The sequence below is a fragment of the Schistocerca gregaria genome, unplaced genomic scaffold (genome assembly GCF_023897955.1).
Source record: "Schistocerca gregaria isolate iqSchGreg1 unplaced genomic scaffold, iqSchGreg1.2 ptg000327l, whole genome shotgun sequence".
In the NCBI taxonomy this organism is placed as follows: Eukaryota; Metazoa; Arthropoda; class Insecta; order Orthoptera; family Acrididae; genus Schistocerca; species Schistocerca gregaria.
The window spans coordinates 8,867,861-8,939,949 of NW_026061797.1; positions in this window are offsets into that span (position 1 = coordinate 8,867,861).

Consider the following 72,089-nt stretch of genomic DNA (forward strand, 5'->3'; position numbering starts at 1 on the left):
GTTGTTACTACATATGAACACTTTTGACATACTCCCGTGCAACGCGGCTGCTAGTCCTCTTTTCATTCAGATTCTTAAGCTCCTAGCTCATGTACAAAGAAACAAAAGCCAGCAAAATAGTCAATAATCGATACCTAAAACTTGAACTGTACTACTTCTTACTTGCTATTACATCAACTTAGAAGCTTCATCTGTGTTCTACTATGGTGCTTTTAGTGTCTCCGCATACCGCAGGACGCGACATAGCTTTGGAGACGATAAGTACAACCTTTACAGTGAGAAGAGCGGCCAATGTGACGATCTGGCTTTAAGTCGATTCCATAACAAATGACGAAAACGGACGGATTTCTTTAGGTTTTTACTACATATGAACACTTTTCACATTCTCCCATGCAACTCGGCTGCTAGTCCTCCTTTCATGCAGAATCTTAATTCCTAGCTCATGTCCAAGGCTCCAAAGCCAGCTAAAAAGTCAAAAATCGATACCTAAAACGTAAATTGTACTACTTCTTACTGGCTACTACATCAACTTAGAAGCTTCATCTATGTTCTACTATTGTGGTTTAGTGTCTCCGCATACCGCAGCACGCGACATAGCTTTGCAGACGATAAGTACAACCGTTTCAGAGCGAAGAGCGGCCAATGTGACGATCTGGCTTTAAGTCGATTCGATAACAAATGACGAAAACGGACGGATTTCTCAGGTTTTTACTACATATGAACCCTTTTTACATACTCCCGTGCAACGCGGCTGCTAGTCCTCCTTTCATGCAGAATCTTAAGCTCCTAGCTTATGTCCAAGGCACCAAAGCCAGCTAAATAGTCAATAATCGATACCTAAAACTTGAATTGTACTACTTCTTACTGGCAATTACATCAACTTTGAAGCTTCATCTGTGTTCTACTATGGTGCTTTTAGTGTCTCCGCATACCGCAGCACGCGACATAACTTTGCAGACGATAAGTACAACCGTTTCAGAGAGAAGAGCGACCAATGTGACGATCTTGCTTTAAGTCGATTCGATAACAATTGACGAAAACGGACGGATTTCTCAGGATTTTACTACATATGAACACTTTTCGCATACTCCCATGCAACGCGGCTGCTAGTCCTCCTTTCATGCAGAATCTTAAGCTCCTAGCTTATGTCCAAGGCACCAAAGCCAGCTAAATAGTCAATAATCGATACCTAAAACTTGAACTGTACTACTTCTTACTAGCTATTACATCAACTTAGAAGCTTCATCTGTGTTCTACTATGGTGCTTTTAGTGTCTCCGCATACCGCAGCACGCGACATAGCTTTGCAGACGATAAGTACAACCTTTACAGCGAGAAGAGCGGCCAATGTGACGATCTGGCTTTAAGTCGATTCCATAACAAATGACGAAAACGGACGGATTTCTTTAGGTTTTTACTACATATGAACACTTTTCACATTCTCCCATGCAACTCGGCTGCTAGTCCTCCTTTCATGCAGAATCTTAAGGTCCTAGCTCATGTCCAAGGCACCAAAATATGGTAAAAAGTCAATAATCGAACCTAAGTCTTGAATTGTACTACATTTAACTGGATATTACTTCAACTTAGAAGCTTCATCTGTGTTCTACAATGGTGATTTAAGTGTCTCCGCATACCGCAGCACGCGACATAGCTTTGCAGACGATAAGTACAACCGTTTCAGAGAGAAGAGCGGCCAATGTGACGATCTGGCTTTCAGTCGATTCGATAAGAAATGACGAAAACGGACGGATTTCTCTGGTTTTTACTACATATGAACGCTTTTCACATACTCCCGTGCAACGCGGCTGCTAGTCCTCCTTTCATGCAGAATCTTAAGCTCCTAGCTCATGTCCAAGGCACCAAAGCCAGCTAAATAGTCAATAATCGATACCTAAATCTTGAACTGAACTACTTCTTACCAGCTATTACATCAACTTAGAAGCTTCATCTGTGTTCATTTATGGTGCTTTTAGTGTCTCCGCATACCGCAACACGCGACATAGCTTTGCAGACGATAAGTACAACCGTTTCAGAGAGAAGAACGGCCAATGTGACGATCTGGCTTTAAGTCGATTCGATAACAAATGACGAAAACGAACGGATTTCTCAGGTTTTTACTACATATGAACACTTTTAACATTCTCCCTTGCAACTCGGCTGCTAGTCCCCCTTTCATGCAGAATCTTAAGGTCCTACATCATGTCCATGGCTCCAAAGCCAGGTAAAATGTCAAAAATCGATTCCTAAAACGTAAATTGTACTACTTCTTACTGGCTATTACATCAACTTAGAAGCTTCATCTACGTTCTACTATGGTGCTTTTAGTGACTCCGCATACCGCAGCACGCGACATAGCTTTGCAGACGATAAGTACAGCCGTTTCAGACAGAACTGCGGCCAATGAGACGATCTGGATTTAAGTCGATTCTGTAACAAATGATGAAAACGGACGGATTTCTCAGGTTTTTACTACATATGAACACTTTTCACATTTTCCCGTGCAACTCGGCTGCTAGTCCTCCTTTCATGCAGAATCTTAAGGTCCTCGCTCATGTTCAAGGCACCAAAGCCGGCTAAAAATTCAATAATCGATACCTAAAACTTGAATTGTACTACCTCTTACTTGCTATTAAATCAACTTAGAAGCTTCATCTGTGTTCTACTATGGTGCTTTTAGTGTCTCCACATACCGCAGCACTCGACATACCTTTGCAGACGATAAGTACAACCGTTTCAGAGAGAAGACCGGCCAATGTGACGATCTGGCTTTAAATCGATTCGATAACAAATGACGAAAACGGACGGGTTTCCCAGGTTTTTACTACATATGAACACTTTTCGCATTCACCCGTGCAACTCGGCTGCTAGTCCTCCTTTCATGGAGAATCTTAAGGTCCTAGCTCATGTCCAATGTACCAAAGCCAGCTAAAAAGTCAATAATCGATACCTAAAACTTGAATTGTACTACTTCTTACTTGCTATTAAATCAACTTAGAAGCTTCATGTGTGTTCTACTATGGTGCTTTTAGTGTCTCCGCATACTGCAGCACGCGACATAGCTTTGCAGACGATAAGTACAACCGTTTCAGAGAGAAGAGCGGAAAATGTGACGATCTGGCTTTAAGTCGATTCGATAACAAATGACGAAAACGAACGGATTTCTCAGGTTTTTACTACATATGAACACTTTTCACATACTCCCGTGCAACGCGGCTGCTAGTTCTCCTTTCATGCAGAATCTTAAGGTCCTAGCTCATGTCCAAGGCACCAAAGCCAGCAACATAGTCAGTAATCGATGCCTAAAATTTGAATTTTACTACTTCTTACTGGCTATTACATCAACTTAGAAGCTTCATCTGTGTTCTACTATGGTGCTTTTAGTGTCTCCGAATACCGCATCACGCGACATAGCTTTGCAGACGATAAGTACAATGTGACGATCTGGCTTCAAGTTGATTCGATAACAAATGACGAAAACGGACGGATTTCTCACTTTTTTACTACATATGAACACTTTTCACAATACTCCCGTGCAACGCGGCTGCTAGTCCTCCTTTCATGCAAAATCTTAAGGTCCTACCTCATGTCCAAGGCTCCAAAGCCAGCTAAAAAGTCAAAAATCGATACCTAAAACGTAAATTGTACTACTTCTTACTGGCTATTACATCAACTTAGAAGCTTCATCTATGTTCTACTATGGTGGGTTAGTGTCTCCGCATACCGCAGCACGCGACATAGCTTTGCAGACGATAAGTACAACCGTTTCAGAGAGAAGAGCGGCCAATGTGACGATCTGGCTTTAAGTCGATTCGATAACAAATGACGAAAATGGACGGATTTCTCAGGTTGTTACTACATATTAACACTTTTCACATACTCCCGTGCAACGCGGCTGCTAGTCTTCTTTTCATGCAGATTCTTAAGCTCCTAGCTCATGTACAAAGGCACAAAAGCCAGCAAAATAGTCAATAATCGATACCTAAAACTTGAACTGTACTACTTCTTACTGGCTATTACATCAACTTAGAAGCTTCATCTGTGTTCTACTATGGTGCTTTTAGTGTCTCCGTATACCGCAGCACGCGACATAGCTTTGCAGATGATAAGTACAACCGTTTCAGAGAAGAGGGGCCAATGTGACAATCTGAGTTTAAGTCGATTCGATAACAAATGACGAAAACGGACGGATTTCTCAGGTTTTTACTACATATGAACACTTTTCACATACTCCCGTGCAACTCGGCTGCTAGTCCTCCTTTCATGCAGAATCTTAAGGTCCTAGCTCATGTCCAAGGCACCAAAGAATGGTAAAAAGTCAATAATCGAACCTAAGTCTTGAATTGTACTACATTTACCTGGATATTACTTCAACTTAGAAGCTTCATCTGTGTTCTACAATGATGATTTAAGTGTCTCCGCATACCGCAGCACGCGGCATAGCTTTGCAGACGATAAGTACAACCGTTTCAGAGAGAAGAGCGGCCAATGTGACGATCTGGCTTTCAGTCGATTCGATAACAAATGACGAAAACGGACGGATTTCTCTGGTTTTTACTACATATGAACACTTTTCACATACCCCCGTGCAACGCGGCTGCTAGTCCTCCTTTCATGCAGAATCTTAATCTCCTAGCTCATGTCCAAGGCACCAAAGCCAGCTAAATAGTCAATAATCGATACCTAAATTTTGAACTGTACTACTTCTTACTAGCTATTACATCAACTTAGAAGCTTCATTCGTGTTCAACTATGGTGCTTTTAGTGTCTCCGTATACCGCAGCACGCGACATAGCTTTGCAGACGATAAGTACTACCGTTTCAGAGAGAAGAGCGGCCTATGTGAAAATCTGGCTTTAAGTCGATTCGATAACAAATGACTAAAACGGACGTATTTCTCAGGTTTTTACTACATTTGAACACTTGTCAAATTCTCCCGTGCAACTCGGCTGCTAGTCCTTATTTCATGCAGAATCTTAAGGTCCTAGCTCATGTCCAAGGCACCGAAGCCAGCTAAAAAGTCAATAATCTATACCTATAACTTGAATTGTACTACTTCTTACTGGTTATTACATCAACTTAGAAGCTTCATCTGTGTTCATTTATGGTGCTTTAAGTGTCTCCGCATAACGCAGCACGCGACATAGCTTTGCAGACGATAAGTACAACCGTTTCAGAGAAGAGCGGCCAATGTGACGATCTGGATTTAAGTCGATTCGATAACAAATGACGAAAACGGACGGATTTCTTTAGGTTTTTCCTACATATGAACACTTTTCACATTCTCCCGTGCAACTCAACTGCTAGTCCTCCTTTCATGCAGAATCTTAAGGTCCTGTCTCATATCCAAGGCATCAAAGCCAGCTAAAAATCAATAATCGATACCTAAAACTTGAATTGTACTACTTCTTACTGGCTATTACATCAACTTAGAAGCTTCATCTGTGTTCTACTATGGTGCTATTAGTGTCTCCGCATACCGCAGCACGCGACATAGCTTTGCAGACGATAAGTACAACCGTTTCAGAGAGAAGAGCGGTCAATGTGACGATCTGGCTTTTAGTCGATTCGATAACAAACGACGAAAACGGACGGATTTCTCAGGTTTTTACTACATATGAACACTTTTCACATTCTCCCGTGCAACTCGGCTGCTAGTCCTCCTTTCATGCAGAATCTTAAGGTCCTAGCTCATGTCCAAGGCACCAAAGCCAGCTAAAAAGTCAATAATCGATACCTAAAACTTGAATTGTACTACTTCTTACTGGCTATTACATCAACTTAGAAGCTTCATCTGTGTTCTACTATGGTGCTTTTAGTGTCTCCGCATACCGCAGCACGCGACATAGCTTTGCAGACGATAAGTACAACCGTTTCAGAGAGAAGAGCGGCCAATGTGACGATCTGGCTTTAAGTCGATTCGATAACAAATGACGAAAACGGACGGATTTCTTTAGGTTTTTACTACATATGGACATTTTTCACATTCTCCCGTGCAACTCGACTGCTAGTCCTCCTTTCATGCAGAATCTTAAGCTCCTAGCTAATGTCCAAGGCACCAAAGCCATCTAAATAGTCAATAATCGATACCTAAACTTGAACTGTACTACTTCTTACTAGCTATTACATCAACTTAGAAGCTTCATCTGTGTTCTACTATGGTGCTTTTAGTGTCTCCGCATAACGCAGCACGCGACATAGCTTTGCAGACGATAAGTACAACCTTTACAGTGAGAAGAGCGGCCAATGTGACGATCTGGCTTTAAGTCGATTCCATAACAAATGACGAGAACGGACGGATTTCTTTAGGTTTTTACTACATATGAACACTTTTCACATTCTCCCATGCAACTCGGCTGCTAGTCCTCCTTTCATGCAGAATCTTAATTCCTAGCTCATGTCCAAGGCTCCAAAGCCAGCTAAAAAGTCAAAAATCGATACCTAAAACGTAAATTGTACTACTTCTTACTGGCTATTACATCAACTTAGAAGCTTCATGTATGTTCTACTATGGTGGTTTAGTGTCTCCGCATACCGCAGCACGCGACATAGCTTTGCAGACGATAAGTACAACCGTTTCAGAGAGAAGAGCGGCCAATGTGACGACCTGGCTTTAAGTCGATTCCATAACAAATGACGAAAACGGACGGATTCTCAGGTTTTTACTACATATGACCACTTTTCACATACTCCCGTGCAACGCGGCTGCTAGTCCTCCTTTCATGCAGAATCTTAAGCTCCTAGCTCATGTCCAAGGCACCAAAGCCAGCTAAATAGTCAATAATCGATACCTAAAACTTGAACTGTACTACTTCTTACTAGCTATTACATCAACATAGAAGCTTCATCTGTGTTCTACTATGGTGCTTTTAGTGTCTCCGCATACCGCAGCACGCGACATAGCTTTGCAGACGATAAGTACAAAATTTACAGCGAGAAGAGCGGCCAATGTGACGATCTGGCTTTAAGTCGATTCCATAACAAATGACGAAAACGGACGGATTTCTTTAGGTTTTTACTACATATGAACACTTTTCACATTCTCCCATGCAACTCGGCTGCTAGTCCTCCTTTCATGCAGAATCTTAAGGTCCTAGCTCATGTCCAAGGCTCCAAAGCCAGCTAAAAAGTCAAAAATCGATACCTAAAACGTAAATTGTACTACTTCTTACTGGCTATTACATCAACTTAGAAGCTTCATCTATGTTCTACTATGGTGGTTTAGTGTCTCCGCATACCGCAGCACGCGACATAGCTTTGCAGACGATAAGTACAACCGTTTCAGAGAGAAGAGCGGCCAATGTGACGACCTGGCTATAAGTCGATTCCATAACAAATGACGAAAACGGACGGATTCTCAGGTTTTTACTACATATGACCACTTTTCACATACTCCCGTACAACTCGGCTGCTAGTCCTCCTTTCATGCAGAATCTTAAGGTCCTAGCTCATGTCCAAGGCACCAAAGAGTGGTAAAAAGTCAATAATCGAACCTAAGTCTTGAATTGTACTACATTTACCTGGATATTACTTCAAACTTAGAAGCTTCATCTGTGTTCTACAATGATGATTTAAGTGTCTCCGCATACCGCAGCACGCGGCATAGCTTTGCAGACGATAAGTACAACCGTTTCAGAGAGAAGAGCGGCCAATGTGACGATCTGGCTTTCAGTCGATTCGATAACAAATGACGAAAACGGACGGATTTCTCTGGTTTTTACTACATATGAACACTTTTCACATACTCCCGTGCAACGCGGCTGCTAGTCCTCCTTTCATGCAGAATCTTAATCTCCTAGCTCATGTCCAAGGCACCAAAGCCAGCTAAATAGTCAATAATCGATACCTAAATCTTGAACTGTACTACTTCTTACTAGCTATTACATCAACTTAGAAGCTTCATTCGTGTTCTACTATGGTGCTTTTAGTGTCTCCGTATACCGCAGCACGCGACATAGCTTTGCAGACGATAAGTACTACCGTTTCAGAGAGAAGAGCGGCCAATGTGAAAATCTGGCTTTAAGTCGATTCGATAACAAATGACTAAAACGGACGTATTTCTCAGGTTTTTACTACATTTGAACACTTGTCAAATTCTCCCGTGCAACTCGGCTGCTAGTCCTTATTTCATGCAGAATCTTAAGGTCCTAGCTCATGTCCAAGGCACCGAAGCCAGCTAAAAAGTCAATAATCTATACCTATAACTTGAATTGTACTACTTCTTACTGGTTATTACATCAACTTAGAAGCTTCATCTGTGTTCATTAATGGTGCTTTTAGTGTCTCCGCATAACGCAGCACGCGACATAGCTTTGCAGACGATAAGTACAACCGTTTCAGAGAGAAGAGCGGTCAATGTGACGATCTGGCTTTTAGTCGATTCGATAACAAACGACGAAAACGGGCGGATTTCTCAGGTTTTTACTACATATGAACACTTTTCACATTCTCCCGTGCAACTCGGCTGCTAGTCCTCCTTTCATGCAGAATCTTAAGGTCCTAGCTCATGTCCAAGGCACCAAAGCCAGCTAAAAAGTCAATAATCGATACCTAAAACTTGAATTGTACTACTTCTTACTGGCTATTACATCAACTTAGAAGCTTCATCTGTGTTCTACTATGGTGCTTTTAGTGTCTCCGCATACCGCAGCACGCGACATAGCTTTGCAGACGATAAGTGCAACCGTTTCAGAGAGAAGAGCGGCCAATGTGACGATCTGGCTTTAAGTCGATTCGATAACAAATGACGAAAACGGACGGATTTCTTTAGGTTTTTACTACATATGGACATTTTTCACATTCTCCCGTGCAACTCGACTGCTAGTCCTCCTTTCATGCAGAATCTTAAGGTCCCAGCGCATGTCCAAGGCACCAAAGATAGCTAAAAATTCAATAATCGATACCTAAAAGTTGAACTGTACTACTTGTTACTGGCTATTACATTACTTAGAAGCTTCATCTGTGTTCTACTATGGTGCTTTTAGTGTCTCCGCATACCGCAGCACGCGACATAGCTTTGCAGACGATAAGTACAACCATTCAGAGAGAAGAGCGGCCAATGTGACGATCTGGCTTTCAGTCGATTGGAAAACAAATGACGAAAACGGACGGATTTCTCAGGTTTTTACTACATATGAACACTTTCCACATACTCCCGTGCAACGCGGCTGCTAGTCCTCCTTTCATGCAGAATCTTAAGCTCCTAGCTAATGTCCAAGGCACCAAAGCCATCTAAATAGTCAATAATCGATACCTAAACTTGAACTGTACTACTTCTTACTAGCTATTACATCAGCTTAGAAGCTTCATCTGTGTTCTACTATGGTGCTTTTAGTGTCTCCGCATAACGCAGCACGCGACATAGCTTTGCAGACGATAAGTACAACCTTTACAGTGAGAAGAGCGGCCAATGTGACGATCTGGCTTTAAGTCGATTCCATAACAAATGACGAGAACGGACGGATTTCTTTAGGTTTTTACTACATATGAACACTTTTCACATTCTCCCATGCAACTCGGCTGCTAGTCCTCCTTTCATGCAGAATCTTAAGGTCCTAGCTCATGTCCAAGGCTCCAAAGACAGCTAAAAAGTCAACAATCGATACCTAAAACGTAAATTGTACTACTTCTTACTGGCTATTACATCAACTTAGAAGCTTCATCTATGTTCTACTATGGTGGTTTAGTGTCTCCGCATACCGCAGCACGCGACATAGCTTTGCAGACGATAAGTACAACCGTTTCAGAGAGAAGAGCGGCCAATGTGACGATCTGGCTTTCAGTCGATTCGATAACAAATGATGAAAACGGACGGATTTCTCTGGTTTTTACTACATATGAACACTTTTCACATACTCCCGTGCAACGCGGCTGCTAGTCCTCCTTTCATGCAGAATCTTAAGCTCCTAGCTCATGTCCAAGGCACCAAAGCCAGCAATATAGTCAATAATCGATACCTAAATCTTGAACTGTACTACTTCTTACTAGCTATTACATCAACTTAGAAGCTTCATCTGTGTTCTACTATGGTGCTTTTAGTGTCTCCGTATACCGCAGCACGCGACATAGCTTTGCAGACGATAAGTACTACCGTTTCAGAGAGAAGAGCGGCCAATGTGACGATCTAGCTTTAAGTCGATTCGATAACAAATGACGAAAACGGACGGATTTCTCTGGTTTTTACTACATATGAACACTTTTCACATACTCCCGTGCAACGCGGCTGCTAGTCCTCCTTTCATGCAGAATCGTAAGCTCCTAGCTCATGTACAAAGGCACAAAAGCCAGCAAAATAATCAATAATCGATAACTAAAACTTGAACTGCACTACTTCTTACTGGCTATTACATCAACTTAGAAGCTTCATCTGTGTTCATTTATGGTGCTTTTAGTGTCTCCGCATACCGAAGCACGCGACATAGCTTTGCAGACGATAAGTACAACCGTTTCAGAGAGAAGAACGGCCAATGAGACGATCTGGCTTTAAGTCGATTCGATAACAAATGACGAAAACGAACGGATTTCTCAGGTTTTTACTACATATGAACACTTTTAACATTCTCCCTTGCAACTCGGCTGCTAGTCCTCCTTTCATGCAGAATCTTAAGGTCCTACATCATGTCCATGGCTCCAAAGCCAGGTAAAAAGTCAAAAATCGATTCCTAAATCGTAAATTGTACTACTTCTTACTGGCTATTACATCAACTGAGAAGCTTCATCTATGTTCTACTATGGTGCTTTTAGTGACTCCGCATACCGCAGCACGCGACATAGCTTTGCAGACGATAAGTACAGCCGTTTCAGACAGAACTGCGGCCAATGAGACGATCTGGATTTAAGGCGATTCTGTAACAAATGATGAAAACGGACGGATTTCTCAGGTTTTTACTACATATGAACACTTTTCACATTTTCCCGTTTCAGAGAGAAGAGCGGCCAATGTGACGATCTGGCTTTAAGTCGATTCCATAACAAATGACGAAAACGGACGGATTTCTTTAGGTTTTTACTACATATGAACACTTTTCACATTCTCCCGTGCAACTCGGCTGCTAGTCCTCCTTCATGCAAAGTCTTAACTTCCTAGCTTGTGTCCAAGGCACCAAAGAAGGTTAAAAAGGCAATAACCGATACCTAAAACTTGAATTTTACTACATCTTACTGGCTATTACATCAACTTAGAAGCTTCATCTGTGTTCTACCTTTGCGCTTTTAGTGTGTCCGCATACCGCAGCTCGCGACATAGCTTTGCAGACGATAAGTACAAGCGTTTCAGAGAGAAGAGCGGCCAATGTGACGATCTGGCTTTAAGTCGATTCGATAACAAATGACGAAAACGGACGGATTTCTAAGGTTTTTACTACATATGAACACTTTTCACATTCTCCCGTGCAACTCGGCTGCTAGTCCTCCTTTCATGCAGAATCTTAAGGTCCTACATCATGTCCATGGCTCCAAAGCCAGGTAAAAAGTCAAAAATCGATTCCTAAATCGTAAATTGTACTACTTCTTACTGGCTATTACATCAACTGAGAAGCTTCATCTATGTTCTACTATGGTGCTTTTAGTGACTCCGCATACCGCAGCACGCGACATAGCTTTGCAGACGATAAGTACAGCCGTTTCAGACAGAACTGCGGCCAATGAGACGATCTGGATTTAAGGCGATTCTGTAACAAATGATGAAAACGGACGGATTTCTCAGGTTTTTACTACATATGAACACTTTTCACATTTTCCCGTGCAGCTCGGCTGCTAGTCCTCCTTTCATGCAGAATCTTAAGGTCCTAGCTCATGTTCAAGGCACCAAAGCCGGCTAAAAAGTCAATAATCGATACCTAAAACTTGAATTGTACTACTTCTTACTGGCTATTACATCAACTTAGAAGCTTCATGTGTGTTCTACTATGGTGCTTTTAGTGTCTCCGCATACTGCAGCACGCGACATAGCTTTGCAGACGATAAGTACAACCGTTTCAGAGAGAAGAGCGGCCAATGTGACGATCTGGCTTTAAGTCGATTCGATAACAAATGACGAAAACGGACGGATTTCTCAGGTTTTTACTACATATGAACACTTTTCACATACTCCCGTGCAACGCGGCTGCTAGTTCTCCTTTCATGCAGATTGTTAAGCTCCTAGCTCATGTACAAAGGCACAAAAGCCAGCAAAATAGTCAATAATCGATACCTAAAACTTGAACTGTACTACTTCTTACTTGCTATTACATCAACTTAGAAGCTTCATCTGTGTTCTACTATGGTGCTCTTAGGGTCTCCGTATACCGCAGCACGCGACATAGCTTTGCAGACGATAAGTACAACCGTTTCAGAGAAGAGGGGCCAATGTGACAATCTGGGTTTAAGTCGATTCGATAACAAATGACGAAAACGGACGGATTTCTCAGGTTTTTACTACATATGAACACTTATATCATTCTCCCATGCTACTCGGCTGCTAGTCCTCCTTTCATGCAGAATCTTAAGGTCCTAGCTCATGTCCAAGGCTCCAAAATATGGTAAAAAGTCAATAATCGAACCTAAGTCTTGAATTGTACTACATTTAACTGGATATTACTTCAACTTAGAAGCTTCATCTGTGTTCTACTATGGTGCTTTTAGTGTCTCCGTATACCGCAGCACGCGACATAGCTTTGCAGACGATAAGTACAACCGTTTCAGAGAGAAGAGCGGCCAATGTGACGATCTGGCTTTCAGTCGACTCGATAACAAATGATGAAAACGGACGAATTTCTCTGGTTTTTACTACATATGAACACTTTTCACATACTCCCGTGCAACGCGGCTGCTAGTCCTCCTTTCATGCAGAATCTTAAGCTCCTAGCTCATGTCCAAGGCACCAAAGCCAGCAATATAGTCAATAATCGATACCTAAATCTTGAACTGTACTACTTCTTACTAGCTATTACATCAACTTAGAAGCTTCATCTGTGTTCTACTATGGTGCTTTTAGTGTCTCCGTATACCGCAGCACGCGACATAGCTTTGCAGACGATAAGTACTACCGTTTCAGAGAGAAGAGCGGCCAATGTGACGATCTGGCTTTAAGTCGATTCGATAACAAATGACGAAAACGGACGGATTTCTCTGGTTTTTACTACATATGAACACTTTTCACATACTCCCGTGCAACGCGGCTGCTAGTCCTCCTTTAATGCAGAATCGTAAGCTCCTAGCTCATGTACAAAGGCACAAAAGCCAGCAAAATAGTCAATAATCGATAACTAAAACTTGAACTGCACTACTTCTTACTGGCTATTACATCAACTTAGAAGCTTCATCTGTGTTCATTTATGGTGCTTTTAGTGTCTCCGCATACCGCAGCACGCGACATAGCTTTGCATACGATAAGTACAACCGTTTCAGAGAGAAGAACGGCCAATGTGACGATCTGGCTTTAAGTCGATTCGATAACAAATGACGAAAACGAACGGATTTCTCAGGTTTTTACTACATATGAACACTTTTAACATTCTCCCTTGCAACTCGGCTGCTAGTCCTCCTTTCATGCAGAATCTTAAGGTCCTACATCATGTCCATGGCTCCAAAGCCAGGTAAAAAGTCAAAAATCGATTCCTAAAACGTAAATTGTACTACTTCTTACTGGCTATTACATCAACTTAGAGGCTTCATCTATGTTCTACTATGGTGCTTTTAGTGACTCCGCATACCGCAGCACGCGACATAGCTTTGCAGACGATAAGTACAGCCGTTTCAGACAGAACTGCGGCCAATGAGACGATCTGGATTTAAGGCGATTCGATAACAAATGACGAAAACGGACGGGTTTCTCAGGTTTTTACTACATATGAACACTTTTCACATTTTCCCGTGCAACTCGGCTGCTAGTCCTCCTTTCATGCAGAATCTTAAGGTCCTAGCTCATGTTCAAGGCACCAAAGCCGGCTAAAAAGTCAATAATCGATACCAAAACTTGAATTGTACTACTTCTTACTTGCTATTAAATCAACTTAGAAGCTTCATCTGTGTTCTACTATGGTGCTTTTAGTGTCTCCACATACCGCAGCACTCGACATACCTTTGCAGACGATAAGTACAACCGTTTCAGAGAGAAGACCGGCCAATGTGACGATCTGGCTTTAAGTCGATTCGATAACAAATGACGAAAACGGACGGGTTTCTCAGGTTTTTACTACATATGAACACTTTTCGCATTCACCCGTGCAACTCGGCTGCTAATCCTCCTTTCATGCAGAATCTTAAGGTCCTAGCTCATGTCCAATGTACCAAAGCCAGCTAAAAAGTCAATAATCGATACCTAAAACTTGAATTGTACTACTTCTTACTTGCTATTACATCAACTTAGAAGCTTCATGTGTGTTCTACTATGCTGCTTTTAGTGTCTCCGCATACCGCATCACGCGACATAGCTTTGCAGACGATAAGTACAATGTGACGATCTGGCTTCACGTTGATTCGATAACAAATGACGAAAACGGACGGATTTTTCACTTTTTTACTACATATGAACACTTTTCACAATACTCCCGTGCAACGCGGCTGCTAGTCCTCCTTTCATGCAGAATCTTAAGGTCCTACCTCATGTCCAAGGCTCCAAAGCCAGCTAAAAAGTCAAAAATCGATACCTAAAACGTAAATTGTACTACTTCTTACTGGCTATTACACCAACTTAGAAGCTTCATCTATGTTCTACTATGGTGGTTTAGTGTCTCCGCATACCGCAGCACGCAACATAGCTTTGCAGACGATAAGTACAACCGTTTCAGAGAGAAGAGCGGACAATGTGACGATCTGGCTTTAAGTCGATTCGATAACAAATGACGAAAACGGACGGATTTCTCAGGTTGTTACTACATATGAACACTTTTCACATACTCCCGTGCAACGCGGCTGCTAGTCCTCTTTTCATGCAGATTCTTAAGCTCCTAGCTCATGTACAAAGGCACAAAAGCCAGCAAAATAGTCAACAATCGATACCTAAAACTTGAACTGTACTACTTCTTACTTGCTATTACATCAACTTAGAAGCTTCATCTGTGTTCTACTATGGTGCTTTTAGTGTCTCCGTATACCGCAGCACGCGACGTAGCTTTGCAGACGATAAGTACAACCGTTTCAGAGAAGAGGGGCCAATGTGACAATCTGGGTTTAAGTCGATTCGATAACAAATGACGAAAACGGACGGATTTCTCAGGTTTTTACTACATATGAACACTTTTGACATACTCCCATGCAACTCGGCTGCTAGTCCTCCTTTCATGCAGAATCTTAAGGTCCTAGCTCATGTCCAATGTACCAAAGCCAGCTAAAAAGTCAAAAATCGATACCTAAAACTTGAATTATACTACTTCTTACTTGCTATTACATCAACTTAGAAGCTTCATGTGTGTTCTACAATGGTTCTTTTAGTGTCTCCGCATACTGCAGCACGCGACATAGCTTTGCAGACGATAAGTACAACCGTTTCAGAGAGAAGAGCGGCCAATGTGACGATCTGGCTTTAAGTCGATTCGATAACAAATGACGAAAACGGACGGATTTCTCAGGTTTTTACTACATATGAACACTTATAACATTCTCCCATGCAACTCGGCTGCTAGTCCTCCTTTCATGCAGAATCTTAAGGTCCTAGCTCATGTCCAAGGCACCAAAATATGGTAAAAAGTCAATAATCGAACCTAAGTCTTGAATTGTACTACATTTAACTGGATATTACTTCAACTTAGAAGCTTCATCTGTGTTCTACAATGGTGATTTAAGTGTCTCCGTATATCGCAGCACGCGACATAGCTTTGCAGGCGATAAGTACTACCGTTTCAGAGAGAAGAGCGGCCAATGTGACGATCTGGCTTTAAGTCGATTCGATAACAAATGACGAAAACGGACGGATTTCTCTGGTTTTTACTACATATGAACACTTTTCACATACTCCCGTGCAACGCGGCTGCTAGTCCTCCTTTCATGCAGAATCGTAAGCTCCTAGCTCATGTACAAAGGCACAAAAGCCAGCAAAATAGTCAATAATCGATAACTAAAACTTGAACTGCACTACTTCTTACTGGCTATTACATCAACTTAGAAGCTTCATCTGGTGTTCATTTATGGTGCTTTTAGTGTCTCCGCATACCGCAGCACGCGACATAGCTTTGCAGACGATAAGTACACCGTTTCAGAGAGAAGAACGGCCAATGTGACGATCTGGCTTTAAGTCGATTCCATAACAAATGACGAAAACGAACGGATTTCTCAGGTTTTTACTACATATGAACACTTTTAACATTCTCCCTTGCAACTCGGCTAATAGTCCTCCTTTCATGCAGAATCTTAAGGTCCTACATCATGTCCATGGCTCCAAAGCCAGGTAAAAAGTCAAAAATCGATTCCTAAAACGTAAATTGTACTACTTCTTACTGGCTATTACATCAACTTAGAGGCTTCATCTATGTTCTACTATGGTGCTTTTAGTGACTCCGCATACCGCAGCACGCGACATAGCTTTGCAGACGATAAGTACAGCCGTTTCAGACAGAACTGCGGCCAATGAGACGATCTGGATTTAAGGCGATTCGATAACAAATGACGAAAACGGACGGGTTTCTCAGGTTTTTACTACATATGAACACTTTTCACATTTTCCCGTGCAACTCGGCTGCTAGTCCTCCTTTCATGCAGAATCTTAAGGTCCTAGCTCATGTTCAAGGCACCAAAGCCGGCTAAAAAGTCAATAATCGATACCAAAACTTGAATTGTACTACTTCTTACTTGCTATTAAATCAACTTAGAAGCTTCATCTGTGTTCTACTATGGTGCTTTTAGTGTCTCCACATACCGCAGCACTCGACATACCTTTGCAGACGATAAGTACAACCGTTTCAGAGAGAAGACCGGCCAATGTGACGATCTGGCTTTAAGTCGATTCGATAACAAATGACGAAAACGGACGGGTTTCTCAGGTTTTTACTACATATGAACACTTTTCGCATTCACCCGTGCAACTCGGCTGCTAGTCCTCCTTTCATGCAGAATCTTAAGGTCCTAGCTCATGTCCAATGTACCAAAGCCAGCTAAAAAGTCAATAATCGATACCTAAAACTTGAATTGTACTACTTCTTACTTGCTATTACATCAACTTAGAAGCTTCATGTGTGTTCTACTATGCTGCTTTTAGTGTCTCCGCATACCGCATCACGCGACATAGCTTTGCAGACGATAAGTACAATGTGACGATCTGGCTTCACGTTGATTCGATAACAAATGACGAAAACGGACGGATTTTTCACTTTTTTACTACATATGAACACTTTTCACAATACTCCCGTGCAACGCGGCTGCTAGTCCTCCTTTCATGCAGAATCTTAAGGTCCTACCTCATGTCCAAGGCTCCAAAGCCAGCTAAAAAGTCAAAAATCGATACCTAAAACGTAAATTGTACTACTTCTTACTGGCTATTACATCAACTTAGAAGCTTCATCTATGTTCTACTATGGTGGTTTAGTGTCTCCGCATACCGCAGCACGCAACATAGCTTTGCAGACGATAAGTACAACCGTTTCAGAGAGAAGAGCGGACAATGTGACGATCTGGCTTTAAGTCGATTCGATAACAAATGACGAAAACGGACGGATTTCTCAGGTTGTTACTACATATGAACACTTTTCACATACTCCCGTGCAACGCGGCTGCTAGTCCTCTTTTCATGCAGATTCTTAAGCTCCTAGCTCATGTACAAAGGCACAAAAGCCAGCAAAATAGTCAACAATCGATACCTAAAACTTGAACTGTACTACTTCTTACTTGCTATTACATCAACTTAGAAGCTTCATCTGTGTTCTACTATGGTGCTTTTAGTGTCTCCGTATACCGCAGCACGCGACGTAGCTTTGCAGACGATAAGTACAACCGTTTCAGAGAAGAGGGGCCAATGTGACAATCTGGGTTTAAGTCAATTCGATAACAAATGACGAAAACGGACGGATTTCTCAGGTTTTTACTACATTGAACACTTTTGACATACTCCCATGCAACTCGGCTGCTAGTCCTCCTGTCATGCAGAATCTTAAGGTCCTAGCTCATGTCCAAGGCACCAAAATATGGTAAAAAGTCAATAATCGAACCTAAGCCTTGAATTGTACTACATTTAACTGGATATTACTTCAACTTAGAAGCTTCATCTGTGTTCTACAATGGTGATTTAAGTGTCTCCGCATACCGCAGCACGCGACATAGCTTTGCAGACGATAAGTACAACCGTTTCAGAGAGAAGAGCGGCCAATGTGACGATCTGGCTTTCAGTCGATTCGATAACAAATGATGAAAACGGACGGATTTCTCTGGTTTTTACTACATATGAACACTTTTCACATACTCCCGTGCAACGCGGCTGCTAGTCCTCCTTTCATGCAGAATCTTAAGCTCCTAGCTCATGTCCAAGGCACCAAAGCCAGCAATATAGTCAATAATCGATACCTAAATCTTGAACTGTACTACTTCTTACTAGCTATTACATCAACTTAGAAGCTTCATCTGTGTTCTACTATGGTGCTTTTAGTGTCTCCGTATATCGCAGCACGCGACATAGCTTTGCAGGCGATAAGTACTACCGTTTCAGAGAGAAGAGCGGCCAATGTGACGATCTGGCTTTAAGTCGATTCGATAACAAATGACGAAAACGGACGGATTTCTCTGGTTTTTACTACATATGAACACTTTTCACATACTCCCGTGCAACGCGGCTGCTAGTCCTCCTTTCATGCAGAATCGTAAGCTCCTAGCTCATGTACAAAGGCACAAAAGCCAGCAAAATAGTCAATAATCGATAACTAAAACTTGAACTGCACTACTTCTTACTGGCTATTACATCAACTTAGAAGCTTCATCTGTGTTCATTTATGGTGCTTTTAGTGTCTCCGCATACCGCAGCACGCGACATAGCTTTGCAGACGATAAGTACACCGTTTCAGAGAGAAGAACGGCCAATGTGACGATCTGGCTTTAAGTCGATTCCATAACAAATGACGAAAACGAACGGATTTCTCAGGTTTTTACTACATATAAACACTTTTCACATACTCCCGTGCAACGCGGCTGCTAGTTCTCCTTTCATGCAGAATCTTAAGGTCCTAGCTCATGTCCAAGGCACCAAAGCCAGCAAAATAGTCAGTAATCGATGCCTAAAACTTGAATTTTACTACTTCTTACTGGCTATTAAATCAACTTAGAAGCTTCATCTGTGTTCTACTATGGTGCTTTTAGTGACTCCGCATACCGCAGCACGCGACATAGCTTTGCAGACGATAAGTACAACCGTTTCAGAGAGAAGAGTGGGCAATGTGACGATCTGGCTTTAAGTCGATTCGATAACAAATGACGAAAACGGACGGATTTCTCAGGTTTTTACTACATATGAACACTTTTCACATACTCCCGTGCAACGCGGCTGCTACTTCTCCTTTCATGCAGAATCTTAAGGTCCTAGCTCATGTCCAAGGCACCAAAGCCAGCAAAATAGTCAGTAATCGATGCCTAAAACTTGAATTTTACTACTTCTTACTGGCTATTAAATCAACTTAGAAGCTTCATCTGTGTTCTACTATGGTGCTTTTAGTGTCTCCGCATACCGCATCACGCGATATAGCTTTGCAGACGATAAGTACAATGTGACGATCTGGCTTCAAGTTGATTCGATAACAAATGACGAAAACGGACGGATTTCTCAGGTTTTTACTACATATGAACACTTTTCACATACTCCCGTGCAAGCGGCTGCTAGTCCTCCTTTCATGCAGAATCTTAAGGTCCTACCTCATGTCCAAGGCTCCAAAGCCAGCTAAAAAGTCAAAAATCGATACCTAAAACGTAAATTGTACTACTTCTTACTGGCTATTACATCAACTTAGAAGCTTCATCTATGTTCTACTATGGTGCTTTTAGTGACTCCGCATACCGCAGCACGCGACATAGCTTTGCAGACGATAAGTACAACCGTTTCAGAGAAGAGGGGCCAATGTGACAATCTGGGTTTAAGTCGATTCGATAACAAATGACGAAAACGGACGGATTTCTCAAGTTTTTACTACATATGAACACTTTTCACATTCTCCCATGCAACTGGGCTGCTAGTCCTCCTTTCATGCAGAATCTTAAGGTCCTAGCTCATGTCCAAGGCACCAAAGAATGGTAAAAAGTCAATAATCGAACCTAAGTCTTGAATTGTACTACATTTACCTGGTTATTACTTCAACTTAGAAGCTTCATCTGTGTTCTACAATGGTGATTTAACTGTCTCCGCATACCGCAGCACGCGGCATAGCTTTGCAGACGATAAGTACAACCGTTTCAGAGAGAAGAGCGGCCAATGTGACGATCTGGCTTTCAGTCGATTCGATAACAAATGACGAAAACGGACGGATTTCTCTGGTTTTTACTACATATGAACACTTTTCACATACTCCCGTGCAACGCGGCTGCTAGTCCTCCTTTCATGCAGAATCGTAAGCTCCTAGCTCATGTACAAAGGCACAAAAGCCAGCAAAATAGTCAATAATCGATAACTAAAACTTCAACTGTACTACTTCTTACTGGCTATTACATCAACTTCGAAGCTTCATCTGTGTTCTACTATGGTGCTTTTAGTGTCTCCGTATACCGCAGCACGCGACATAGCTTTGCAGACGATAAGTACTACCGTTTCAGAGAGAAGAGCGGCCAATGTGCCGATCTGGCTTTAAGTCGATTCGATAACAAATGACGAAAACGAACGGATTTCTCAGGTTTTTACTACATATGAACACTTTTAACATTCTCCCTTGCAACTCGGCTGCTAGTCCTCCTTTCATGCAGAATCTTAAGGTCCTACATCATGTCCATGGCTCCAAAGCCAGGTAAAAAGTCAAAAATCGATTCCTAAAACGTAAATTGTACTACTTCTTACTGGCTATTACATCAACTTAGAAGCTTCATCTATGTTCTACTATGGTGCTTTTAGTGTCTCCGCATACCGCAGCACGCGACATAGCTTTGCAGACGATAAGTACAGCCGTTTCAGACAGAACTGCGGCTAATGTGACGATCTGGATTTAAGTCGATTCTGTAACAAATGATGAAAATGGACGGATTTCTCAGGTTTTTACTACATATGAACACTTTTCACATTTTCCCGTGCAACTCGGCTGCTAGTCCTCCTTTCAAGCAGAATCTTAAGGTCCTAGCTCATGTTCAAGGCACCAAAGCCGGCTAAAAAGTCAATAATCGAAACCTAAAACTTAAATTGTACTACTTCTTACTTGCTAGTAAATCAACTTAGAAGCTTCATCTGTGTTCTACTATGGTGATTTTAGTGTCTCCACATACCGCAGCACTCGACATACCTTTGCAGACGATAAGTACAACCGTTTCAGAGAGAAGACTGGCCAATGTGACGATCTGGCTTTAAGTCGATTCGATAACAAATGACGAAAACTTACGGGTTTCTCAGGTTTTTACTACATATGAACACTTTTCGCATTCACCCGTGCAACTCGGCTGATAGTCCTGCTTTCATGCAGAATCTTAAGCTCCTAGCTCATGTCCAATGTACCAAAGCCAGCTAAAAGTCAATAATCGATACCTAAAACTTGAACTGTACTACTTCTTACTGGCTATTACATCAACTTAGAAGCCTCATCTGTGTTCCACTATGGTGCTTTTAGTGTCTCCGCATACCGCAGCACGCGACATAGCTTTGCAGACGATAAGTACTACCGTTTCAGAGAGAAGAGCGGCCAATGTGACGATCTGGCTTTAAGTCGATTCGATAACAAATGACGAAAACGGACGGATTTCTCAGGTTTTTACTACATATGAACACTTTTCACATACTCCCGTGCAACGCGGCTGCTAGTTCTCCTTTCATGCAGAATCTTAAGGTCCTAGCTCATGTCCAAGGCACCAAAGCCAGCAAAATAGTCAGTAATCGATCCCTAAAACTTGAATTTTACTACTTCTTACTGGCTATTACATCAACTTAGAAGCTTAATCTGTGTTCTACTATAGTTCATTTAGTGTCTCCGCATACCGCATCACGCGACATAGCTTTGCAGACGATAAGTACAACCGTTTCAGAGAGAAGAGCGGCCAATTTGACGATCTGGCTTCAAGTTGATTCGATAACAAATGACGAAAACGGACGGATTTCGCAGGTTTTTACTACATATGAACACTTTTCACAATACTCCCGTGCAACGCGGCTGCTAGTCCTCCTTTCATGCAGAATCTTAAGGTCCTACCTCATGTCCAAGGCTCCAAAGCCAGCTAAAAAGTCAAAAATCGATACCTAAAACGTAAATTGTACTACTTCTTACTGGCTATTACATCAACTTAGAGGCTTCATCTATGTTCTACTATGGTGCTTTTAGTGTCTCCGCATACCGCAGCACGCGACATAGCTTTGCAGACGATAAGTACAGCCGTTTCAGACAGAACTGCGGCCAATGTGACGATCTGGATTTAAGTCGATTCTATAACAAATGATGAAAACGGACGGATTTCTCAGGTTTTTACTACATATGAACACTTTTCACATTCTCCCTTGCAACTCGGCTGCTAGTCCTCCTTTCATGCAGAATCTTAAGTTCCTAGCTCATGTTCAAGGCACCAAAGCCGGCTAAAATGTCAATAATCGATACCTAAAACTTGAATTGTACTACTCCTTACTGGCTATTACATCAACTTAGAAGCATCATCTGTGTTCTACTATAGTGCTTTTAGTGTCTCCGCATACCGCAGCACGCGACATAGCTTTGCAGACGATAAGTACAACCGTTTCAGAGAGAAGAGCGGCCAATGTGACGATCTGGCTTTAAGTCGATTCGATAACAAATGACGAAAACGGACGGATTTCTCAGGTTTTTACTACATATGAACACTTTTCACATACTCCCGTGCAACGCGGCTGCTAGTTCTCCTTTCATGCAGAATCTTAAGGTCCTAGCTCATGTCCAAGGTACCAAAGCCAGCAAAATAGTCAGTAATCGATCCCTAAAACTTGAATTTTACTACTTCTTACTGGCTATTAAATCAACTTAGAAGCTTCATCTGTGTTCTACTATGGTGCTTTTAGTGTCTCCGCATACCGCATCACGCGATATAGCTTTGCAGACGATAAGTACAATGTGACGATCTGGCTTCAAGTTGATTCGATAACAAATGACGAAAACGGACGGATTTCTCAGGTTTTTACTACATATGAACACTTTTCACATACTCCCGTGCAACGCGGCTGCTAGTCCTCCTTTCATGCAGAATCTTAAGGTCCTACCTCATGTCCAAGGCTCCAAAGCCAGCTAAAAAGTCAAAAATCGATACCTAAAACGTAAATTGTACTACTTCTTACTGGCTATTACATCAACTTAGAAGCTTCATCTATGTTCTACTATGGTGGTTTAGTGTCTCCGCATACCGCAGCACGCGACATAGCTTTGCAGACGATAAGTACAACCGTTTCAGAGAAGAGGGGCCAATGTGACAATCTGGGTTTAAGTCGATTCGATAACAAATGACGAAAACGGACGGATTTCTCAGGTTTTTACTACATATGAACACTTTTCACATTCTCCCATGCAACTGGGCTGCTAGTCCTCCTTTCATGCAGAATCTTAAGGTCCTAGCTCATGTCCAAGGCACCAAAGAATGGTAAAAAGTCAATAATCGAACCTAAGTCTTGAATTGTACTACATTTACCTGGTTATTACTTCAACTTAGAAGCTTCATCTGTGTTCTACAATGGTGATTTAACTATCTCCGCATACCGCAGCACGCGGCATAGCTTTGCAGACGATAAGTACAACCGTTTCAGAGAGAAGAGCGGCCAATGTGACGATCTGGATTTAAGTCGATTCTATAACAAATGATGAAAACGGACGGATTTCTCAGGTTTTTACTACATATGAACACTTTTCACATTCTCCCTTGCAACTCGGCTGCTAGTCCTCCTTTCATGCAGAATCTTAAGTTCCTAGCTCATGTTCAAGGCACCAAAGCCGGCTAAAATGTCAATAATCGATACCTAAAACTTGAATTGTACTACTCCTTACTGGCTATTACATCAACTTAGAAGCATCATCTGTGTTCTACTATAGTGCTTTTAGTGTCTCCGCATACCGCAGCACGCGACATAGCTTTGCAGACGATAAGTACAACCGTTTCAGAGAGAAGAGCGGCCAATGTGACGATCTGGCTTTAAGTCGATTCGATAACAAATGACGAAAACGGACGGATTTCTCAGGTTTTTACTACATATGAACACTTTTCACATACTCCCGTGCAACGCGGCTGCTAGTTCTCCTTTCATGCAGAATCTTAAGGTCCTAGCTCATGTCCAAGGTACCAAAGCCAGCAAAATAGTCAGTAATCGATCCCTAAAACTTGAATTTTACTACTTCTTACTGGCTATTAAATCAACTTAGAAGCTTCATCTGAGTTCTACTATGGTGCTTTTAGTGTCTCCGCATACCGCATCACGCGATATAGCTTTGCAGACGATAAGTACAATGTGACGATCTGGCTTCAAGTTGATTCGATAACAAATGACGAAAACGGACGGATTTCTCAGGTTTTTACTACATATGAACACTTTTCACATACTCCCGTGCAACGCGGCTGCTAGTCCTCCTTTCATGCAGAATCTTAAGGTCCTACCTCATGTCCAAGGCTCCAAAGCCAGCTAAAAAGTCAAAAATCGATACCTAAAACGTAAATTGTACTACTTCTTACTGGCTATTACATCAACTTAGAAGCTTCATCTATGTTCTACTATGGTGGTTTAGTGTCTCCGCATACCGCAGCACGCGACATAGCTTTGCAGACGATAAGTACAACCGTTTCAGAGAAGAGGGGCCAATGTGACAATCTGGGTTTAAGTCGATTCGATAACAAATGACGAAAACGGACGGATTTCTCAGGTTTTTACTACATATGAACACTTTTCACATTCTCCCATGCAACTGGGCTGCTAGTCCTCCTTTCATGCAGAATCTTAAGGTCCTAGCTCATGTCCAAGGCACCAAAGAATGGTAAAAAGTCAATAATCGAACCTAAGTCTTGAATTGTACTACATTTACCTGGTTATTACTTCAACTTTGAAGCTTCATCTGTGTTCTACAATGGTGATTTAACTATCTCCGCATACCGCAGCACGCGGCATAGCTTTGCAGACGATAAGTACAACCGTTTCAGAGAGAAGAGCGGCCAATGTGACGATCTGGCTTTCAGTCGATTCGATAACAAATGACGAAAACGGACGGATTTCTCTGGTTTTTACTACATATGAACACTTTTCACATACTCCCGTGCAACGCGGCTGCTAGTCCTCGTTTCATGCAGAATCGTAAGCTCCTAGCTCATGTACAAAGGCACAAAAGCCAGCAAAATAGTCAATAATCAATAACTAAAACTTCAACTGTACTACTTCTTACTGGCTATTACATCAACTTCGAAGCTTCATCTGTGTTCTACTATGGTGCTTTTAGTGTCTCCGTATACCGCAGCACGCGACATAGCTTTGCAGACGATAAGTACTACCGTTTCAGAGAGAAGAGCGGCCAATGTGCCGATCTGGCTTTAAGTCGATTCGATAACAAATGACGAAAACGAACGGATTTCTCAGGTTTTTACTACATATGAACACTTTTAACATTCTCCCTTGCAACTCGGCTGCTAGTCCTCCTTTCATGCAGAATCTTAAGGTCCTACATCATGTCCATGGCTCCAAAGCCAGGTAAAAAGTCAAAAATCGATTCCTAAAACGTAAATTGTACTACTTCTTACTGGCTATTACATCAACTTAGAAGCTTCATCTATGTTCTACTATGGTGCTTTTAGTGTCTCCGCATACCGCAGCACGCGACATAGCTTTGCAGACGATAAGTACAGCCGTTTCAGACAGAACTGCGGCTAATGTGACGATCTGGATTTAAGTCGATTCTGTAACAAATGATGAAAATGGACGGACTTCTCAGGTTTTTACTACATATGAACACTTTTCACATTTTCCCGTGCAACTCGGCTGCTAGTCCTCCTTTCATGCAGAATCTTAAGGTCCTAGCTCATGTTCAAGGCACCAAAGCCGGCTAAAAAGTCAATAATCGAAACCTAAAACTTAAATTGTACTACTTCTTACTTGCTAGTAAATCAACTTAGAAGCTTCATCTGTGTTCTACTATGGTGATTTTAGTGTCTCCACATACCGCAGCACTCGACATACCTTTGCAGACGATAAGTACAACCGTTTCAGAGAGAAGACTGGCCAATGTGACGATCTGGCTTTAAGTCGATTCGATAACAAATGACGAAAACTTACGGGTTTCTCAGGTTTTTACTACATATGAACACTTTTCGCATTCACCCGTGCAACTCGGCTGCTAGTCCTGCTTTCATGCAGAATCTTAAGCTCCTAGCTCATGTCCAATGTACCAAAGCCAGCTAAAAGTCAATAATCGATACCTAAAACTTGAATTGTACTTCTTCTTACTTGCTATTACATCAACTTAGAAGCTTCATGTGTGTTCTACTATGGTGCTTTTAGTGTCTCCGCATACTGCAAACGCGACATAGCTTTGCAGACGATAAGTACAACCGTTTCAGAGAGAAGAGCGGCCAATGTGACGATCTGGCTTTAAGTCGTTTCGATAACAAATGAAGAAAACGGACGGATTTCTCAGGTTTTTACCACATATGAACACTTTTCACATACTCCCGTGCAACGCGGCTGCTAGTCCTCCTTTCATGCATAATCTTAAGCTCCTAGCTCATGTCCAAGGCACAAAAGCCAGCAAAATAGTCAATAATCGATACCTAAAACTTGAACTGTACTACTTCTTACTGGCTATTACATCAACTTAGAAGCCTCATCTGTGTTCCACTATGGTGCTTTTAGTGTCTCCGCATACCGCAGCACGCGACATAGCTTTGCAGACGATAAGTACTACCGTTTCAGAGAGAAGAGCGGCCAATGTGACGATCTGGCTTTAAGTCGATTCGATAACAAATGACGAAAACGGACGGATTTCTCAGGTTTTTACTACATATGAACACTTTTCACATACTCCCGTGCAACGCGGCTGCTAGTTCTCCTTTCATGCAGAATCTTAAGGTCCTAGCGCATGTCCAAGGCACCAAAGCCAGCAAAATAGTCAGTAATCGATCCCTAAAACTTGAATTTTACTACTTCTTACTGGCTATTACATCAACTTAGAAGCTTAATCTGTGTTCTACTATAGTTCATTTAGTGTCTCCGCATACCGCATCACGCGACATAGCTTTGCAGACGATAAGTACAACCGTTTCAGAGAGAAGAGCGGCCAATGTGACGATCTGGCTTCAAGTTGATTCGATAACAAATGACGAAAACGGACGGATTTCGCAGGTTTTTACTACATATGAACACTTTTCACAATACTCCCGTGCAACGCGGCTGCTAGTCCTCCTTTCATGCAGAATCTTAAGGTCCTACCTCATGTCCAAGGCTCCAAAGCCAGCTAAAAAGTCAAAAATCGATACCTAAAACGTAAATTGTACTACTTCTTACTGGCTATTACATCAACTTAGAGGCTTCATCTATGTTCTACTATGGTGCTTTTAGTGTCTCCGCATACCGCAGCACGCGACATAGCTTTGCAGACGATAAGTACAGCCGTTTCAGACAGAACTGCGGCCAATGTGACGATCTGGATTTAAGTCGATTCTATAATAAATGATGAAAACGGACGGATTTCTCAGGTTTTTACTACATATGAACACTTTTCACATTCTCCCTTGCAACTCGGCTGCTAGTCCTCCTTTCATGCAGAATCTTAAGTTCCTAGCTCATGTTCAAGGCACCAAAGCCGGCTAAAATGTCAATAATCGATACCTAAAACTTGAATTGTACTACTCCTTACTGGCTATTACATCAACTTAGAAGCATCATCTGTGTTCTACTATAGTGCTTTTAGTGTCTCCGCATACCGGAGCACGCGATATAGCTTTGCAGACGATAAGTACAACCGTTTTAGAGAGAAGAGCGGCCAATGTGACAATCTGGCTTTAAGTCAATTCGATAATAAATTACGTAAACGGACAGATTTCTCAGGATTTTACTACATATGAACACTTTTCGCATTCTCCCGTTCAACTCGGCTGCTAGTCCTCCTTTCATGCAGAATCTTAAGGTCCTGGCTAATGTCCAAGGCACCAAAGCCAGCTAAAAAGTCAATAATCGTTACCTAAAACTTGAATTGTACTACTTCTTACTGGCTATTATATCAACTTAGAAGCTTCATCTGTGTTCCACTATGGTGATTTTAGTGCCTCCGCATACCGCAGCACGCGACAAAGTTTTGCAGACGATAAGTTCAACCGTTTCAGATAGAGGAGCGGCCAATGTGACGATCTGGCTTTAAGTCGATTCGATAACAAATGACGAAAATGGACGGATTTCTCAGGTTTTTAAAACATATAAACTCTTTTCACATACTCCCATGCAATGCGGCTGCTAGTCCTCCTTTCATGCAGAATCTTAAGGTCCTAGCTCATGTCCAAGGCACCAAAGCCAGCTAAAAAGTCCATAATCGATACCTAAAACTTGAATTGTACTACTTCTTACTTGCTATTACATCAACTTAGAAGCTTAATCTGTGTTCTACTATGGTGCTTTTAGTGTCTCCGCATACCGCAGCACGCGACATAGCTTTGCAGACGATAAGTACAACCGTTTCAGAGAGAAGAGCGGCCAATGTGACGATCTGGCTTTAAGTCGATTCGATAACAAATGACGAAAATGGACGGATTTCTCAGGTTTTTACTACATATGAACACTTTTCACATACTCCCGTGCAACGCGGCTGCTAGTCCTCCTTTCATGCGAAATCTTAAGGTCCTAGCTCATGTTCAAGGCACCAAAGCCAGCTACAAAGTCAATATTCGATACCTAAAACTTGAATTGTACTACTCCCTACTGGCTATTACATCAACTTAGAAGCTTCATCTGTGTTCTACTATGGTGCTTTTAGTGTCGCCGCATACCGCAGCACGCGACATAGCTTTGCAGACGATAAGAACAACCGTTTCAGAGAGAAGAGCGGGCAATGTGACGATCTGGCATCAAGTTGATTCGATAACAAATGACTAAAACGGACGGATTTCTCAGGTTTTTACTACATATGAACACTTTTCACATTCTCCCATGCAACTCGGCTGCTAGTCCTCCTTTCATGCAGAATCTTAAGGACATAGCTCATGTCCAAGGCACCAAAGCCAACTAAAAAGTCAATATTCGATACCTAAAACTTGAATTGTACTACTCCTTGTTGGCTATTACATCAACTTAGATCCTTCATCTGTGTTCTACTACGGTGCTTTTAGTGTCTCCGCATACCGCAGCACGCGACATAGCTTTGCAGACGATAAGTACAACCGTTTCAGGGAGAAGAGCGGCCAATGTGACGATCTGGCTTTAAGTCGATTCGATAACAAATGACCAAAACGGACGGATTTCTCAGGTTTTTACTACATATGAACACTTTTCACATTCTCCCATGCAACTCGGCTGCTAGTCCTCCTTTCATGCAGAATCATATGGTCCTAGCTCATGTCCAAGGCAGAAAAGCCAGCTAAAAAGTCAATAATCGATACAAAAAACTTGAATTGTACTACTTCTTACTGGCTATTACATCAACTTAGAAGCTTAATCTGTGTTCTACTATGGTGCTTTTAGTGTCTGCGCATACCGCAGCACGCGACATAGCTTTGCAGACGATAAGTACAACCGTTTCATCTACATCTACATGACTACTCTGCAATTAACATTTAAGTGCTTGGCAGAGGGTTCATCGAACCACAATCATACTATCTCTCTACTATTCCACTCCCGAACAGCGAGCGGGAAAAACGAACACCTAAACCTTTCTGTTCGAGCTCTGATTTCTCTTATTTTATTTTGATGATCATTCCTACCTATGTAGGTTGGGCTCAACAAAATATTTTCGCATTCGGAAGAGAAAGTTGGTGACTGAAATTTCGTAAAAAGGTCTCGCCGCGACGAATAACGTCTATGCTGTAATGACTTCCATCCCAACTCGTGTATCGTATCTGCCACACTCTCTCCCCTATAACGCGATAATACAAAACGAGCTGCCCTTCTTTGCACCCTCTCGATGTCCTCCGTCAATCCCACCTGGTAAGGATCCCACACCGCGCAGCAATATTCTAACAGAGGACGAACGAGTGTAGTGTAAGCTGTCTCTTTAGTGGACTTGTTGCATCTTCTAAGTGTCCTGCCAATGAAACGCAACCTTTGGCTCGCCTTCCCGACAATATTATCTATGTGGTCCTTCCAACTGAAGTTGTTTGTAATTTTAACACCCAGGTACTTAGTTGAATTGACAGCCTTGAGAATTGTACTATTTATCGAGTAATCGAATTCCAATTTCAGAGAGAAGAGCGGCCAATGTGACGCACTGCTTTAAGTCGATTCGATAATAAATTACGAAAACGGACGGATTTCTCAGGTTTTTACTACATAAGAACACTTTTCGCATCCTCCCGTGCAACTCGGCTGCTAGTCCTCCTTTCATGCAGAATCTTAAGGTCCTAGCCCATGTCCAAGGCACCAAAGCCAGCTAAAAAGTCAATAATCGATACCTAAATCTTGAATCGTACTACTTCTCACTGGCTATCACATCAACTTAGAAGCTTCATCTGAGTTCTACTATGGTGCTTTTAGTGTCTCCGCATACTGCAGCATGCGACATAGCTTTGCAGACGATAAGTACAACCGTTTCAGAGAGAAGAGCGGACAATGTGAAGCACTGCTTTAAGTCGATTCGATAATATGTTCCGAAAACGGACGGATTTCTCAGGTTTTTACTACATATGAACACTTTTTACATTCTCCCGTGCAACTCGGCTGCTAGTCCTCCTTTCATGCAGAATCGTAAGGTCCTAGCTCATGTCCAAGGCACCAAAGCCAGCAAAAAAGTCAATAATCGATACCTAAATCTTGAATTGTACTACTTCTTACTGGCTATTACATCAACTTTGAAGCTTCATCTGTATTCTACTATGGTGCTTTTAGTGTCTCCGCATACCGCAGCACGCGACATAGCTTTGCAGACGATAAGTTCAACCGTTTCAGATAGAAGAGCGGCCAATGTGACAATCTGGCTTTAAGTCGATTCGATAACACATGACGAAAACGGACGCATTTTTCAGGTTTTTACTACATATGAACACTTATCACATTCTCTCAAGCAACTCGGCTGCTAGTCCTCCTTCCGTGCGGAATCATAAGGTCCTAGCTCATGTCCAAGGCACAAAAGCCAGCTAAAAGGTCAATAATCGATACCTAAAACTTGAGTTGTACTACTTCTTACTGGCTATTACATCAACTTAGAAGCTTCATCTGTGTTCTACTATGGTGCTTTTAGTGTCTCCGCATACCGCAGCACGCGACATAGCTTTGCAGACGATAAGTACAACCGTTTCAGAGAGAAGAGGGGCCAATGTGACGAACTGGCCTCAAATCGATTAGATAACAAATGACGAAAATGGACGGATTTCTCAGGTTTATACTACATATGAACACTTTTTACATTCTCCCGTGCAACTCGGCTGCTAGTCCTCCTTTCATGCAGAATCGTAAGGTCCTAGCTCATGTCCAAGGCACCAAAGCCTGCAAAAAAGTCAATAATCGATACCTAAATCTTGAATTGTACAACTTCTTACTGGCTATTACATCAACTTTGAAGCTTCATCTGTATTCTACTATGGTGCTTTTAGTGTCTCCGCATACCGCAGCACGCGACATAGCTTTGCAGACGATAAGTTCAACCGTTTCAGATAGAAGAGCGGCCAATCTGACAATCTGGCTTTAAGTCGATTCGATAACACATGACGAAAACGGACGCATTTTTCAGGTTTTTACTACATATGAACACTTATCACATTCTCTCAAGCAACTCGGCTGCTAGTCCTCCTTCCGAGCGGAATCATAAGGTCCTAGCTCATGTCCAAGGCACAAAAGCCAGCTAAAAGGTCAATAATCGATACCTAAAACTTGAGTTGTACTACTTCTTACTGGCTATTACATCAACTTAGAAGCTTAATCTGTGTTCTGCTATGGTGCTTTTAGTGTCTCCGCATACCGCAGCACGCGACATAGCTTTGCAGACGATAAGTACAACCGTTTCAGAGAGAAGAGAGGCCCATGTGACGATCTGGCTTTAAGTCGATTCGATAACAAATGACGAAAACGGACGGATTTCTCAGGTTTTTACTACATATGAACACTTTTTACATCCTCCCGTGCAACGCGGCTGCTAGTCCTCCTTTCATGCAGAGTCTTTAGGTCCTAGCTCATGTCCAAGGCACCAAAGCAAGCTAAAAAGACAATAATCGATACCTAAAACTTGAATTGTACTACGTCTCACTGGCTATCACATCAACTTAGAAGCTTCATCTGTGTTCTACTATGGTGCTTTTAGTGTCTCCGCATACTGCAGCACGCGACATAGCTTTGCAGACGATAAGTATAACCGTTTCAGAGAGAAGAGGGGCCCATGTGACGATCTGGCTTTAAGTCGATTCGATAACAAATGACGAAAACGGACGGATTTCTCAGGTTTTTACTACATGTGAACACTTTTTACATTCTCCCGTGCAACTCGGCTGCTAGTCCTCCTTTCATGCAGAATCTTAAGGTCCTAGGTCATGTCCAAGGCAACAAAGGCAGCAAAAAAGTCAATAATCGATACCTAAATCTTGAATTGTACTACTACTACTTACTGGCTATTACATCAACTTGGAAGCTTCATCTGTTTTCTACTATGTTGCTTTTAGTGTCTCCGCATACCGCAGCACGCGACATAGCTTTGCAGACGATAAGTACAACCGTTTCAGAGAGAAGAGCGGCCAATGTGACGATCTGGCTTTAAGTCGATTCGATAACAAATGACGAAAACGGACGGACTTCTCAGGTTTTTACTACATATGAACACATTTCACATTCTCCCATGTAACTCGGCTGCTAGTCCTCCTTTCATGCAGAATCATAAGGTCCTAGCTCATTTCCAAGGCACAAAAGCCAGCTAAAAAGTCAATAATCGATACCTAAAACTTTAATTGTACTACTTCTCACTGGCTATCACATCAATTTAGAAGCTTGATCTGCGTTCTACTATGGTGCTTTTAGTGTCTCCGCATACTGCAGCACGCGACATAGCTTTGCAGACGATAAGTACAACCGTTTCAGAGAGAAAAGCGGGCAACGTGACGATCTGGCTTCAAGTTGATTCGATAACAAATGACTAAAACGGACGGATTTCTCAGGTTTTTACTACATATGAACACTTTCCACATTCTCCAATGCAACTCGGCTGCTAGTCCTCCTTTCATGCAGATTCTTAAGGACATAGCTCATGTCCAAGGCACCAAAGCCAGCTAAAAAGTCAATAATCGATACCTAAGTTGACTACATCTTACTAGCTATTACATCAACTTAGAAGCTTCATCTGTGTTCCACTATGGTGATTTTAGTGTCTCCGCATACCGCAGCACGCGACATAGCTTTGCAGACGATAAGTACAACCGTTTTAGAGAGAAGAGCGGCAATGTGACGATCTGGCTTTAAGTCGATTCGATAACAAATGACCAAAACGGACGGATTTCTCAGGTTTTTACTACATATGAACACTTTTCACATTCTCCCATGCAACTCGGCTGCTAGTCCTCCTTTCATGCAGAATCATAAGGTCCAAGCTCATGTCCAAGGCACAAAAGCCAGCTAAAAAGTCAATAATCGATACCTAAATCTTGAATTGTACTACTTCTTACTGGCTATTACATCAACTTAGAAGCTTAATCTGTGTTCTACTATGGTGCTTTTAGTGTCTCCGCATACCGCAGCACGCTACATAGCTTTGCAGACGATAAGTACAACCGTTTCAGAGAGAAGAGCGGCGAATGTGACGCACTGCTTTAAGTCGATTCCATAATAAATTACGAAAACGGACGGATTTCTCAGGTTCTTAATGCATATGAACACTTTTCGCATCCTCCCGTGCAACTCGGCTGCTAGTCCTCCTTTCATGCAGAATCTTAAGGTCCTAGCTCATGTCCAAGGCGCCAAAGCCAGCTAAAAAGTCAATATTCGATACCTAAAACTTGAATTGTACTACTCCTTACTGGCTATTACATCAACTTAGAAGCTTCATCTGTGTTCTACTATGGTGCTTTTAGTGTCTCCGCATACTGCAGCATGCGACATAGCTTTGCAGACGATAAGTACAACCGTTTCAGAGAGAAGAGCGGCCAATGTAACGATCTGCTTTAAGTCGATTCGATAACAAATGACGAAAACGGACGGATTTCTCATTTTTTTACTACAGATGAACACTATTCACATTCTCCCATGCACCTCGGCTGCTAGTCCTCCTTTCATGCAGATTCATAAGGTCCTAGCTCATGTCCAAGGCATAAAAGCCAGCTAAAAAGTCAATAATCGATACCCAAAACTTGAATTGTACTACTTCTCACTGGCTATCACATCAACTTAGAAGCATCATCCGTGTTCTACTATGGTGCTTTTAGTGTCTCCGCATACTGCAGCACGCGACATAGCTTTGCAGACGATAAGTACAACCGTTTCAGAGAGAGGAGGGGCCAATGTGACGAACTGGCCTCAAGTCGATTAGATAACAAATGACGAAAATGGACGGATTTCACAGGTTTTTACTACATATGAACACTTTTCACATACTCCCGTGCAACGCGGCTGATAGTCCTCCTTTCATGATGAATCTTAAGGTTCTAGCTCATGTCCAAGGCACCAAAGCCAGCTAAAAAGTCAATATTCGATACCTAAAACTTGAATTGTACTACTTCTTACTGGCTATTACATCAACTTAGAAGCTTCATCTGTGTTCTACTATGGTGCTTTTAGTGTCTCCGCATACCGCAGCACGCGACATAGCTTTGCAGACGATAAGTACAACCGTTTCAGGGAGAAGAGGGGCCAATGTGACGAACTGGCTTTAAGTCGATTCGATAACAAATGACGAAAATGGACGGATTTCTCAGGTTTTTACTACATATGAACACTTTGCACATACTCCCGTGCAACGCGGCTGCTAGTCCTCCTTTCATGCAGAATCTTAAGGTCCTAGCACATGTCCAAGGCACCTAAGCCAGCTAAAAAGTCAATAATCGATACCTAAAACTTGAATTGTAGTATTTCTCACTGGCTATCACATCAACTTAGAACCTTCATCTGTGTTCTACTATGGTGCTTTTAGTGTCTCCGCATACCGCAGCACGCGACATAGCTTTGCAGACGATAAGTACAACCGTTTCAGAGAGAAGAGGTGCCAATGTGACGATCTGGCTTTAAGTCGATTCGATAACAAGTGACGAAAATGGACGGATTTCTCAGGTTTATACGACATGTGAACACTTTTTACATTCTCCCGTGCAACTCGGCTGCTAGTCCTCCTTTCATGCAGAATCGTAAGGTCCTAGCTCATGTCCAAGGCACCAAAGCCAGCAAAAAAGTCAATAATCGATACTAAATCTTGTATGTACTACTTCTTACTGGCTATTACATCAACTTAGAAGCTTCATCTGTGTTCTACTATGGTGCTTTTAGTGACTCCGCATACCGCAGCACGCGACATAGCTTTGCAGACGATAAGTACAACCGTTTCAGAGAGAAGAGCGGGCAATATGACGATCTGGCTTCAAGTTGATTCGATAACAACTGACGAAAACGGACGGATTTATCATTTTTTTACTACAGATGAACACTATTCACATTCTCCCATGCATCTCGGCTGCTAGTCCTAATTTCATGCAGAATCTTAAGGACATAGCTCATGTCCAAGGCACCAAAGCCAGCTAAAAAGTCAATAATCGATACCTAAAACTTGAATTGTACTACTTCTTACTGGCTATTACATCAACTTTGAAGCTTCGTCTGAGTTCTACTATGGTGCTTTTAGTGTCTCCGCATACCGCAGCACGCGGCATAGCTTTGCAGACGATAAGTACAACGGTTTTAGAGAGAAAAGCGGGCAATGTGACGATCTGGCTTCAAGTTGATTCGATAACAAATGACTAAAACGGCCGGATTTCTCAGGTTTTTACTACATATGAACACTTTCCACATTCTCCAATGCAACTCGGCTGCTAGTCCTCCTTTCATGCAGAATCTTAAGGACATAGCTCATGTCCAAGGCACCAAAGCCAGCTAAAAAGTCAATAATCGATACCTAAATTGACAACATCTTACTAGCTATTACATCAACTTAGAAGCTTCATCTGTGTTCCACTATGGTGATTTTAGTGTCTCCGCAAACCGCAGCACGCGACATAGCTTTGCAGACGATAAGTACAACCGTTTCAGAGAGAAGAGAGGCCAATGTGACGATCTGGCTTTAAGTCGATTCGATAACAAATGACGAAAATGGACGGATTTCTCAGGTTTTTACTACATATGAACACTTGTCACATAGTCCCGTGCAACGCGGCTGCTAGTCCTCCTTTCATGCAGAATCTTAAGGTCCTAGCTCATGTCCAAGGCGCCAAAGCCAGCTAAAAAGTCAATATTCGATACCTAAAACTTGAATTGTACTACTCCTTACTGGCTATTACATCAACTTAGTAGCTTCATCTGTGTTCTACTATGGTGCTTTTAGTGTCTCCGCATACCGCAGCACGCGACATAGCTTTGCAGACGATAACTACAACCGTTTCAGAGAGAAGAGCGGCCAATGTGACGCACTGCTTTAAGTCGATTCGATAATAAATTACGAAAACGGACGGATTTCTCAGGTTTTTACTACATATGAACACTTTTCGCATCCTCCCGTGCAACTCGGCTGCTAGTCCTCCTTTCATGCAGAATCTTAAGGTCCTAGCTCATGTCCAAGGCGCCAAAGCCAGCTAAAAAGTCAATATTCGATACCTAAAACTTGAATTGTACTACTCCTTACTGGCTATTACATCAACTTAGAAGCTTCATCTGTGTTCTACTATGGTGCTTTTAGTGTCTCCGCATACCGCAGCACGCGACATAGCTTTGCAGTCGATAAGTACAACCGTTTCAGAGCGAAGAGGGGCCAATGTGATGAACTGGCCTCAAGTCGATTAGGTAACAAATGACGAAAATGGACGGATTTCTCAGGTTTTTACTACATATGAACACTTTTCACATACTCCCGTGCAACGCGGCTGATAGTTCTCCTTTCATGCAGAATCTTAAGGTCCTAGCTCATGTCCAAGGAACCAAAGCCAGCTAAAAAGTCAATATTCGATACCTAAAACTTGAATTGTACTACTCCTTATTGGCTATTACATCAACGTAGAAGCTTCATCTGTGTTCTACTATGGTGCTTTTAGTGTCTCCGCATACCGCAGCACGCGACATAGCTTTGCAGACGATAAGTACAACCGTTTCAGATAGAAGAGCGGCCAATGTGACAATCTGGCTTTAAGTCGATTCGATAACACATGACGAAAACGGACGCATTTTTCAAGTTTTTACTACATATGAACACTTTTCACATTCTCCCAAGCAACTCGGCTGCTAGTCCTCCTTCCGTGCGGAATCATAAGGTCCTAGCTCATGTCCAAGGCACAAAAGCCAGCTAAAAAGTCAATAATCGATACCTAAATTGACTACATCTTACTAGCTATTACTTCAACTTAGAAGCTTCATCTGTGTTCCACTATGGAGATTTTAGTGTCTCCGCATACCGCAGCACGCGACATAGCTTTGCAGATGATAAGTACAACCGTTTCAGAGAGAAGAGGGGCCAATGTGACGAACTGGCCTCAAGTCGGTTAGATAACAAATGACGAAAATGGACGGATTTCACAGGTTTTTACTACATATGAACACTTTTCACATACTCCCGTGCAACGCGGCTGATAGTCCTCCTTTCATGCAGAATCTTAAGGTCCTAGCTCATGTCCAAGGCACCAAAGCCAGCTAAAAAGTCAATATTCGATACCTAAAACTTGAATTGTACTACTCCTTACTGGCTATTACATCAACTTAGAAGCTTCATCTGTGTTCTACTATGGTGCTTTTAGTGTCTCCGCATACCGCAGCACGCGACATAGCTTTGCAGACGATAAGTACAACCGTTTCAGAGAGAAGAGGGGCCTATGTGACGAACTGGCATTAAGCCGATTCGATAACAAATGACGGAAATGGACGGATTTCTCAGGTTTTTACTACATATGAACACTTTTCACATACTCCCGTGCAACGCGGCTGCTAGTCCTCCTTTCATGCAGAATCTTAAGGTCCTAGCTCATGTCCAAGGCACCTAAGCCAGCTAAAAAGTCAATAATCGATACTTAAAACTTGAATTGTAGTATTTCTCACTGGCTATCTTATCAACTTAGAACCTTCATCTGTGTTCTACTATGGTGCTTTTAGTGTCTCCGCATACCGCAGCACGCGACATAGCTTTGCAGACGATAAGTACAACCGTTTCAGAGAGAAGAGGGGCCAATGTGACGATCTGGCTTTAAGTCGATTCGATAACAAGTGACGAAAACGGACGGATTTCTCAGGTTTATACTACATATGAACACTTTTTACATTCTCCCGTGCAACTCGGCAGCTAGTCCTACTTTCATGCAGAATCGTAAGGTCCTAGCTCATGTCCAAGGCACCAAAGCCAGCAAAAAAGTCAATAATCGATACCTAAATCTTGAATTGTACTACTTCTTACTGGCTATTACATCAACTTTGAAGCTTCATCTGTATTCTACTATGGTGCTTTTACTGTCTCCGCATACCGCAGCACGCGACATAACTTTGCAGACGTTAAGTACAACCGTTTCAGAGAGAAGAGCGGCCAATGTGACAATCTGGCTTTAAGTCGATTCGATAACAAATGACGAAAACAGACGCATTTTTCAGGTTTTTACTACATATGAACACTTTTCACATTCTCCCAAGCAACTCGGCTGCTAGTCCTCCTTCCGTGCGGAATCATAAGGTCCTAGCCCATGTCCAAGGCACAAAAGCCAGCTAAAAGGTCAATAATCGATACCTATAACTTGAATTGTACTACTTCTTACTGGCTATTACATCAACTTAGAAGCTTAATCTGTGTACTACTATGGTGCTTTTAGCGTCTCCGCATACCGCAGCACGCGACATAGCTTTGCAGACGATAAGTACAACCGTTTCAGAGAGATGAGGGGCCCATGTGACGATCTGGCTTTAAGTCGATTCGATAATAAATGACGAAAACGGACGGATTTCTCAGGTTTTTACTACATATGAACACTTTTTACATCCTCCCGTGCAACGCGGCTGCTAGTCCTCCTTTCATGCAGAATCTTTAGGTCCTAGCTCATGTCCAAGCCACCAAAGCCAGCTAAAAAGTCAATAATCGATACCTAAAACTCCAACTGTACTACTTCTTACTGGCTATTACATCAACCTAGAAGCTTAATCTGTGTTCTACTATGGTGCTTTTAGTGAATCCGCATACCGCAGCACGCGACATAGATTTGCAGACGATAAGTACAACCGTTTCAGAAAGAAGAGCGGCCAATGTGACGCACTGCTTTAAGTCGATTCGATAATAAATTACGAAAACGGACGGATTTCTCAGGTTTCTACTACATATGAACACTTTTCGCATCCTCCGTGCAACTCGGCTGCTAGTCCTCCTTTCATGCAGAATCTTAAGGTCCTAGCTCATGTCCAAGGCACCAAAGCCAGCTAAAAAGTCAATATTCGATACCTAAAACTTGAATTGTACTACCCCTTACTGGCTATTACATGAACTTAGAAGCTTCATCTGTGTTCTACAATTGTGCTTTTAGTGTCTCCGCATACCGCAGCACGCGACATAGCTTTGCAGACGATAAGTACAACCGTTTCAGAGAGAAGAGCGGCCAATGTGACGATCTGGCTTCAAGTCGATTCGATAACAAATGACGAAAATGGACGGATTTCTCAGGTTTTTACTACATATGAACACTCTTTACATACTCCCGTGCAACGCGGCTGCTAGTCCTCCTTTCATGCACAATCTTAAGGTCCTACCTCAAGTCCAAGGCACCAAAGCCAGCTAAAAAATCAATATTCGATACCTAAAACTTGAATTGTACTACTCCTTACTGGCTATTACATCAACTTTGAAGCTTCATCTGTGTTCTACTATGGTGCTTTTAGTGTCTCCGCATACCGCAGCACGCGACATAGCTTTGCAGACGATAAGTACAACCGTTTCAGAGAGAAGAGGTGCCAATGTGACGATCTGGCTTTAAGTCGATTCGATAACAAGTGACGAAAATGGACGGATTTCTCAGGTTTATACTACATGTGAACACTTTTTACATTCTCCCGTGCAACTCGGCTGCTAGTCCTCCTTTCATGCAGAATCGTAAGGTCCTAGCTCATGTCCAAGGCACCAAAGCCAGCAAAAAAGTCAATAATCGATACTAAATCTTGTATGTACTACTTCTTACTGGCTATTACATCAACTTAGAAGCTTCATCTGTGTTCTACTATGGTGCTTTTAGTGACTCCGCATACCGCAGCACGCGACATAGCTTTGCAGACGATAAGTACAACCGTTTCAGAGAGAAGAGCGGGCAATATGACGATCTGGCTTCAAGTTGATTCGATAACAACTGACGAAAACGGACGGATTTATCATTTTTTTACTACAGATGAACACTATTCACATTCTCCCATGCATCTCGGCTGCTAGTCCTAATTTCATGCAGAATCTTAAGGACATAGCTCATGTCCAAGGCACCAAAGCCAGCTAAAAAGTCAATAATCGATACCTAAAACTTGAATTGTACTACTTCTTACTGGCTATTACATCAACTTTGAAGCTTCGTCTGAGTTCTACTATGGTGCTTTTAGTGTCTCCGCATACCGCAGCACGCGGCATAGCTTTGCAGACGATAAGTACAACGGTTTTAGAGAGAAAAGCGGGCAATGTGACGATCTGGCTTCAAGTTGATTCGATAACAAATGACTAAAACGGCCGGATTTCTAAGGTTTTTACTACATATGAACACTTTCCACATTCTCCAATGCAACTCGGCTGCTAGTCCTCCTTTCATGCAGAATCTTAAGGACATAGCTCATGTCCAAGGCACCAAAGCCAGCTAAAAAGTCAATAATCGATACCTAAATTGACAACATCTTACTAGCTATTACATCAACTTAGAAGCTTCATCTGTGTTCCACTATGGTGATTTTAGTGTCTCCGCAAACCGCAGCACGCGACATAGCTTTGCAGACGATAAGTACAACCGTTTCAGAGAGAAGAGAGGCCAATGTGACGATCTGGCTTTAAGTCGATTCGATAACAAATGACGAAAATGGACGGATTTCTCAGGTTTTTACTACATATGAACACTTGTCACATAGTCCCGTGCAACGCGGCTGCTAGTCCTCCTTTCATGCAGAATCTTAAGGTCCTAGCTCATGTCCAAGGCGCCAAAGCCAGCTAAAAAGTCAATATTCGATACCTAAAACTTGAATTGTACTACTCCTTACTGGCTATTACATCAACTTAGTAGCTTCATCTGTGTTCTACTATGGTGCTTTTAGTGTCTCCGCATACCGCAGCACGCGACATAGCTTTGCAGACGATAACTACAACCGTTTCAGAGAGAAGAGCGGCCAATGTGACGCACTGCTTTAAGTCGATTCGATAATAAATTACGAAAACGGACGGATTTCTCAGGTTTTTACTACATATGAACACTTTTCGCATCCTCCCGTGCAACTCGGCTGCTAGTCCTCCTTTCATGCAGAATCTTAAGGTCCTAGCTCATGTCCAAGGCGCCAAAGCCAGCTAAAAAGTCAATATTCGATACCTAAAACTTGAATTGTACTACTCCTTACTGGCTATTACATCAACTTAGAAGCTTCATCTGTGTTCTACTATGGTGCTTTTAGTGTCTCCGCATACCGCAGCACGCGACATAGCTTTGCAGTCGATAAGTACAACCGTTTCAGAGCGAAGAGGGGCCAATGTGATGAACTGGCCTCAAGTCGATTAGGTAACAAATGACGAAAATGGACGGATTTCTCAGGTTTTTACTACATATGAACACTTTTCACATACTCCCGTGCAACGCGGCTGATAGTTCTCCTTTCATGCAGAATCTTAAGGTCCTAGCTCATGTCCAAGGAACCAAAGCCAGCTAAAAAGTCAATATTCGATACCTAAAACTTGAATTGTACTACTCCTTATTGGCTATTACATCAACGTAGAAGCTTCATCTGTGTTCTACTATGGTGCTTTTAGTGTCTCCGCATACCGCAGCACGCGACATAGCTTTGCAGACGATAAGTACAACCGTTTCAGATAGAAGAGCGGCCAATGTGACAATCTGGCTTTAAGTCGATTCGATAACACATGACGAAAACGGACGCATTTTTCAAGTTTTTACTACATATGAACACTTTTCACATTCTCCCAAGCAACTCGGCTGCTAGTCCTCCTTCCGTGCGGAATCATAAGGTCCTAGCTCATGTCCAAGGCACAAAAGCCAGCTAAAAAGTCAATAATCGATACCTAAATTGACTACATCTTACTAGCTATTACATCAACTTAGAAGCTTCATCTGTGTTCCACTATGGAGATTTTAGTGTCTCCGCATACCGCAGCACGCGACATAGCTTTGCAGATGATAAGTACAACCGTTTCAGAGAGAAGAGGGGCCAATGTGACGAACTGGCCTCAAGTCGGTTAGATAACAAATGACGAAAATGGACGGATTTCACAGGTTTTTACTACATATGAACACTTTTCACATACTCCCGTGCAACGCGGCTGATAGTCCTCCTTTCATGCAGAATCTTAAGGTCCTAGCTCATGTCCAAGGCACCAAAGCCAGCTAAAAAGTCAATATTCGATACCTAAAACTTGAATTGTACTACTCCTTACTGGCTATTACATCAACTTAGAAGCTTCATCTGTGTTCTACTATGGTGCTTTTAGTGTCTCCGCATACCGCAGCACGCGACATAGCTTTGCAGACGATAAGTACAACCGTTTCAGAGAGAAGAGGGGCCTATGTGACGAACTGGCATTAAGCCGATTCGATAACAAATGACGGAAATGGACGGATTTCTCAGGTTTTTACTACATATGAACACTTTTCACATACTCCCGTGCAACGCGGCTGCTAGTCCTCCTTTCATGCAGAATCTTAAGGTCCTAGCTCATGTCCAAGGCACCTAAGCCAGCTAAAAAGTCAATAATCGATACTTAAAACTTGAATTGTAGTATTTCTCACTGGCTATCTTATCAACTTAGAACCTTCATCTGTGTTCTACTATGGTGCTTTTAGTGTCTCCGCATACCGCAGCACGCGACATAGCTTTGCAGACGATAAGTACAACCGTTTCAGAGAGAAGAGGGGCCAATGTGACGATCTGGCTTTAAGTCGATTCGATAACAAGTGACGAAAACGGACGGATTTCTCAGGTTTATACTACATATGAACACTTTTTACATTCTCCCGTGCAACTCGGCAGCTAGTCCTACTTTCATGCAGAATCGTAAGGTCCTAGCTCATGTCCAAGGCACCAAAGCCAGCAAAAAAGTCAATAATCGATACCTAAATCTTGAATTGTACTACTTCTTACTGGCTATTACATCAACTTTGAAGCTTCATCTGTATTCTACTATGGTGCTTTTACTGTCTCCGCATACCGCAGCACGCGACATAACTTTGCAGACGTTAAGTACAACCGTTTCAGAGAGAAGAGCGGCCAATGTGACAATCTGGCTTTAAGTCGATTCGATAACAAATGACGAAAACAGACGCATTTTTCAGGTTTTTACTACATATGAACACTTTTCACATTCTCCCAAGCAACTCGGCTGCTAGTCCTCCTTCCGTGCGGAATCATAAGGTCCTAGCCCATGTCCAAGGCACAAAAGCCAGCTAAAAGGTCAATAATCGATACCTATAACTTGAATTGTACTACTTCTTACTGGCTATTACATCAACTTAGAAGCTTAATCTGTGTTCTACTATGGTGCTTTTAGCGTCTCCGCATACCGCAGCACGCGACATAGCTTTGCAGACGATAAGTACAACCGTTTCAGAGAGATGAGGGGCCCATGTGACGATCTGGCTTTAAGTCGATTCGATAATAAATGACGAAAACGGACGGATTTCTCAGGTTTTTACTACATATGAACACTTTTTACATCCTCCCGTGCAACGCGGCTGCTAGTCCTCCTTTCATGCAGAATCTTTAGGTCCTAGCTCATGTCCAAGCCACCAAAGCCAGCTAAAAAGTCAATAATCGATACCTAAAACTCCAACTGTACTACTTCTTACTGGCTATTACATCAACCTAGAAGCTTAATCTGTGTTCTACTATGGTGCTTTTAGTGAATCCGCATACCGCAGCACGCGACATAGATTTGCAGACGATAAGTACAACCGTTTCAGAAAGAAGAGCGGCCAATGTGACGCACTGCTTTAAGTCGATTCGATAATAAATTACGAAAACGGACGGATTTCTCAGGTTTCTACTACATATGAACACTTTTCGCATCCTCCGTGCAACTCGGCTGCTAGTCCTCCTTTCATGCAGAATCTTAAGGTCCTAGCTCATGTCCAAGGCACCAAAGCCAGCTAAAAAGTCAATATTCGATACCTAAAACTTGAATTGTACTACCCCTTACTGGCTATTACATGAACTTAGAAGCTTCATCTGTGTTCTACAATTGTGCTTTTAGTGTCTCCGCATACCGCAGCACGCGACATAGCTTTGCAGACGATAAGTACAACCGTTTCAGAGAGAAGAGCGGCCAATGTGACGATCTGGCTTCAAGTCGATTCGATAACAAATGACGAAAATGGACGGATTTCTCAGGTTTTTACTACATATGAACACTCTTTACATACTCCCGTGCAACGCGGCTGCTAGTCCTCCTTTCATGCACAATCTTAAGGTCCTACCTCAAGTCCAAGGCACCAAAGCCAGCTAAAAAATCAATATTCGATACCTAAAACTTGAATTGTACTACTCCTTACTGGCTATTACATCAACTTTGAAGCTTCATCTGTGTTCTACTATGGTGCTTTTAGTGTCTCCGCATACCGCAGCACGCGACATAGCTTTGCAGACGATAAGTACAACCGTTTCAGAGAGAAGAGGGGCCAATGTGACGAACTGGCTTTAAGTCGATTCGATAACAAATGACAAAAATGGACGGATTTCTCAGGTTTTTACTACATATGAACACTTTTCACATACTCCCGTGCATCGCGGCTGCTAGTCCTCAATTCATGCAGAATCGTAAGGTCCTAGCTCATGTCCAAGGCACCAAAGCCAGCTAAAAAGTCAATAATCGATACCTAAAACTTGAATTGTACTACTTCTCACTGGCGATCACATCAACTTAGAAGATTCATCTCTGTTCTACTATGGTGCTTTTAGTGTCTCCGCATACTGCAGCACGCGACATAGCCTTGCAGACGATAAGTACAACCGTTTCAGAGAGAAGAGCGGCCAATGTGACGATCTGGCTTTAAGTCGATTCGATAACAAATGACGAAAACGGACGGATTTCTCATTTTCTTACTGCATATGAACACTATTCACATTCTCCCATGCATCTCGGCTGCTAGTCCTCCTTTCATGCAGAATCATAAGGTCCTAGCTCATGTCCAAAGCACCAAAGCCAGCTAAAAAGTCAATAATCGATACCTAAAACTTGAATTGTACTACTTCTTACTGGCTATTACATCAACATAGAAGCTTAATCTGTGTTATACTATGGTGCTATTAGTGTCTCCGCATACCGCAGCACGCGACATAGCTTTGCAGACGATAAGTACAACCGTTTCAGAGAGAAGAGCGGCCAATGTGACGCACTTCTTTAAGTCGATTCGATAATAAATTACGAAAACGGACGGATTTCTCAGGTTTTTACTACATATGAACACTTTTCGCATCCTCCCGTGCAACTCGGTTACTAGTCCTCCTTTCATGCAGAATCTTAATGTCCTAGCTCATGTCCAAGGCACCAAAGCCAGCTAAAAAGTCAATATTCGATACCTAAAACTTGAATTGTACGACTCCTTACTGGCTATTACATCAACTTAGAAGCTTCATCTGTGTTCTACTATGGTGCTTTTAGTGTCTCCGCATACCGCAGAAGGCGACATACCTTTGCAGACGATAAGTACAACCGTTTCAGAGAGAAGAGCGGGCAATGTGAAGATCTGGCTTCAAGTTGATTCGATAACAAATGACGAAAAGTAACGGATTTCTCACGTTTTTACTACATATGAACACTTTTCACATTCTCCCGTGCAACTCGGCTGCTAGTCCTCCTTTCATGCAGAATCTTAAGGTCCTAGCTCATGTCCAAGGCACCTAAGCCAGCTAAAAAGTCAATAATCGATACCTAAAACTTGAATTGTAGTATTTCTCACTGGCTATCACATCAACTTAGAACCTTCATCTGTGTTCTACTATGGTGCTTTTAGTGTCTCCGCATACCGCAGCACGCGACATAGCTTTGCAGACGATAAGTACAACCGTTTCAGAGAGATGAGGGGCCAATGTGACGATCTGGCTTTAAGTCGATTCGATAACAAGTGACGAAAACGGACGGATTTCTCAGGTTTATACTACATATGAACACTTTTTACATTCTCCCGTGCAACTCGGCAGCTAGTCCTCCTTTCATGCCGAATCGTAAGGTCCTAGCTCATGTCCAAGGCACCAAAGCCAGCAAAAAAGTCAATAATCGATACCTAAATCTTGAATTGTACTACTTCTTACTGGCTATTACATCAACTTTGAAGCTTCATCTGTATTCTACTATGGTGCTTTTAGTGTCTCCGCATACCGCAGCACGCGACATAGCTTTGCAGACGATAAGTACAACCGTTTCAGAGAGAAGAGCGGCCAATGTGACAATCTGGCTTTAAGTCGATTCGATAACAAATGACGAAAACGGACGCATTTTTCAGGTTTTTACTACATATGAACACTTTTCACATTCTCCCAAGCAACTCGGCTGCTAGTCCTCCATCCGTGCGGAATCATAAGGTCCTAGCCCATGTCCAAGGCACAAAAGCCAGCTAAAAGGTCAATAATCGATACCTAAAACTTGAATTGTACTACCTCTTACTGGCTATTACATCAACTTAGAAGCTTAATCTGTGTTCTACTATGGTGCTTTTAGTGTCTCCGCATACCGCAGCACATGACATAGCTTTGCAGACGATAAGTACAACCGTTTCAGAGAGAAGAGGGGCCCATGGGACGATCTGGCTTTAAGTCGATTCGATAACAAATGACGAAAACGGACGGATTTCTCAGGTTTTTACTACATATGAACACTTTTTACTTCCTCCCCTGCAACGCGGCTGCTAGTCCTCCTTTCATGCAGAATCTTTAGGTCCTAGCTCATGTCCAAGGCACCAAAGCCAGCTAAAAAGTAAATAATCGATACCTAAAACTCCAATTGTACTACTTCTTACTGGCTATTACATCAACCTAGAAGCTTAATCTGTGTTCTACTATGGTGCTTTTAGTGTCTCCGCATACCGCAGCACGCGACATAGATTTGCAGACGATAAGTACAACCGTTTCTGAGAGAAGAGCGGCCAATGTGACGCACTGCTTTAAGTCGATTCGATAATAAATTACGGAAACGGACGGATTTCTCAGGTTTCTACTACATATGAACACTTTTCGCATCCTCCGTGCAACTCGGCTGCTAGTCCTCCTTTCATGCAGAATCTTAAGGTCCTAGCTCATGTCCAAGGCACCAAAGCCAGCTAAAAAGTCAATATTCGATACCTAAAACTTGAATTGTACTACCCCTTACTGGCTATTACATAAACTTAGAAGCTTCATCTGTGTTCTACAATTGTGCTTTTAGTGTCTCCGCATACCGCAGTACGCGACATCGCTTTGCAGACGATAAGTACAACCGTTTCAGAGAGAAGAGCGGCCAATGTGACGATCTGGCTTCAAGTCGATTCGATAACAAATGACGAAAATGGACGGATTTCTCAGGTTTTTACTACATATGAACACTTTTTACATTCCCCCGTGCAACTCGGCTGCTAGTCCTCCTTTCATGCAGAATCGTAGGGACCTAGCTCATGTTCAAGGCACCAAAGCCAGCAAAAAAGTCGATAATTGATACCTAAATCTTGAATTGTACTACTTCTTACTGGCTATTACATCAAATTTCAAGCTTCATCTATGTTCTACTATGGTGCTTTTAGTGTCTCCGCATACCGCAGCACGCGACATAGCTTTGCAGACGATAAGTACAACCGTTTCAGATATAAGAGCGGCCAATGTGACGATCTGGCTTTAAGTCGATTCGATAACAAATGACGAAAACGGAAGTATTTCTCAGGTTTTTACTACATATGAACACTTTTCACATTCTCCCATGCAACTCGGCTGCTAGTCCTCCTTTCATGCAGAATGTTAAGGTCCTAGCTCATGTCCAAGGCACAAAAGCCAGATAAAAAGTCAATAATCGATAAATATAACTTGAATTGTACTACTTCTTACTGGCTATTACATCAACATAGAAGCTTAATCTGTGTTCTACTATGGTGCTTTTAGTGTCTCCGCATACCGCAGCACGCGACATACCTTTGCAGACGATAAGTACAACCGTTTCAGAGAGAAGAGCGGCCAATGTGACGCACTGCTTTAAGTCGATTCGATAATAAATTAGGAAAACGGACGGATTTCTCAGGTTTTTACTACATATGAACACTTTTCACATACTCCCATGCAACGCGGCTGCTAGTCTTCCTTTCATGCAGAATCTTAAGGTCCTAGCTCATGTCCAAGGCACCAAAGCCAGCTAAAAAGTCAATAATCGATACCTAAAACTTGAATTGTACTACTTCTTACTGGCTATTACATCAACTTAGAAGCTTCATCTGTGTTCTACTATGGTGCTTTTAGTGTCTCCGCATACCGCAGCACGCGACATAACTTTGCAGACGTTAAGTACAACTGTTTCAGAGAGAAGAGCGGCCAATGTGACGATCTGGCTTCAATTCGATTCAATAACAAATAACGAAAACGGACGGATTTCTCAGGTTTTTACTACATATGAACACTTTTCACATTGTCCCATACAACTCGGCTGCTAGTCCTTCTTTCATGCAGAATCATAAGGTCCTAGATCATGTCCAAGGCTCCAAAGCCAGCAAAAAAGTCAATAGTCGATACGTAAATCTTGAATTGTACTACTTATTACTGGCTATTACATCAACTTAGAACTTCATCTGTGTTCTACTATGGTGCTTTTAGTATCTACGCATACCGCAGCACGCGACATAGCTTTGCAGACGATAAGTACAACCGTTTCAGAGAGAAGAGCGGCCAATGTGACGATCTGGCTTTAAGTCGATTCCATAACAAATTACGAAAACGGACGGATTTCTCAGGTTTTTACTACATATGAACACTTTTCACATTCTCCCATGCAACTCGGCTGCTAGTCCTCCTTTCAAACAGAATATTAAGATCCTAGCTCATGTCCAAGTCACCAAACCCAGCTAAAAAGTCAATAATCGATACCTAAAACTTGAATTGTACTACTTCTTACTGGCTATTACATCAACTTAGAAGCTTCGTCTGTGTTCTAGTATGGTGCTTTTAGTGTCTCTGCATACCGCAGCACGCGACATAGCTTTGCAGACGTTAAGTACAACCGTTTCAGAGAGAAGAGCGGCCAATGTGACGATCTAGCTTTAAGTCTATTCGATAACAAATGACGAAAACGGACGGATTTCTCAGGTTTTTACTACATATGAACACTTGTCACATACTCCCATGCAACGCGGCTCCTAGTCCTCCTTTCATGCAGAATCTTAATGTCCTAGCTCATTTCCAAGGCACCAAAGATAGCTAAAAAGTCAATAATCCATACCTAAAACTTGAATTGTACTACTTCTTACTGGCTATTACATCAACTTAGAAGCTTCATCTGTGTTCTACTATGGTGATTTTAGTGTCTCCGCATACCGCAGCACGCGACATAGCTTTGCAGACGATAAGTACAACCGTTTCAGAGAGAAGAGCGACCAATGTGACGATCTGGCTTTAAGTCGATTCGATAAAAAATGACGAAACGAACGGATTTCTCAGGTTTTTACTACATATGAACACTTTTCACATTCTCCGTGCAACGCGGCTGCTAGTCCTCCTTTCATGCAGAATCTTAAGGTCCTAGCTCATGTCCAAGGCAACATAGCCAGCAAAAAGTCAATAATCGATACCTAAAACTTGAATTGTACTACCTCTTACTGGCTATTACATCAACTTAGAAGCTTAACCTGTGTTCTAGTATGGTGCTTTTAGTGTCTCCGCATACCGCAGCACACGACATAGCTTTGCAGACGATAAGTACAACCGTTTCAGAGAGAAGAGCGGCCAATGTGACGATCTGGCTTTAAGTCGATTCGATAACAAATGACGAAAACGGACGGATTTCTCAGGTTTTTACTACATATGAACACTTTTCACATTTTCCCATGCAACTCGGCTGCTAGTCCTCCTTTCATGCAGAATCTTAAGGTCCTAGCTCATGGCCAATGCACCAAAGCCAGCTAAATCGTCAATTATCGATACCTAAAACTTGAATTGTACTACTTCTTACTGGCTATTACATCAACTTAGAAGCTTCATCTGTGTTCTACTATGGTGCTTTTAGTGTCTCCGCATACCGCAGCACGCGACATAGCTTAGCAGACGATAAGTACAACTGTTTCAGAGAGAAGAGCGGCCAATGTGACGATCTGGCTTCAAGTCGATTCGATAACAAATGACGAAAACGGTCGGATTTCTCAGGTTTTTACTACATATGAACACTTTTCACATTGTCCCATACAACTCGGCTGCTAGTCCTCCTTTCATGCAGAATCATAAGGTCCTAGCTCATGTCCAAGGCACCAAAGCCAGCAAAAAAGTCAATAATCGATACCTAAATCTTGAATTGTACTACTTCTTACTGGCTATTACATCAACTTAGAAGCTTCATCTGTGTTCTACTATGGTGCTTTTAGTGTCTACGCATACCGCAGCACGCGACATAGCTTTGCAGACGATAAGTACAACCGTTTCAGAGAGAAGAGCGGCCAATGTGACGATCTGGCTTTAAGTCGATTCCATAACAAATTACGAAAACGGACGGATTTCTCAGGTATTTACTACATATGAACACTTTTCACATTCTCCCATGCAACTCGGCTGCTAGTCCTCCTTTCAAACAGAATATTAAGATCCTAGCTCATGTCCAAGTCACCAAAGCCAGCTAAAAAGTCAATAATCGATACCTAAAACTTGAATTGAACTACTTCTTACTGGCTATTACATCAACTTAGAAGCTTCGTCTGTGTTCTAGTATGGTGCTTTTAGTGTCTCTGCATACCGCAGCACGCGACATAGCTTTGCAGACGTTAAGTACAAACGTTTCAGAGAGAAGAGCGGCCAATGTGACGATCTGACTTTAAGTCTATTCGATAACAAATGACGAAAACGGACGGATTCCTCAGGTTTTTACTACATATGAACACTTGTCACATACTCCCATGCAACGCGGCTCCTAGTCCTCCTTTCATGCAGAATCTTAATGTCCTAGCTCATTTCCAAGGCACCAAAGATAGCTAAAAAGTCAATAATCCATACCTAAAACTTGAATTGTACTACTTCTTACTGGCTATTACATCAACTTAGAAGCTTCATCTGTGTGTCCACTATGGTGCTTTTCGTGTCTCCGCATACCGCAGCACGCGACATAGCTTTGCAAACGATAAGTACAACCGTTTCAGAGAGAAGAGCGGCCAATGTGACGATCTGGCTTCAAGTCCATTCGATAACAAATGACGAAAACGGACGGATTTTTCAGGTTTTTACTACATATGCACACTTTTCACATTCTCCCATGCAACTCGGCTGCTAGTCCTCCTTTCATGCAGAATCTTAAGGACCTAGCTCATGTCCAAGGCACCTAAGCCAGCTAAAAATTCAATATTCGATACCTAAAACTTGAATTGTACTACTCCTTACTGGCTATTACATCAACTTAGAAGCTTCATCTGTGTTCTACTATGGTGCTTTTAGTGTCTCCGCATACCGCAGCACGCGACATAGCTTTCCAGACGATAAGTACAACCGTTTCAGAGAGAAGAGCGGCCAATGTGACGATCTGGCTTCAAGTCGATTCGATAACAAATGACGAAAACGGGCGGATTTCTCAGATTTTTACTACATATGAACACTTTTCACATTCTCCCATTCAACTCGGCTGCTAGTCCTCCTTTCATGCAGAATCTTAAGGTCCTAGCTCATGTCCAAGGCACAAAAGCCAGCAAAAAGTCAATAATCGATACCTAAAACTTGAATTGTACTACTTCTTACTGGCTATTACATCAACTTAGAAGCTTAACCTGTGTTCTAGTATGGTGCTTTTAGTGTCTCCGCATACCGCAGCACACGACATAGCTTTGCAGACGATAAGTACAACCGTTTCAGAGAGAAGAGCGGCCAATGTGACGCACTGCTTTAAGTAGATTGGATAATAAATTACGAAAACGGACGGATTTTTCAGGTTTTTACTACATATGAACACTTTTCGCATCCTCCCGTGCAACTCGGCTGCTAGTCCTCCTTTCATGCAGAATCTTAAGGTACTAGCCCATGTCCAAGGCACCAAGGCCTGCTAAAAAGTCAATATTCGATACCTAAAACTTGAATTGTACTACTCCTTACTGGCTATTACATCAACTTAGAAGCTTCATCTGTGTGTCCACTATGGTGCTTTTTGTGTCTCGGAATACCGCAGCACGCGACATAGCTTTGCAAACGATAAGTACAACCGTTTCAGAGAGAAGAGCGGCCAATGTGACGATCTGGCTTTAAGTCGATTCGGTAACAAATGACGAAAACGAACGAATTTCTCAGGTATTTACTACAGATGAACACCTTTCACATTCTCCCATGCAACTCGGCTGCTAGTCCTCCTTCCATGCAGAATCTTAAGGTACTAGCCCATGTCCAAGGCACCAAGGCCTGCTAAAAAGTCAATATTCGATACCTAAAACTTGAATTGTACTACTCCTTACTGGCTATTACATCAACTTAGAAGCTTCATCTGTGTGTCCACTATGGTGCTTTTTGTGTCTCGGAATACCGCAGCACGCGACATAGCTTTGCAAACGATAAGTACAACCGTTTCAGAGAGAAGAGCGGGCAATATGACGATCTGGCTTCAAGTTGATTCGATAACAACTGACGAAAAAGGATGGATTTCTCAGGTTTTTACTACATATGAACACTTTTCACATTCTCCCATTCAACTCGGCTGCTAGTCCTCCTTTCATGCAGAATCTTAAGGTCCTAGCTCATGGCCAAGGCACCAAAGCCAGCTAAAAAGTCAATAATCGATACCTAAAACTTGAATTGTACTACTTCTTACTGGCTATTACATCAACTTAGAAGCTTCATCTGTGTTCTACTATGGTGCTTTTAGTGTCTCCGCATACCGCAGCACGCGACATAGCTTTGCAGACGATAAGTACAACCGTTTCAGATAGAAGAGCGGCCAATGTGACGATCTTGCTTCAAGTCGATTCGATAACAAATGATGAAAACGGACGGATTTCTCAGGTTTTTACTACATATGAACACTTTTTACATTGTCCCATACAACCCGGCTGCTAGTCCTCCTTTCATGCAGAATCTTAAGGTCCTAGCTCATGTCCAAGGCACCAAAGCCAGCTAAAAAGTCAATAATCGATACCTAAATCTTGAATTGTACTACTTCTTACTGGCTATTACATCAACTTAGAAGCTTCATCTGTGTTCTACTATGGTGCTTTTAGTGTCTACGCATACCGCAGCACGCGACATAGCTTTGCAGACGATAAGTACAACCGTTTCAGAGAGAAGAGGGGCCAATGTGACGATCTGGCTATAAGTCGATTCGATAACAAATGACGAAAATGGACGGATATCTCAGGTTTTTACTACATATGAACACTTTTCACATACTCCCGTGCAACGCGGCTGCTAGTCCTCCTTTCATGCAGAATCTTAAGGTCCTAGCTCATGTCCAAGGCACCAAAGCCAGCTAAAAAGTCAATAATCGATACCTAAAACTTGAATTGTACTACTTCTTACTGGCTATTACATCAACTTAGAATCTTCATCTGTGTTCTACTATGGTACTTTTAGTGTCTCCGCATACTGCAGCACGCGACATAGCTTTCCAGACGATAAGTACAACCGTTTCAGAGAGAGGAGCGGCCAATGTGACGATCTGGCTTCAAGTTGATTCGATAACAAATGACGAAAACGGACGGATTTCTCAGGTTTTTACTACATATGAACACTTTTCACATTCTCCCATTCAACTCGGCTGCTAGTCCTCCTTTCGTGCAGAATCTTAAGGACATAGCTCATGTCCAAGGCACCAAAGCCAACTAAAAAGTCAATAATCGATAGCTAAAACTTGAATTGTACTACTACTTACTGGCTATTACATCAACTTAGAAGCTTCATCTGTGTTCTACTATGGTGCTTTTAGTATCTCCGCATTCCGCAGCACGCGACATAGCTTTGCAGACGATAAGTACAACCGTTTCAGAGAGAAGAGCGGCCAATGTGACGATCTGGCTTCAAGTCGATTCGATAACAAATGACGAAAACGGGCGGATTTCTCAGGTTTTTACTACATATGAACACTTTTCACATTCTCCCATTCAACTCGGCTGCTAGTCCTCCTTTCATGCAGAATCTTAAGGTCCTAGCTCATGTCCAAGGCACCAAAGCCAGCTAAAAAGTCAATATTCGATACCTAATACTTGAATAGTACTAATCCTTACTGGCTATTACATCAACTTAGAAGCTTCATCTCTGTTTTACTATAGTTCTTTTAGTGTCTCCGCATACAGGAGTACGCGACATAGCTTTGCAGACGATAAGTACAACCGTTTCAGAGAGAAGAGCGGCCAATGTGACGATCTGGCTTTAAGGCGATTCGATAACAAATGACGAAAACGGACGGATTTCTCATTTTTTTACTACATATGACCACTATTCACATTCTCCCATGCATCTCGGCTGCTAGTCCTCCTTTCATGCAGAGTCATAAGGTCCTAGCTCATGTCCAAGGCACAAAAGCCAGCAAAAAGTCAATAATCGATACCTAAAACTTCAATTGTACTACCTCTTACTGGCTATTACATCAACTTAGAAGCTTAACCTGTGTTCTAGTATGGTGCCTTTAGTGTCTCCGCATACCGCAGCACACGACATAGCTTTGCAGACGATAAGTACAACCGTTTCAGGGAGAAGAGCGGCCAATCTGACGCACTGCATTAAGTAGATTGGATAATAAATTACGAAAACGGACGGATTTTTCAGGTTTTTACTACATATGAACACTTTTCGCATCCTCCCGTGCAACTCGGCTGCTAGTCCTCCTTCCATGCAGAATCTTAAGGTACTAGCCCATGTCCAAGGCACCAAGGCCTGCTAAAAAGTCAATATTCGATACCTAAAACTTGAATTGTACTACTCCTTACTGGCTATTACATCAACTTAGAAGCTTCATCTGTGTTCTACTATGGTGCTTTTAGTGACTCCGCATACCGCAGCACGCGACATAGCTTTGCAGACGATAAGTACAACCGTTTCAGAGAGAAGAGCGGGCAATATGACGATCTGGCTTCAAGTTGATTCGATAACAACTGACGAAAAAGGATGGATTTCTCAGGTTTTTACTACATATGAACACTTTTCACATTCTCCCATTCAACTCGGCTGCTAGTCCTCCTTTCATGCAGAATCTTAAGGTCCTAGCTCATGGCCAAGGCACCAAAGCCAGCTAAAAAGTCAATAATCGATACCTAAAACTTGAATTGTACTACTTCTTATTGGCTATTACATCAACTTAGAAGCTTCATCTGTGTTCTACTATGGTGCTTTTTGTGTCTCGGAATACCGCAGCACGCGACATAGCTTTGCAAACGATAAGTACAACCGTTTCAGAGAGAAGAGCGGCCAATGTGACGATCTGGCTTTAAGTCGATTCGGTAACAAATGACGAAAACGAACGAATTTCTCAGGTATTTACTACAGATGAACACCTTTCACATTCTCCCATGCAACTCGGCTGCTAGTCCTCCTTTCATGCAGAATCTTAAGGACCTATCTCATGTCCAAGGCACCAAAGCCAGCTAGAAAGTCAATAATCGATACCTAAAACTTGAATTGTACTACTTCTCACTGGCTATCACATCAACTTAGAAGCTTCATCTGTGTTCTACTATGGTGCTTTTAGTGTCTCCGCATACTGCAGCACGCGACATAGCTTTCCAGACGATAAGTACAACCGTTTCAGAGAGAGGAGCGGCCAATGTGACGATCTGGCTTCAAGTTGATTCGATAACAAATGACGAAAACGGACGGATTTCTCAGGTTTTTACTACATATGAACACTTTTCACATTCTCCCATTCAACTCGGCTGCTAGTCCTCCTTTCGTGCAGAATCTTAAGGACATAGCTCATGTCCAAGGCACCAAAGCCAACTAAAAAGTCAATAATCGATAGCTAAAACTTGAATTGTACTACTACTTACTGGCTATTACATCAACTTAGAAGCTTCATCTGTGTTCTACTATGGTGCTTTTAGTATCTCCGCATTCCGCAGCACGCGACATAGCTTTGCAGACGATAAGTACAACCGTTTCAGAGAGAAGAGCGGCCAATGTGACGATCTGGCTTCAAGTCGATTCGATAACAAATGACGAAAACGGGCGGATTTCTCAGGTTTTTACTACATATGAACACTTTTCACATTCTCCCATTCAACTCGGCTGCTAGTCCTCCTTTCATGCAGAATCTTAAGGTCCTAGCTCATGTCCAAGGCACCAAAGCCAGCTAAAAAGTCAATATTCGATACCTAATACTTGAATAGTACTAATCCTTACTGGCTATTACATCAACTTAGAAGCTTCATCTCTGTTTTACTATAGTTCTTTTAGTGTCTCCGCATACAGGAGTACGCGACATAGCTTTGCAGACGATAAGTACAACCGTTTCAGAGAGAAGAGCGGCCAATGTGACGATCTGGCTTTAAGGCGATTCGATAACAAATGACGAAAACGGACGGATTTCTCATTTTTTTACTACATATGACCACTATTCACATTCTCCCATGCATCTCGGCTGCTAGTCCTCCTTTCATGCAGAGTCATAAGGTCCTAGCTCATGTCCAAGGCACAAAAGCCAGCAAAAAGTCAATAATCGATACCTAAAACTTGAATTGTACTACCTCTTACTGGCTATTACATCAACTTAGAAGCTTAACCTGTGTTCTAGTATGGTGCTTTTAGTGTCTCCGCATACCGCAGCACACGACATAGCTTTGCAGACGATAAGTACAACCGTTTCAGGGAGAAGAGCGGCCAATCTGACGCACTGCATTAAGTAGATTGGATAATAAATTACGAAAACGGACCGATTTTTCAGGTTTTTACTACATATGAACACTTTTCGCATCCTCCCGTGCAACTCGGCTGCTAGTCCTCCTTCCATGCAGAATCTTAAGGTACTAGCCCATGTCCAAGGCACCAAGGCCTGCTAAAAAGTCAATATTCGATACCTAAAACTTGAATTGTACTACTCCTTACTGGCTATTACATCAACTTAGAAGCTTCATCTGTGTTCTACTATGGTGCTTTTAATGACTCCGCATACCGCAGCACGCGACATAGCTTTGCAGACGATAAGTACAACTGTTTCAGAGAGAAGAGCGGGCAACATGACGATCTGGCTTCAAGTTGATTCGATAACAACTGACGAAAAAGGATGGATTTCTCAGGTTTTTACTACATATGAACACTTTTCACATTCTCCCATTCAACTCGGCTGCTAGTCCTCCTTTCATGCAGAATCTTAAGGTCCTAGCTCATGGCCAAGGCACCAAAGCCAGCTAAAAAGTCAATAATCGATACCTAAAACTTGAATTGTACTACTTCTTATTGGCTATTACATCAACTTAGAAGCTTCATCTGTGTTCTACTATGGTGCTTTTAGTGTCTCCGCATACCGCAGCACGCGACATAGCTTTGCAGACGATAAGTACAACCGTTTCAGATAGAAGAGCGGCCAATGTGACGATCTTGCTTCAAGTCGATTCGATAACAAATGATGAAAACGGACGGATTTCTCAGGTTTTTACTACATATGAACACTTTTTACATTGTCCCATACAACCCGGCTGCTAGTCCTCCTTTCATGCAGAATCTTAAGGTCCTAGCTCATGTCCAAGGCACCAAAGCCAGCTAAAAAGTCAATAATCGATACCTAAATCTTGAATTGTACTACTTCTTACTGGCTATTACATCAACTTAGAAGCTTCATCTGTGTTCTACTATGGTGCTTTTAGTGTCTACGCATACCGCAGCACGCGACATAGCTTTGCAGACGATAAGTACAACCGTTTCAGAGAGAAGAGGGGCCAATGTGACGATCTGGCTATAAGTCGATTCGATAACAAATGACGAAAATGGACGGATATCTCAGGTTTTTACTACATATGAACACTTTTCACATACTCCCGTGCAACGCGGCTGCTAGTCCTCCTTTCATGCAGAATCTTAAGGTCCTAGCTCATGTCCAAGGCACCAAAGCCAGCTAAAAAGTCAATAATCGATACCTAAAACTTGAATTGTACTACTTCTTACTGGCTATTACATCAACTTAGAATCTTCATCTGTGTTCTACTATGGTACTTTTAGTGTCTCCGCATACCGCAGCACGCGACATAGCTTTGCAGACGATAAGTACAACCGTTTCAGATAAAAGAGCGGCCAATGTGACGATCTTGCTTCAAGTCGATTCGATAACAAATGACGAAAACGGACGGATTTCTCAGGTTTTTACTACATATGAACACTTTTCACATTGTCCCATACAACTCGGCTGCTAGTCCTCCTTCCATGCAGAATCTTAAGGTACTAGCCCATGTCCAAGGCACCAAGGCCTGCTAATAAGTCAATATTCGATACCTAAAACTTGAATTGTACTACTCCTTACTGGCTATTACATCAACTTAGAAGCTTCATCTGTGTGTCCACTATGGTGCTTTTTGTGTCTCGGAATACCGCAGCACGCGACATAGCTTTGCAAACGATAAGTACAACCGTTTCAGAGAGAAGAGCGGCCAATGTGACGATCTGGCTTTAAGTCGATTCGGTAACAAATGACGAAAACGAACGAATTTCTCAGGTATTTACTACAGATGAACACCTTTCACATTCTCCCATGCAACTCGGCTGCTAGTCCTCCTTTTATGCAGAATCTTAAGGACCTATCTCATGTCCAAGGCACCAAAGCCAGCTAGAAAGTCAATAATCGATACCTAAAACTTGAATTTTACTACTTCTCACTGGCTATCACATCAACTTAGAAGCTTCATCTGTGTTCTACTATGGTGCTTTTAGTGTCTCCGCATACTGCAGCACGCGACATAGCTTTGCAGACGATAAGTACAACCGTTTCAGAGAGAAGATCGGCCAATGTGACGATCTGGCTTCAAGTTGATTCGATAACAAATGATGAAAACGGACGGATTTCTCAGGTTTTTACTACATATGAACACTTTCTACATTGTCCCATACAACTCGGCTGCTAGTCCTCCTTTCATGCAGAATCTTAAGGTCCTAGCTCATGTCCAAGGCACCAAAGCCAGCTAAAAAGTAAATAATCGATACCTAAATCTTGAATTGTACTACTTCTTACTGGCTATTACATCAACTTAGAAGCTTCATCTGTGTTCTACTATGGTGCTTTTAGTGTCTACGCATACCGCAGCACGCGACATAGCTTTGCAGACGATAAGTACAACCGTTTCAGAGAGAAGAGGGGCCAATGTGACGATCTGGCTTGAAGTCGATTCCATAACAAATGACGAAAATGGACGGATATCTCAGGTTTTTACTACATATGAACACTTTTCACATACTCCCGTGCAACGCGGCTGCTAGTCCTCCTTTCATGCAGAATCTTAAGGTCCTAGCTCATGTCCAAGGCACCAAAGCCAGCTAAAAAGTCAATAATCGATACCTAAAACTTGAATTGTACTACTTCTTACTGGCTATTACATCAACTTAGAAGCTTCATCTGTGTTCTACTATGGTACTTTTAGTGTCTCCGCATACCGCAGCACGCGACATAGCTTTGCAGACGACAAGTACAACCGTTTCAGATAAAAGAGCGGCCCATGTGACGATCTTGCTTCAAGTCGATTCGATAACAAATGACGAAAACGGACGGATTTCTCAGGTTTTTACTACATATGAACACTTTTTACATTGTCCCATACAACTCGGCTGCTAGTCCTCCTTTCATGCAGAATCTTAAGGTCCTAGCTCATGTATAAGGCACCAAAGCCAGCTAAAAAGTCAATAATCGATACCTAAATCTTGAATTGTACTACTTCTTACTGGCTATTACATCAACTTAGAAGCTTCATCTGTGTTCTACTATGGTGCTTTTAGTGTCTCCGCATACCGCACCATGCGACATAGCTTTGCAGACGATAAATGTAACCGTTTCAGACAGAAGGGCGGCCAATGTGACGATCTGGCCTTAAGTCGGTTCGATAACAAATGACGAAAAGTAACGGATTTCTCACGTTTTTACTACATATGAACACTTTTCACATTCTCCCGTGCAACTCGGCTGCTAGTCGTCCTTTCATGCAGAATCTTAAGGTCTTACCTCATGTCCAAGGCACCAAAGCCAGCTAAAAAGTCAATAATCGATAACTAAAACTTGAATTGTACTACTTCTTACTGGCTATTACATCAACTAGGAAGCTTCATCTGTGTTCTACTATGGTGCTTTTAGTGTCTCCGTATACCGCAGCACGCGACACAGCTTTGCAGACGATAAGTGCAACCGTTTCAGAGAGAAGATCGGCCAATGTGACGATCTTGCTTCAAGTCGATTCGATAACAAATGACGAAAACGGACGGATTTCTCAGGTTTTTACTACATATGAAAACTTTTCACATTGTCCCATACAACTCGGCTGCTAGTCCTCCTTTCATGCAGAATCTTAAGGTCCTAGCTCATGTCCAAGGCACCAAAGCCAGCAAAAAAGTCAATAATCGATACGTAAATCTTGAATTGTACTACTTCTTACTGGCTACTACATCAACTTAGAAGCTTCATCTGTGTTCTACTATGGTGCTTTTAGTGTCTCTGCATACCGATGCACGCGACATAGCTTTGCAGACGATAAGTACAACCGTTTCAGAGAGAAGCGCGGCCAATGTGACGATCTGGCTTTAAGTCGATTCCATAACAAATTAGGAAAACGGACGGATTTCTCAGGTTTTTACTACATATGAACACTTTTCACATTCTCCCATGCAACGCGGCTGCTAGTCCTCCTTTCATGCAAAATCTTAAGGTCCTAGCTCATGTCCAAGGCACCAAAGATAGCTAAAAAGTCAACAATCCATACCTAAAACTTGAATTGTACTACTTCTTACTGGCTATTACATCAACTTAGAAGCTTCATCTGTGTGTCCACTATGGTGCCTTTTGTGTCTCCGCATACCGCAGCACGCGACATAGCTTTGCAAACGATAAGTACAACCGTTCCAGAGAGAAGAGCGGCCAATGTGACGATCTGGCTTTAAGTCGATTCGATAACAAATGACGAAAACGGACGAATTTCTCAGGTATTTACTACATATGAACACTTTTCACATTCTCCCATGCAACTCGGCTGCTTGTCCTCCTTTCATGCAGAAACTTAAGGTCCTAGCTCATGTCCAAATCACCAAAGCCAGCTAAAAAGTCAATAATCGATACCTAAAACTTGAATTGTACTACTTCTTACTGGCTATTACATCAACTTAGAAGCTTCATCTGTGTTCTACTATGGTGCTTTTAGTGTCTCCAAATACCTCAGCACGCGACATAGCTTTGCAGACGATAAATGTAACCGCTTCAGAGAGAAGAGCGGCCAATGTGACGATCTGGCTTTAAGTCGATTCGATAACAAATGACGAAAACGGACGGATTTCTCAGGTTTTTACTACATATGAACACTTTTCACATTCTCCCGTGCAACTCGGCTGCTAGTCCTCCTTCATGCAAAATCTTAAGTTCCTAGCTCGTGTCCAAGGCACCAAAGAAGGGTAAAAAGTCAATAACCGATACCTAAAACTTGAATTGTACTACTTCTTACTGGCTATTACATCAACTTAGATGCTTCATCTGTGATCCACTATGGTGCTTTTAGTGTCTCCGCATACCGCACCATGCGACATAGCTTTGCAGACGATAAATGTAACCGTTTCAGACAGAAAGGCGGCCAATGTGACGATCTGGCTTTAAGTCGATTCGATAACAAATGACGAAAAGTAACGGATTTCTCACGTTTTTACTACATATGAACACTTTTCACATTCTCCCGTGCAACTCGGCTGCTAGTCCTCCTTTCATGCAGAATCTTAAGGTTCTACCTCAAGTCCAAGTCACCAAAGCCAGCTAAAAAGTCAATAATCGTTAACTAAAACTTGAATTGTACTACTTCTTACTGGCTATTACATCAATTAGGAAGCTTCATCTGTGTTCTACTGTGGTGCTTTTAGTGTCTCCGTATACCGCAGCACGCGGCATAGCTTTGCAGACGATAAGTACAACCGTTTCAGAGAGAATATCGGCCAATGTGACGATCTGGCTTTAAGTCGATTCGATAACAAATGACGAAAATGGACGGGTTCCTCAGGTTTTTACTACGTGTGAACACTTTTCACATTCTCCCGTGCAACTCGGCTGCTAGTCCTCCTTTCATGCAGAATCTTAAGGTCCTAGCTCATGTCCAAGGCACCAAAGCCAGCTAAAAAGTCAATAATCGATACCTAAAACTTGAATTGTACTACTTGTTACTGGCTATTACATCAACGTAGATGCATCATCTGTGATCCACTATGGTGCTTTTAGTGTCACCGCATACTGCAGCATGCGACATATCTTTGCAGACGATAAATGTAACCGTTTCAGAGAGAAGAGCGGCCAATGTGACGATCTGGCTTTAAGTCCATTCGATAACAAATGACGAAAACGGACGGATTTCTCAGGTTTTTACTACGTATGAACACTTTTCACATTCTCCCGCGCATCGCGGCTACTAGTCCTCCTTTCATGCAAAATCTTAAGTACCTAGCTCACGTCCAAGGCACCAAAGAAGGGTAAAAAGTCAATAATCGATACCTAAAACTTGAATTGTACTACTTCTTACTGGCTATTACATCAACGTAGATGCTTCATCTGTGATCCACTATGGTGCTTTTAGTGTCTCCGCATACCGCAGCATGCGACATAGCTTTGCAGACGATAAAAGTAACCGTTTCAGACAGATGAGCGGCCAATGTGACTATCTGACTTTAAGTCGATTCGATAACAAATGACGAAAACGGACGTATTTCTCAGGTTTTTACTACATATGAACACTTTTCACAGTCTCCATCGCATCGCGGCTGCTAGTCCTCCTTTCATGCAAAATCTTAAGTTCCTAGCTCATGTCCAAAGCACCAAAGAAGGGTAAAAAGTCAATAATCGAAACCTAAAACTTGAATTGTAATACTTCTCTCTGGCTATTACATCAACTTAGAAGCTTCATCTGTGTTCTACTATTGTGCTTTTAGTGTCTCCACATACCGCAGCACGCGACATAGCTTTGCAGACGATCAGTACAACCGTTTCAGAGAGATGAGCGGCCAATGTGACGATCAGGCTTTAAGTCGATTTGATAACAAATGACGAAAACGGACGGATTTCTCAGGTTTTTACTACATATGAACACTTTTCACATTCTGCCGTGCAATTCGGCTGTTAGTCCTCGTTTCATGCAGAATCTTAAGGTCCTAGCTCATGTCCAACGCACCAAAGCCAGCTAAAAAGTCAATAATCGATACCTAAAACTTGAATTGTACTACATCTTACTGGCTGTTACATCAACACAGATGATTCATCTGTGATCCACTATGGTGCTTTTAGTGTCTCCGCATACCGCAGCATGCGACATAACTTTGCAGAATATAAATGTAACCGTTTCAGACAGAAGAGCGGCCAATGTGACGACCTGCTTTAAGTCGATTCGATAACAAAGGACGAAAACTAACGGATTTTTCAGGTTTTTACTACATATGAACACTTTTCACATTCTCCCGTGCAACTCGGCTGCTACTCCTCCTTACATGCAGAGTCTTAAGGTCCTAGCTCATGTCCAAGGCACCAAAGCCAGCTAAAAAGTCAATAATCGATAACTAAAACTTGAATTGCACTACCTCTTACTGGCTATTACACCAACTTAGAAGCTTCATATGTGTTCTACTATGGTGCTTTTAGTGTCTCCGCATACCGCAGCACGCGACATAGCTTTGCAGACAATAAGTACATCCGTTTCAGAGAGAAGAGCGGCCGATGTGACGATCTGGCTTTAAGTCGATTCAATAACAAATGACGAATACGGACGGATTTCTCAGGTTTTACTACATACGAACACTTTTCACATTCTCCCGCGCATCGCGGCTGCTAGTCCTAGTTTAATCCAAAATCTTAAGGTCCTAGCTCATGTCCAAGGCACCAAAGCCAGCTAAAAAGACAATATTTGATACCTAAAACTTGAATTGTACTACTTCTTACTGGCTATTACATCAACTTAGATGCTTCATCTGTGATCCACTATGGTACTTTTAGTGTCTACGCATACCGCAGCATGCGACATAGCTTTGCAGACGATAAATGTAACCGTTTCAGATAGAAGAGCGGCCAATGTGACGATCTGGCTTTACGTCGATTCGATAACAAATGACGAAAACGGACGGATTTCTCAGGTTTTTACTTCATATGAACACTTTTCACATCCTCCAGTGCAACGCTACTGCTAGTCCTCCTTTCATACAAAATCTTAAGTTCCTAGCTCCGGTTCAAAGCACCAAAGAAGGGTAAAAAGTTAATAATCGATACCTAAAACTTGAATTGTACTACTTCTTACTGGCTTTTTACATCAACTTAGGAGCTTCATCTGTGTTCAACTATGGTGGTTTTAGTGTCTCCACATACCGCAGCACGCGACATAGCTTTGCAGACGATAAATGTAACCGTTACAGAGAGAAAAGTGGCCAATGTGACGATCTGGCTTCAAGTCGATTCTATAAGAAATGACGAAAACGGACGGATTTCTCAGGTTTTTACTACATATGAACACTTTACACATTCTCCCTGGCAACGCGGCTGCTAGTCCTCTTTTCATGCAAAATGTTAAGGTCCTAGCTCATGTCCAAGGCACCAGAGCCAGCTAAAAAGTCAATAATCGATAACTAAAACTTGAATTGAACTATTTCTTACTGGCTATTACGTCAACTTAGAAGCTTCATCTGTGTTCTACTATGGTGCTTTTAGTGTCTACGCATACCGCAGCACGCGACATAGCTTTGCAGACGATAAGTACAACCGTTTCAGAGAGAAGCGCGGCCAATGTGACGATCTGGCTTTAAGTGGATTCGATAACAAATGACGAAAACGGACGGATTTCTTAGGCTTTTACTACATATGAACACTTTTCACATTCTCCCGCGCATCGCATCTGCTAGTCCTACTTTCAAGCAAAATCTTAAGTTCCTAGGTCATGTCCAAGGCACCAAAGAAGGGTAAAAAGTCAATAAACGATACAAAAACTTGAATTGTAATACTTCTTACTGGCTATTACATCAACTTAGAAGCTTCATCTGTGTTCTACTGTTGTGCTTTTAGTGTTTCTGCATTCGCATTACGCGACTTAGCTTTGCAGCCGATAAGTACAACCGTTTCAGAGAGAAGCGCGGCCAATGTGACGACCTGGCTTTAAGTCGATTCGATAACAAATGACGGAAACGGACGGATTTCTCAGGTTTTTACCTCATATGAACACTTTTCACATCCTCCAGTGCAACGCTACTGCTAGTCCTCCTTTCATACAAAATCTTAAGTTCCTAGCTCCGGTTCAAAGCACCAAAGAAGGGTAAAAAGTTAATAATCGATACCTAAAACTTGAATTGTACTACTTCTTACTGGCTATTACATCAACTTAGATGCTTCATCTGTGATCCACTATGGTACTTTTAGTGTCTACGCATACTGCAGCATGCGACATAGCTTTGCAGACGATAAATGTAACCGTTTCAGATAGAAGAGCGGCCAATGTGACGATCTGGCTTTACGTCGATTCGATAACAAATGACGAAAATGGACGTATTTCTCAGGTTTTTACTACATATGAACACTTTTCACAGTCTCCCGCGCATCGCGGCTGCTAGTCCTAGTTTAATCCAAAATCTTCAGGTCCTAGCTCATGTCCAAGGCACCAAAGAAGGGTAAAAAGTCAATAATCGATTCCTAAAATTTGAATTGTACTACTTCTTACTGGCTATTACATCAACTTAGAAGCTTCATCTGTGTTCTACTATGGTGCTTTTAGTGTCTCTGCATACCGCAGCACGCGACATAGCTCTGCAGGCGATAAATGTAACCGTTCCAGACAGAACTGCGGCCAATGTGACGACCTGGCATTAGGTCGATTCGATAACAAATGACGAAAACGTTCGGATTTTGTCAGGTTTTTACTACGTATGAACACTTTTCACATTCTCCCGCGCATCGCGGCTACTAGTCCTCCTTTCATGCAAAATCTTAAGTACCTAGCTCACGTCCAAGGCACCAAAGAAGGGTAAAAAGTCAATAATCGATACCTAAAACTTGAATTGTACTACTTCTTACTGGCTATTACATCAACGTAGATGCTTCATCTGTGATCCACTATGGTGCTTTTAGTGTCTCCGCATACCGCAGCATGCGACATAGCTTTGCAGACGATAAAAGTAACCGTTTCAGACAGATGAGCGGCCAATGTGACTATCTGACTTTAAGTCGATTCGATAACAAATGACGAAAACGGACGTATTTCTCAGGTTTTTACTACATATGAACACTTTTCACAGTCTCCATCGCATCGTGGCTGCTAGTCCTCCTTTCATGCAAAATCTTAAGTTCCTAGCTCATGTCCAAAGCACCAAAGAAGGGTTAAAAGTCAATAATCGAAACCTAAAACTTGAATTGTAATACTTCTCTCTGGCTATTACATCAACTTAGAAGCTTCATCTGTGTTCTACTATTGTGCTTTTAGTGTCTCCACATACCGCAGCACGCGACATAGCTTTGCAGACGATCAGTACAACCGTTTCAGAGAGATGAGCGGCCAATGTGACGATCAGGCTTTAAGTCGATTTGATAACAAATGACGAAAACGGACGGATTTCTCAGGTTTTTACTACATATGAACACTTTTCACATTCGGCCGTGCAATTCGGCTGTTAGTCCTCGTTTCATGCAGAATCTTAAGGTCCTAGCTCATGTCCAACGCACCAAAGCCAGCTAAAAAGTCAATAATCGATACCTAAAACTTGAATTGTACTACATCTTACTGGCTGTTACATCAACACAGATGATTCATCTGTGATCCACTATGGTGCTTTTAGTGTCTCCGCATACCGCAGCATGCGACATAACTTTGCAGAATATAAATGTAACCGTTTCAGACAGAAGAGCGGCCAATGTGACGACCTGCTTTAAGTCGATTCGATAACAAAGGACGAAAACTAACGGATTTTTCAGGTTTTTACTACATATGAACACTTTTCACATTCTCCCGTGCAACTCGGCTGCTACTCCTCCTTACATGCAGAGTCTTAAGGTCCTAGCTCATGTCCAAGGCACCAAAGCCAGCTAAAAAGTCAATAATCGATAACTAAAACTTGAATTGCACTACCTCTTACTGGCTATTACACCAACTTAGAAGCTTCATATGTGTTCTACTATGGTGCTTTTAGTGTCTCCGCATACCGCAGCACGCGACATAGCTTTGCAGACAATAAGTACATCCGTTTCAGAGAGAAGAGCGGCCGATGTGACGATCTGGCTTTAAGTCGATTCAATAACAAATGACGAATACGGACGGATTTCTCAGGTTTTACTACATACGAACACTTTTCACATTCTCCCGCGCATCGCGGCTGCTAGTCCTAGTTTAATCCAAAATCTTAAGGTCCTAGCTCATGTCCAAGGCACCAAAGCCAGCTAAAAAGACAATATTTGATACCTATAACTTGAATTGTACTACTTCTTACTGGCTATTACATCAACTTAGATGCTTCATCTGTGATCCACTATGGTACTTTTAGTGTCTACGCATACCGCAGCATGCGACATAGCTTTGCAGACGATAAATGTAACCGTTTCAGATAGAAGAGCGGCCAATGTGACGATCTGGCTTTACGTCGATTCGATAACAAATGACGAAAACGGACGGATTTCTCAGGTTTTTACTTCATATGAACACTTTTCACATCCTCCAGTGCAACGCTACTGCTAGTCCTCCTTTCATACAAAATCTTAAGTTCCTAGCTCCGGTTCAAAGCACCAAAGAAGGGTAAAAAGTTAATAATCGATACCTAAAACTTGAATTGTACTACTTCTTACTGGCTTTTTACATCAACTTAGGAGCTTCATCTGTGTTCAACTATGGTGGTTTTAGTGTCTCCACATACCGCAGCACGCGACATAGCTTTGCAGACGATAAATGTAACCGTTACAGAGAGAAAAGTGGCCAATGTGACGATCTGGCTTCAAGTCGATTCTATAAGAAATGACGAAAACGGACGGATTTCTCAGGTTTTTACTACAAATGAACACTTTTCACATTCTCCCGTGCTACTCGGCTGCTAGTCCTCCTTTCATGCAAAATGTTACGGTCCTAGCTCATGTCCAAATCACCGAAGGCAGTTAAAAAGTCAATAATCGATAACTAAAACTTGAATTCTACTACTTCTTACTGGCTATTACATCAACTTAGAAGCTTCATCTGTGTTCTACTATGGTACTTCTAGTGTCTCCGCATAAAGCAGCACGCGACATAGCTTTGCAGGCGAAAAATGTAACCGTTTCAGACAGAAGAGTGGCCAATGTGACGATCTTGCTTTAAGTCGATTCGATAACAAACGACGATAACGGACGGATTTCTCAGGTTTTTACTACATATGAACACTTTACACATTCTCCCTGGCAACGCGGCTGCTAGTCCTCTTTTCATGCAAAATGTTAAGGTCCTAGCTCATGTCCAAGGCACCAGAGCCAGCTAAAAAGTCAATAATCGATAACTAAAACTTGAATTGAACTATTTCTTACTGGCTATTACGTCAACTTAGAAGCTTCATCTGTGTTCTACTATGGTGCTTTTAGTGTCTTCGCATACCGCAGCACGCGACATAGCTTTGCAGACGATAAGTACAACCGTTTCAGAGAGAAGCGCGGCCAATGTGACGATCTGGCTTTAAGTGGATTCGATAACAAATGACGAAAACGGACGGATTTCTTAGGCTTTTACTACATATGAACACTTTTCACATTCTCCCGCGCATCGCATCTGCTAGTCCTACTTTCAAGCAAAATCTTAAGTTCCTAGGTCATGTCCAAGGCACCAAAGAAGGGTAAAAAGTCAATAATCGATACAAAAACTTGAATTGTAATACTTCTTACTGGCTATTACATCAACTTAGAAGCTTCATCTGTGTTCTACTGTTGTGCTTTTAGTGTTTCTGCATTCGCATTACGCGACTTAGCTTTGCAGCCGATAAGTACAACCGTTTCAGAGAGAAGCGCGGCCAATGTGACGACCTGGCTTTAAGTCGATTCGATAACAAATGACGGAAACGGACGGATTTCTCAGGTTTTTACCTCATATGAACACTTTTCACATCCTCCAGTGCAACGCTACTGCTAGTCCTCCTTTCATACAAAATCTTAAGTTCCTAGCTCCGGTTCAAAGCACCAAAGAAGGGTAAAAAGTTAATAATCGATACCTAAAACTTGAATTGTACTACTTCTTACTGGCTATTACATCAACTTAGATGCTTCATCTGTGATCCACTATGGTACTTTTAGTGTCTACGCATACTGCAGCATGCGACATAGCTTTGCAGACGATAAATGTAACCGTTTCAGATAGAAGAGCGGCCAATGTGACGATCTGGCTTTACGTCGATTCGATAACAAATGACGAAAATGGACGTATTTCTCAGGTTTTTACTACATATGAACACTTTTCACAGTCTCCCGCGCATCGCGGCTGCTAGTCCTAGTTTAATCCAAAATCTTCAGGTCCTAGCTCATGTCCAAGGCACCAAAGAAGGGTAAAAAGTCAATAATCGATTCCTAAAATTTGAATTGTACTACTTCCTACTGGCTATTACATCAACTTAGAAGCTTCATCTGTGTTCTACTATGGTGCTTTTAGTGTCTCTGCATACCGCAGCACGCGACATAGCTCTGCAGGCGATAAATGTAACCGTTCCAGACAGAACTGCGGCCAATGTGACGACCTGGCATTAGGTCGATTCGATAACAAATGACGAAAACGTTCGGATTTTGTCAGGTTTTTACTACATATGAACACTTTTCACATTCTCCCGTGCAACTCGGCTGCTAGTCCTCCTTTCATGCAGAATCTTAAGGTCCTAGCTCATGTCCAAGGCACCAATGCCAGTTAAAACGTCAATAATCGATACCTAAAACTTGAATTGTACTACTTCTTACTGGCTATTACATCAACTTTGATGCTACATCTGTATTCTACTATGGTGCTTTTAGTGTTTATTCAGCACGCGACATAGCTTTGCACACGATAAGTACAACCGTTTCAGAGAGAAGAGCGGCCAATGTGACGATATGGCTTTAAGTCGATTTGATAACAAATGACGAAAACGGACGGATTTCTCAGTTTTTTTATTACAAATGAACACTTTTCACATTCTCCCGCGCATCGCGGCTGCTAGTCCTACTTTCATGCAAAATCTTAAGTTCCTAGCTCATGTCCAAGGCACCAAAGAAGGGTACAAATTCAATAATCGATACCTAAAACTTGAATTGTACTACTTCTTACTGGCTATTACAACACCTTACAAGCTTCATCTGTGTTCTACTAAAGGGACGGATTTCTCAGGTTTTTACTACAAATGAACACTTTTCACATTCTCCCGTGCAACTCGGCTGCCAGTTCTCCTTTCATGCAAAAAGTTAAGGTCCTAGCTCATGTCCAAGGCACCAAAGCTAGTTAAAAAGTCAATAATCGATAACTAAAACTTGAATTCTACTACATCTTACTGGCTATTACATCAACTTAGAAGCTTCATCTGTGTTCTACTATGGTGCTTTTAGTGTCTCCGCATACCGCAGCACGCGACGTAGCATTGCAGACGAAAAGTACAACCGTTTCAGGGAGAAGATCGGCCAATGTGACGATCTGGCTTTAAGTCGATTCGATAACAAATGACGAATACGGACGGATTTCTCAGCTTTATACCACATATGAACTCTTTTCACATTCTCCGTGCAACGCGGCTGCTAGTCATCATTTCATGCAAAATCTTAAGTTCCTAGCTTATGTCCAAGTTTCCAAAGAAGGTAAAAAGTCAATAATCGATAACAAAAACTTGAATTGTACTACTTCATACTAGCTATTACATCTACTTAGAAGCTTCATCTGTGTTCTACTATGGTGCTTTTAGTGTCTCTGCATACTGCAGCACGCGACATAGCTTTGCAGACGATAAATGTAACCGTTTCAGACAGAACTGCGTCCAATGTGACGATCTGGCTTTAAGTCTATTCGATAACTAATGACGAAAACCGACGGATTTCTCAGGTTTTTACTACGTATGAACACTTTTCACTTTCTCCCGTGCAACTCGGCTGCTAGTCCTCCTTTCATGCAGAATCTTAAGGTCCTAGCTCATGTCCAAGGTACCAAAGAAGGGTAAAAAGTCAATAATCGATAACAAAAACTTGAATTGTACTACTTCATACTAGCTATTACATCAACTTAGAAGCTTCATCTGTGTTCTACTATGGTGCTTTTAGTGTCTCTGCATACCGCAGCACG